Genomic DNA, 52,206 nt, shown 5'->3' on the forward strand with positions numbered 1-52,206 from the left:
ATCAATCTGGGAGCTGGCAGCAGCACTCCTCAGCCAGGCAAGGCAAACATTGCTGATTCCTGCAGTGCCAACAGAGGTTGAAACATGGGTAATGTGCACTGATTGCATCTCTTGTGAACACAACAGGAGCAATCACACAGGTAATTCAGCTGATTTGTGTCTCTGCTTGACACTTACTCTGCACAGGGAGTTCCAGTGGGTTTTGGGCTGCACCCTCAAGCAGAAATGGAATGAAGTAGTGGCAGGAACAGGGACATAACAATGGGGCTGGGGTTTATTTGAATTAATTACCAATTCTTAAATGCAAAGTTCTGTCCAGAGCACCCCACCACCTGGAGGTTCCTGCCCCAGCCCAGCCAGATGGTGACACTTCAGCACGATGCTGTGGTCCTGGGTGTTGAGTGAGAGCTCTTTGCCCCTCAGTCAACAGCCTGGAGCTCCTCAGCTCTGTGCCCACATCCCTGCAGCAGGGCTGGGCACTCAGGCCAATGCTGAACTGCCAGGTACTGCAATGGGGGCTTCAGGGCATGGGGGGACAAATGGCCCAAGCTCTGTGGAGATTTGGAACAGAAGGGGCTCCACCTCCTCAGTTTGTTCTTTTCAAAAAAATCCAAAATTCCACTGATGACCAGGTGTTTGAAGGATCTGTGGCATTGCAGAGTTTTTATCTGCTGCCCTCCTACCCCCATGCTGATCAAGGACACTTACAGTGCTGCTGCTGGGTGTTTATTGGAATCACTGATCAGGTTGGAAATGGAGTGAAGCTGCAAACCTACGCTGTCTGAGTTTTTAAGGTGTTGCTTCTTCCTTTAGTTTACAGTTTTATCCCATAATCACTGATTGTTCACACTTCCCACTGCCCTCCCCAGTCAGACTGATCCATAGTGTGGAACCAGCACTCTCAGTCCCATGGACATCACAGGGATGGAGCCCTGATAAAAGCTCCAGTAGGACACCTCTGCCTCAGGTCATGCCCAAAACCAAATTGTCTTCCTCAATCCTCTGGTCTGTGGGCAGGTGGACTCCTGACATTCATTCACCTGGCCAGGGAGGCCAGCTGAGATTGCAGATGCTGTCTGAATGAGAAAAAAAGTAGACAGAGTCTTGTCTGGCAGTCAAAAATTGGCATTTGTGTCTAGCCTTTAGTGTCACCTCCTCTTAAAACAGATCAGCTAATAAATATGCTCATAATAAATTCTTTTTTCCCCCAAACCAGGCTCTGATGTGTTTTAGCTGCCCTGGGCTATGCATGTTAATCTGGAACTGATTCTGGCTGTTCTTTGGTGAGTAGTTTTTCCACAAGGTGAGAAGGGGCAGAACTGTCTGGTGTCACTCCACAGACTACCCCATCAGGCATGTGGCTACTCCATCACCTTTTTCCTGACCTCAAGGCTCCCCCTCCATCCTCTTAGGGCTTTCCCCACCCAGAATTTACACAGCAGCTGCAAATGACCTTTGACTAATTTTAAACTTCTACAAATGAAAGAGGATCATGGCCTCGTGCATGTGGCAATCTGCAAAAGGGAAAGGAGAGATGAGGCTACAATGCACTTGTGTGGCACACACTTGTCTTCATGGCTATCAGCAATAAAGAGTCAGGAAGAGGCAAAAACATCCTGCCAAGCTGTTCTTGAAAAAGGTTTTTCCTCCTGGGGTTCTGGGTTTGCAGGGAGGAAGGAGCCATCCCCTGGACAGAGGCTGCTGGAATAACTGTGCTGGGTTGGGGTCATTGAGCAAATGCCTGCACGGCTTTCCTGCAGCTCCTGAGGGAGCAGGGGCTGGTCCCAGAGTCTTCTGTTCCCCCCTGCAGTCTCAGAAGAGTCCAACTTGCTTCTTCTCGTTCTGCTGCTTCCATTTGGGCATCTGGTAGAACTCATCCTTGGACTTCCCAAAGATGTCGTGGAAATCAGCATCGGAGAGATAGCACTGCAGTGAAGAGACAAAGCACAGGCCAGCTGTGGCTTCTGCAGAGCCTGGACACCCCAGAGCTTCCTCCCCTCCCCACCATGCCAGTGCTGACCTCTGACTCCAGACCAACAGCTCCTGTTCAGCTCCCTGTCCTCGTGGTGGGAAATGGAACATCCCAGTTCCTCATCCCCTCCCCAAAGCACCAGGGCAATAAAAGCCTGTGGGGCTCTTGACCTCTGAAGCTTTTAGGCACCAACTCAGTCAGGTTATCTTAAATAAGCAAAGCAGCTAATAGTTGCTAAAGAGGTTATTTATTACAAAGCACATCAGTCTCAAAAGGCAATGGCAAAAGCAATAGCAAGAAACAAGTGGAAAGAAGCAGATAGCTAAAAGCCAAATGGCTAAAAGCACCAACTCTCCCCAACACCAACTCTTATATAGGATTTTTCCAACAAGCTAAGACACAAACTCAGACCACTCCTTAACCTATTACAATTCTAGTTTCTTAACACTCCAGGTTACGTATAGACTACATATAAAACCTATCTTGTTCTAGCTGAAAAATGTAAGCAATATTCTTACTACAGCTCTATTATGTCTAAGTCCTGTCTACAACTGTGGGCCTGGAGCCTCTACTGAAAAATATCAGTGTGTTTATTAACCTTCACTAAAACTCACTCTGCTACTCTGGCATTTGAACCTTTTACTTACTAAAAGCATCAGAGCTCACCCTAAAATTTACTGACTTATTTCTACTTAAATGTCTACTTTATGTGTGAGTAGCTTAATATACTTCAGTGCATCCACAGGCTTTAATTCAATCCCTGCACTCTGATTTCTCTCTGAAGAATTCAAAGAGAACCCTGACTCCCTGACTCCAACATCAGCCTACCACCCCAAAGAGATGCTCCAGTTCTGAGGAGTTAGCATGTTCTGGCTGGAATTTAACCCCTGCTGATCATACTGGGGCCAGGACAATTTATGGCCCACCAGGGAAGCTCTGCTGGCCAGAGTTTTGGGTGGTTCCTTAGGCAGTGATTCACAGTGAAAGCATCTCCTCCTCGCTCAGTCCCCTCCCCTAAAATATTCACTGGAAATGTTCACCCCAATTGCTGGAAAGGCAAGGTTAGCAGAAAGCAAGCTCATCATACTGACAAAGGCCCTGTGGGAATGGGAGGTTGAGCTTTTCCTGGTATTTTGGGTAGAAGAACCCATGTAGAGCCCAGCTGTGGATCGTGACTCTGGCTGTGGGTGTTGGCCTTTGTTGGGCAAGCCATTGGTCAAACAAGGATTACAGTGAGTAGAGGGAATCAATCCTCTGCCCCCTCCCCATCAGCGTGCTTGGATTCAGCTGCAGACACTGCCAAAATCCTTGAGCTGATAGGAAATCTGGGATATGTAATTTCTTCAGAAATTGAAAACTGCTGAAATGCAAGCTGTCAATTAACAAAAAACACCAAACCATCCCCTCTGAGAGGAGTCTCAAATGAAAACATTCACCTACAGATAAGTAAAATGCAAATTCTGGCTTTGTTCTCAGCTGTGTTATCTTGTCCCTCTGTCCCTCTGAGGACAGAAGTTGCGTGGCAGAGCAAAACAATTTTACCAGAAGAAAACATTTTTTAAAAATTGCTACTTAATTTTTTTTTTTTTTTCCCATGGAAACCCTGTAATTATTTCAGCTGGGCTAAAACCACCACAAGGTGTCCCTGTCCACAGCAGGGGTTGGAACTAGATGATCTTTAAGGTCCCTTCCAACCCAGCCCATTCTATGTTTCTATGAACTTCCTCACACAAAGCTCCTGCTTTTGGTGACACCTGTGTCCCCCTGAGTCTGAGCAGGACTTGGGAGTTTGGAGTACACTTAACCAGTTGCAGGTTCAGTTAGAAAGGCATCAAACCAGCAATGCTGTCACCTCTTTTTTGGTGGGATCCACGCCCTCAGGGAGCTCATCCACTGTCCTGTGCATCAGCACCTCCCGGGAGTAAATCCCGTCCCCGTTGGGCACCATGGCAGGGCTGCTGTGGCTGTTGCTGCTGTGGCTGTTGCTGTAGCTGTTGCTGTTGCTGTGGCTGTTGCTGTCACTGTGGCTGAAGTGGGATTTGTAGTCTGAGGAGGAATTAGCTGTACCTGAACCAGCCAGGTTGGTCGTGCTGAGGGTTCTCTTGTTCAGGCTGAGGTTGTTCAGGTCCTGCCAGGCAGAGGAAAACACGTCATGATGAGATGCTCTGGCAGAGCAAGCTGGGGATGGTGCCAGGATCTTTCTGCTGGGGTTGTGGGGGATTGTTTCTGGCACAGACCATCTGTAGCTCCAAAGCAGCAAGGGGAAAACCCCAACTAAAGCGTTAGTGCAGTGCTTCCCTAAGTGCCACACCTTGATGTTAGGACTGCTAAAAGCACACACTAGTGAGAGCTCTTACAAAGAACTGAGGATACTTACAGCAGTCTCATTCTTCTCAAGATAACACCAGGGGAAGGCACATGTGGGATGACAGAAGGTGAGGTTAGATGTCTACCAAGTCTAAAACACCTAAACTACCTGCACACCCCTCCCTGGTGAGCCATCTCTCCTCATCCAAACCTGCCACTTCCTTCCAGTGTGGCAATGGCACTCAGCACTGTTTGGGATCTCATTTACTTTGGAGGATGCCCCACTGGGCCATGCCCTTCTTGACCAGGGGACCCTTGTCTGGGATCTCAGGGGCTCCACCACTGTGAACTATCCACAAAACACTTGACTGCACCCTCTTAGAGCTGCTCACACCTCAATTTATTCTGCATTAGAGCAGCTGGACAATGTCCTGCTCACTGCAAAAGGCCCAGGAGCTCTGGGTGCATTTCTGGGTGATTTATCACATCTCCCTCTGCACAGCCCTGATGCTGGCAGCCTGAGGTCCCCATCCCTGCCCTGATCCTGGTGTCCCCTCCTTGGTGCAAACAGGCTGGGGGATGTGGTGCTGTGTGAACCCAGGTGTTTCCTACTTGTATGGCCAAGACACAACTCACCACTTTGATCTCAGATATGGCCAACACATCTGCCAAGCTGTTCTTCATTTCCTCGTAGGACTTGCCATCCTAAAGGGAAAGAGAGGGTTGTGAGAGCCATGGGCTGCCTTTAGCCCACTCTCCTGGGTCTAACCCACACTCCTGGGCCAGGAGATCTGGATTTAAAAACCCACTGATGTGGCAGCTGCTGCAAACCTCAGCCCCTGCAATCAGAAGACTGCCAGAATCTGAGCTTTCACTTGAAAACAGCAAAAAAAAAGGGCTTCAGCCTTTGTAATTGTATAATAACAGGCAAAACTGGGAAATTTAAAGACTTTAGAGCAGAGGGCAAATGAAGAGAAATAATATTTACTGCTGGATTTAAATCTTTCGCATTTTTGATTAATCTTGCAATGCCTGAAATAGTATTTCTTTTACCAGCTTTCCTGGTTCATTTACCTAAAACAACAGACTTTTTCAAAGCCTCAAGTCCTGACTCCTTGCAATTAGGTGCCATGTATTACGAGATACCTCTTATTTTCTATTAAATAAATGGAATATGCTAGATAAATTGGCAAAGCTCATGAGTGTGTTTTCCTAAGCAGCCAGGAGATGTCAGTTCTTAACAGAATCATCCAACAAAGTTTCCCAACAAGAACAAGCAACATAAACACATGGACTGCAGAGAAAACAGATTTAGACCCAAAACTGAGCAAAGAACACACACCAGATGTTTCTGGGATGTCAACAGTTTGGATGGCTTGTCTGTAGTTGCTGAAGCTGCCTACAGGGGATATTTTTAGAGGCACATATTTTATGAGCTGTATCCTTGTTTTCCAGCAGTTCCTCAGGAAAAAAAAAACAAAACAAACCCACAAGTTTTGACCTTTGTTCTAAGCATCAACATATTTTTAAGGGTCATTTTGAGTTGCTGTCTTATCTCTCCAGATCCAGCTGTCAAGACTGGATCCACCACCACACGGTTTGGAAGGAAAGACAATGCAAATTCAGATACAGGAAATAAAATATCTCTGTAAGAGTCTTCCTGCAGTGTGAAGTCCTGGGGAAAGAGGGTAGAACAGAATTTTTCTTTCCCAGTCACCTCCTGGTGAGGTTTCCATTTCTATATGGGAGGAGCTGGTGTTTGTAACTCTGCTTTTGAAGGCTGGTGTGCAGGGACCAAGGGTGACCTTGCTCAGGAGCTCCTGGGCTCTGATGGGCTTTGCACAAACCTGAACATGAGACCTGTCTGCTCACATCTTTCATTTCACCACAGTTTGCCCTTAAAGCTGGATCATAAATTTATAAATTTGCCTCTGTGGCTGCCTTTTCAACAATGAACTTGTGTTGGTTTGGTTTGGTTTTTTTTTTTTGGTTTTTTAATATTTATTATGTGTGTGGGTCTGTTTTCTCTCTGAACTTGATTTTACTTCTCATAGTCCCAACCTCTTTTTGGCTGAAATCAAAAACTTGATCCGGAACCTTATATTTATGAAAGTATGAATATTGTGAATTCAAGCACATTTGTAAAAGCCTCTGTTTCACCACACAGGTTGTTTTTGTTGGTGAAGGAGCAGAAGCTGCTCAGACAGCACCAGGAACTCACTGCACATGGCAGGGGGGTGGAACTGGGGTGATCTTTAAGGTCCTTCCAACCCAAGCCATTCCATGACTTTGTGAAGCTCAGGACCTGTCCTAGTGAGGTTTCACTCCATGCATCCTATATTCCCTGACAACACCACAGGGCTTTTCCAGCAACTTACACTCCACTTGTAGGGGTCCCAAGCGTTGAACCAGCCTGTGAAGTTGAGGGGCTCATAGCCCTGCTTCACCAGGATGATGGGAGTTGCCAGGTCTCTCCCAGCTGGATGGGTCTTGAGATACTCCTTAGCTGAGGCAATTGCCTCATTCCTCTCCTGTGCATTGGAGGCTTTGCCAACCCAAAGGAAAATCTGCAAGGGAGAAGGCTGGAGGTCAGAGAGGCATCAGAACCTGTGCAGACATAGCTCTCTGCTCTCCCCTGCCAGTGGCAGCAGAGGTAAGACTGGAAATGTGTTTTTCCAATAGTCCCCTGTGACTCTGAGGCCTCAATTTACCCCCAGCTAAAGAAGATTTTGCTTTTGAAACAAGCATGGAGAATAAATATTTCAGATAACAGCTGGTGCATTTTTCAAGGTAACTGAACCTAGTCACGGGCCAAAATCCAACTCAAGTAACACCAACTAAAACCAAAACTGCTTGAAAATATATCTGAGGAGAGGGGGAGGAGGCTTTTCCTGACCTCTTCCCAAGTGTCCAGCAGCATGACATCATCTTCATCCAGGTCCTCCTGGCAGAACCCGACCACCTCGGTCATGATGAAGCGACCTGTCTGGTTGGAGCACTCGAAGAGGCGAGGCTGGTAGTGTGTGATCTGCTCCTGGAACCTGCCTCAGCCATGGCAGGGGGGGAAAAAACAACAAAGGTGGCAATCTTTCCCTCCTGGCTTACTGAACCCACTTGTTGTGGCCTTGAAGGAAGGGGTGGGACATTCATCTAAAGGCCTGCAAGTCAGCAATGATATCAGGGGATTCTCAGATTGTTTTAATGATTTTCAAAGGTAATTTTTTTTTTTCCACCCAAAGAGGAAAGGCAGAAGCTTTCCCTCACTGTGGCAATGAGCCTGATGTCAGGTGAAAGCCACACCAGATCATTTTTCTGCAAAGGAAACCATCACCAGCCCAGAGGGCTGGAGAATTCCATGTTGTCCAAAAGCAGATCTAGTCTCATGATTCCTGTGGGGCTGCTGCTGATAATGGCTGGAAATGGAGCGTGGGGCTCCTGCAGCCCTCAGGATGAGACATGGGACAGGTTTACTGGGAAGAAAGGAGGATGTACACACCCTTGTCTGCAAGCTTTGGACCTGTAGCTCCCACTTCAGGAGAACTCCTGACCCAAAATGCAGGAAAAGAACACCTTGGTGTGGTTTCTAACCAAGGTCTTGATGATATTCTGGCCTGGTGCTCCCTTTATTGAGGACACAGTATCAAAGTATTCACTTTCCTGAAGAGCTTTGATCCCTTGCTTAATGTCCCCAGAGGAACAAGCAGGTCACTATTACCTCTTTTCACTGGCATAAGGGGCTCTGCCTCCCAGAGCTTCCCAGAACTCTGCTGGCTCCTGTCCTTCCAGAATGGTGTGCTTGTCCCGTCTGGAAACGATGTCAGCCACCATCTTCGCCATCTCCCGCTCGTCTCCGCTGCATCCCTGTGCTCAGGGTGAAAGATTGAGGTGTGGTTAGGGGCACACTGGCAAAACTTATCCATGGGGAAAAGCTGGCTTGGCCCTCTGGAGAGCTGCTTGAATGCTCCTGAGCTGATCACTCAGAATCCATTTCTAGCCCTTGAAGGGACTTTTAGTGCAGCCAACGGTACCTATTCAAAAATTCACAAAACTCACAGAATGATTTGGGTTAGGAGGGACTTTAGAGATCATCAGGAACACCTTCCACTCCAACAGGATGCTCCAAGCCATATACAGCCTGGCTTTGAACACTTCCAGGGATGGGGATCCACAAGTTCTCTGCTTTGGTTTTATCTACATCTCTTTCTGACACATGACTGAAACAAGATAAATGAATTTGCTCTCATCCTGGCTGATTTCTTACAGGTGGAAAATCTGGGATGATTTATTCATCTGACAGCTGTATGAACATATAGAATGAGGTGAGGTGAACCCTGACATGGGTTACTTTTGTAGAGAGGGCTGTTACTGCTGACCCTTCACAGACAGAGCCCTTTCCTGGGTGCACTTTCCTCACAGAATCATTGAATCATTCAGCTTGAAAAAGACCTTTAAGATGATGAAGTCCAACCACCAGCCCAGCACCACTAAATCATGTCATCAAGTGCCACATCCATATATTTTTTGAGCACTTTTGACACCACCATTTCCCTGGGCAGCCTGTTTCAGTGCTTGACATCCCTTTCTGTGAAAGGATTTTTCCTAATTTACAGTATTAAGATACTGTGCTCCCCTGGCACAACTTAAGAGTGCTTCTGCACTGAATTAATGTGCCACCTACCCAAGGATTCATCTCCATGACCCAGCAGGGGCAAGAGGCTCAAGCCCCAGCTCAGCAATTTCAGACCCCTTTGGCTGCAGACTCACCTTCCCACACCACAGGTAGCAGACTTGGCTGGTGGTGAGCAGGAAGACATCGTTGGAGTTGAGGGAGGAGGCTCTGGCTGGCACCTCTGTGGCCTTGGTGTTCACCTCATCCGTGCCCCTGACCTGGAAGAGGCGGATTGCTGGCTCGGGGCTGCTCTCCTGAGCCCGGCTCGTGCCGCCCTGCAACGACAGAGAGGGGAGGGTGCCACTGGCAGTGAGCAGGACACACAGACCCATGGTTTGAAAAAGGCTTTGGGCTCACAGCCCTGCCCACTGTTGCAGTGATGGACCACGGTTCTGCACTGAGCAGGCAGAGAAATCCAAATATCTTCTGATTCCAGGGCAGAATGGAACCTACACAACACAACTCCTCTTGCATTTTAAGGCTGTAGGAGCAGCAAAAAGCATAATGCAACATAGTTCCTTGTGTGATGGAGAAGCAAAAGAGAAAGAGCTTCATTTAAAGAAACACTACACATATATATAGGGTAGATTGTGGAAAACAAAATAGAAAACACTCATTGGTCAAAGAAGACAACACCTCTCTCAGAAATATACTTTTACAAACATCACGTCTCTCACACAGCCTCTAATAATCATTATTATTTGTTGACCTTGTAAAGGCCTGAGAAAGGCAAGGCCTCAAGGCTGCTTTTTTCCTGGTTCCCAGCAGTACCTAACGACAAACTCCCACACTTCTCCCTGATTAATGAGTCTTGGCCAGCTCCCATCAAGATCCTCAAGATCCACATGAACAGATCTTGGTGTCTGTAGAGGATCTGCCATGAAAACTGGGCAAGGCATCTGTACCCTGACTTCCAGCTGTGCTCTCCTTAACTGCACATCTGCCACAGAAACCAGACAGTGGGACCAGCACTGAGAGCTCAGGGCAATCCTGCTCTCCCACAGCCATTTGGAATTTCTCCACCAGAAACATCAGCAGCCAAGGCAGCAAGTGAAGTGGGTTGGTAGCTATGTGATGTAACTCAGGCAAGGACAATTCAAATCGTGTTTGGAAGATATTTTGAAGGACCCTCTCTGGATAGCAGCACTGGTAATTCACAGGATGCCTGCCTTATTCTAACTCTGCAAAATACTTTGGGACAGAGTTGGAATGAACCTCACACATCACTGCTGCAGCTCAGGGGTGCACAGTTGAGCTGGGTCAGTCTAGGACTGTGCTTACTCCGTGTCCAGACTGCCTGAGGAGTACTAGAAATGTCCCCTCTGCCATCTGGGGCAGAGCTGGCAGGCTCCTTTCCTGACTATCAGCCCATTTTTATTGGACTCTTTCCACTGCAGCTGCCAAGTGGAGATTGTTGGTGCTCCCACCTCCCAGAGTTACCTCGTAGATGACCAGCCTGCCCTTGAAGATGGCCAGGAAGTGCCTGGGCTCCTTGCCCATTGTCACTCGCACCTGCACGGCCTCGTCCCCGTGTTTCTTGTCCAGCTCGATGGCATTGAGGGCACAGGCAGTGATCTCATCCACGGAGGCGTGGCGGCCCTGGGGGACAGAGAGGTGACACACACAGTGAGATGAGAGCAAATCTCTTCACAATTCAACACTTGCCAATCATGAGATCGGAGTTAAAACTTCCAGATATTTAAATTTCACTGGCACTCTGGTTTTGTAGACTTTGGAGACCCATTTTTGAAGCTCCCCTCTGCATGAAAATGTACTTTAAAAAGGAAAGCAGAGATGTCCACATACCCACACAACTCTAAGAACTGAGGCTTTAAGGGACAATCTGACCCCAAAGTTTGACCTCAGCACTGTAAGCCCCATCACCCTTCCGTCTTCCTGTCTGATTTTGCTGGTGCTTAGACTGATGCCAGTTTGGGATCAGTGTCCATGCTGCCTACAAAGGACAGCTTGGGATATTTGAAACTGATGAGCAAAGGGTATGTGAATTCTTCTGGGTGCTTGGGTTGGAATTTTTGTGTGCAATTGCTTCCTTCAGCTTTGGGCTTGCACAGCAGGTACAGCACAGTGCCCTCTGCTGTGCTTTGACCTACCTGCCACATGTAGAGGACGTAGTGGGGTCTGCCTGACCTCAGGTAGGTGTACAGGACCAGGTAGCAATCCCCCCCGTAGAACTGCCCGTAAGTCTTGGGGTTCACCGGCTGCATTTGCAAATCCTCAATCCTCCACACCTAGGGAACAAATCTTGGTGAGCAGCAGTGGAGACAAGGTGAGGACAGAGCACAACCCTTTGGCTACCTCAGCACTGAAGCTTCAGGTGGTCCCTGAGGTCACCAGAGGGAAGAGATCAGTCTGTCCCTTGTGAGGAAGCTGTAAACTGCCATGAGGTCCATCCTCTGCCTCCCCCAAGCTGAACAAACCAAGCAATGCTGGAAACAGGCTGATTATTGCACCCTCTGCCAGCCAAAGGAGCTGTCTCACCTCGATGTCCCCTGAGGCATCGTCGACCATCCTCTGCTCAGCTGCGAGCTCAGGTCTGGCGTGGAGCTGGGTGGTGTCAAACTTCACCTGCTCCACCTTGGCTGAGAGCACCAGCAGAACAAAAACAAGAACCCAGTGAATGCACCACAACACTCAAACCCTTCCCCTCATCCTCACACACCATCGCTGCACAGCAAGGAAAACCTGGTCCAGGTTTGCAAGAACCTGCCCCAGTAAACCGGCACTGATTTTGGAATATGCAAGAGCTCAACACTTCAGTGTTGACCTGTTACTGGAATTGGCTGGCTGGTAAAAATATTAGCAGTCTCCTGATGGAAAATTCTTAATTTTTCTCCAAATCTATAAATATTTATTTCCTTTTAAAATGCTGATTTCAAAAATAAAATGCCTACATTTTTCCAGCTCATGACAAAAGAGAGTATTTATGGACAGCACAGAGAGAAACAGAGATGGAGAGAAAAGACAAAACTTGCAAGGGAAAGAGATTTGTGGCACTCAAGCTGTTATTGATGGTCTCCTTCAGCATCTCTGTCACCTCCCCATCATTCATCAACAAGTTCTCTCTCTTTGAAATTGTTCAGTCTTTGGGGTTAATGCATTGTAATATTCCCTTCAGCTGTATGATAAATACACCATTTACACCCAGTGTAAATACAGCATCATTCCATTGACCTCAGGAGGGGACTGGATGGATGCCAGTGTAAATGAAAGCAGAACTCCTTATCAGGCTCAGCATTAGCCCTTTATAAAAGAAATTCAAAAGTTCTGCAAGTGGGAAATTTCACATACAATTGTTCAGAGGGGAGTGACTCTCTGCCAACATTTACATTTAGAGTAAGTGGCAATTTGGTTCATACAGGAAAATTCAGCAGAGCTGAATGTCATTGGTTCATGAATCCTTTCCATCTACTGAAGAAGATGGAAAGCAGAAGGCACTAGGAGAGGGTACAATAGATTTTCCAGATCCTGAAGGCAGGAGACATTAGATGTGAATGATGTTCCCTCAGCTATTGCTTAGCACAGGCAGGAAAGCCAAACCCAGCCCAATGTGCTCACCAATTTTGCCTGTGGTGTAGACCTTGCCCAGCCCTTGTGTTTCGTTCTTCTCTGTCCACCTCTGGAAGAGCTGTTTGAACATGGCAGACTCTGCCCCATCATTGATCACCTCCACGTTGGTGGATGAAGGATAGCCTTTGGCTTGGATAAAACCCTGGGAGGGGGGTTCAGAAAGGTTATTGGTGAGCTTTTTACAGACATGAGGAGAGAGGTGTGGACCTGAACCTGCTTGAAGAGTGAGTGCCCCTCACTGAACACAGGGTGGGATTCAGTCCAAGATTTGCATTCAGACTAATCAGAACTAATTGAAGATTCCTGCTTAGTATCCATGTTTATTTCTGTCTTTAGGGAACTACTCCTACCCCTTTTTCCCAAACTTTTTGTCCCTCTCTAAGCCAGGAAGATTGTCCTGCCTGTAGCCTGGTAGAGAGCATGGGAGTAAAAGGGTGGAAGCAGCTCAGCACCCCAAGAACATGAAGTCTGTTCTGAAGGGACTAAACTCTCACCAATCTTTCTTCTTATTTTTTTTCCCTAAACCCATATTATTTCTTTGCAATAGTGCTGCCATTGAGTTAAAAGACTACTCCAACAGAGGTTCTTGATACAATATGAGTGGGAAAAAAATATTCTGTGTTCTGCCACCATGCCAAAATCCTTGCTCAGTTTTGGGAACCACTCTGTGTTTATCTCACAAGGCTCCGGGATGACCTGAGGTGCAGTGCTGGCCCCCTGGTTCAGGGAAGGAGCCTGATTGTGGCTTTCTGAGCATCCAACTTCTGCTGTAAAAACTGCAGCCACACACTGCCCCCAGGGAAAAGCAGAGCAGATGGTCCTCCCGTCCCTCCCACCTGCCACACCGAGACAGACCTATCTTTTGTTCTGCATGTGTAGCTCAGGGCCAGAATTTGCAGAGATGATTGCCTACTAAAGTGAGCCTGAATCAAGCTCTTGAAAGGAGCACAGAGGACAATGAGGTAAGTTTCAAGGCAAAGTGTTTGAAGCTTTTCTTCTGAGACAATAGGTGCAATCCTATTGAAGCTGGGTGTCTCCCTTACTGAAGGTGGTACCACTGAAGGTCTCCTAGTTAAATCTCATGGAAGATGAAGCCATTTATGGTCTTCCCTTAAGAAAATGTCTAAAAGCCATGCTCCCTCATAGCCTTCACTTCAACATGCCAGCTTGTGAAAAAATACCAAATACTTGCTCATGCTCCCTTGAGGCTAATTTCTTCTGAGAGGAAGAGCTGAGGAATGCTCTGGCAGAAAATAACACATGCATGTCAGAGCCTCTTTATTATCTGTTTATGTATCTTTTGACCATGAATTTGTCTAATCCTATCTTGACCCTGCTGATCCTCTCTGACTCCACCATCCCTTGAACCAACAGTTTCCAGAAGTTCACTATTTACCATCTATTTATGGTAATAATAATGTATATTATTTTCTTTAACCACTTTTTTTCTTAGTTTTAGTGGCAGGTCTTAGTCCTAGCACAATTTGATGACTAACAATTCTTTGTTTATGCCTCCCCTAGACGTTTAACTTCTCTCTCTGTTATTACACAGGCCAGCTCCCCAAGACCTACACTTAATGGTAATTAGTGGTCAGATCTAGATCAGCACATATCAACCGCCCACGACATTGTTTGCACTCTATTACAACTCACCACAGCTCGAGTGAATGCTGCTTTTTTCTCTTCTGGGCTGGAGGCTTTTCCTCTCCAGACATAAATTTTGAAGCCACCTTGGTCTAAAATGTAGCAGTCCTGAGGTTAAACCGAAAAACAGGAAACAGAAAAAAAACAGATGTGAAAAGCTCTGTGCAGGAAAAACTCATCATTTGTAGCCTAATCAGGCTGGATCCTTCCTGAAGATTTAAGTTTGATGTGTATCTAGCTCATTCCTCTGCCTTGCAGGGCTCTAACCCTGGTGCAGCCATTATCAGAGGTGACAGAGAATGAATTTCTTATGGTTTATAAATGGAGTACAACTACACCAACCCACAGGGCAGGGGTTCACAGGTGTGGGCATACCTGGCCCAGGCTGCTGATTTATAACTGTAACTATTTAAAGTATGTTTTCTTCTTGGGCATTGCTCAAAACTGGCTATTACCAGCTCACAGGAGGTATCCCCAAACCAAAACCACCACCAGCTCTAAAAGGAGCCAGGAGAAGTGTATGCTGACTTATTAACCCCAGCCTGCTGCTGCCTGCATTTATGCCCAAATCTGCTACTAAAGGAGCGGGAAAGGTCCAAGTTAGACATCTTCTGCATGAATATTTTGTCCTCATTGAGATTCCTGATCTGGAGCTCAAAGTGTTGCATTGCTGTGAGCACAGCAGGACCCCAGACCCAAAGGGGTTGAGGTGTGTGCTGAGCCCATTGCCACTGCTCTAAACACACTGTGAGACCAAAGGCTGCTCCTTTTTCAAAATGAACTTTGAAAGAAGAAAAAAGGCTTCATATATCTGCAAAGGGAGGCTGAGATTTTAATAGGGCTGACATGAGATGAAAAGGGGAGTGGGAGCCTTGCAGCACAGTGCTGCGTTGGAATAGGCTGGTCTGCACTGCAGAGAATTAAGGATGAGCAATTTTCTGCCAAATTTCAGTCAGAGGAAAAGCCTCTGTTTTCTGAAAAACTCTGCACAGAGGGTCTGTCAGGAAATCTCTTTCCAGGGTGGGTCACTGAGACCAGCCACTTGCTATGGCAGGAAAACAAATCTCCATGGTTTCGTGAGCAGAGTATTTATTTGCTCTGGAGTCAGCAGAGGGAAGGCTATCCCTGAACATCAGGTATTAAGAAGCCTTCGTTCCATCTGGAATTTATTCCTGGTATGCAGCCCTCCCTCACTGTGATTTGCCAAGCTAATATAATCCTTGGCTGAGAGCATCAATTTGCCATCTCTTCTTGGAACAGCTTCAACACACCACCTACCTCCGGCTGCTGAGACTGTAGCAGGGCTAAGCTGTCCTAACCTAACAGCAGGACTAAGTTCTCCTAGTGATGGAAAGCCGATAATTTCCAGGAAACAGGTGCTGAGCTGAAAACAAAGTGAGCCACAGCCTCCTTTTCTCGCTCTGGCTTCGTCTCACCTCGTGCTGGAGCAGATCCTGCGTCAGGGGCCGGGTGGCGATCTCCTGCACCACCAGGTCATTGTCCTTCTCATAGACACTGCAAGACAGAGGAAGCTGAGTGAGAGCCTGCAGAGCCCCCAGGGAGCAGGGGAGGGTGGGGAGCACAGCCCAGCACTCACTGGTACAGCCGCACGTTCGCCTTCTGCAGCTCGTCCGCCTTGGTGTCGGGGACGGCGTCGCGCAGCTCCCCGCGCCGCTCGCCCAGCACCATCCTCATGATCTGCATCAGGTCTGCTGAGTCCCTCTCGTTGTCAATGATGCCAATCTGGGCACGGCCGCCCCTCTCGCTGTCCCTGATGCTCCGAGCCAGAGCCAGGCCCTGCACAAGGACCCGCAGGGGTTAAGTCCTGACACACACCACAATCCCAGACTCCAAGCAATGGCTGAGAACCAACAGCAAAAGCCAGATTAACACAGCTCTCCTAGTGTCCTCCAAATTTACATGTTAAAGAAGCAGATATGTCTGTAATGCCTGATTATTAACTAACTCATGGGTAAACTCAAGGACCCGCAGGGGTTAAGTCCTGACACACACCACAATCCCAGACTCCAAGCAATGACTGAGAACCAACAGCAAAAGCCAGATTAACACAGCTCTCCTAGTGTCCTCCAAATTTAGCTGTTAAAGAAGAAGATATGTCTGTAATGCCTGATTATTAAATAACTCATGGGTATACTCAAGGACCTGCAGGTCCTGCAAGTCCTGACACACACCACAAATCCAGACCCCAAGTAATAACCGAGAACCAACAGCACAAGCCAGATTACCACAGCTCTCTGAAGCTCCTAGTGCTCTCCAAATTTAGCTGTTAAAGAAGCAGATATGTCTGTAATGCCTGATTATTAACTAACTCATGGGTAAATATTGCTAATGGTAGTTGCTGCTGATGCTGTTCCCACAGGGCAGGGGCGTGTGGGAGCCACAATGGGCACTGCCCATGTGTGATGTGCACCAGCAGGTCCAGTGCTCTGGTGGGATGGTCTGGGGGAGAGATGAACACAGGCTGAGGCCAGCGAGCAGGATGCTGCAGAGCTGCAGGACCCCGGCCGCCCCGCGGTGACGTTTTACATTCAAATGTTTTTCAAGTGTTAAAAAACCGTGGATGTCTTCTGTGAAAAAAGCAGCGTGAAATGTCAAGCAGCTAATTAGGCTGAAATCTCCATCTTCAGTTGAATTTTTTTTCTGTTGTTCCCATGACTCTTGCTGCAATAGCTTTGAAAGACTCCTCTCTTTAGATACAAGAAATGATCTGCTTGAGGTCTGAGATGAACCCAGCAGATGTGAACATGCTTCCCCTCCTGTGTTGAGGATTCTTTTGTACCTTCTTCAGTATCCACAGGATTTCCACTGTGCCCCAAAAATGGCATTCCCTGTGGAGATTCCCCTTCTCCCAGTGGAGATCCCCTCTCTCCCAGTGGAGATCCCCCCTCTCCCAGTTCATCAGGGGACACCATGCACAGAGCAGACCCATCTGCCTTTTAATATTATAATGACCACAAACTTGGCCACCAGCTTTGCTGATGAGCCACTGCTGTATCTTGCTTTATTATATCTCTCTATCCTGGTTCCTGTATCAGTAAAATAAGGATAATGATTCCCTTGCAAAGTGCCTTAAGAGCTTTAGATCTGACCTATCAACACCTGGGTTATTTATTCCTGCTTGTCTCATGCTGACCAAGCCAGAATTCCCTGTTGATGCTGTAAACAAAAATTAAAATTAATCTACCCTGAGGTGGTTACTGCAGCTAAACCTACTGGAGCTGTTCATCTTCTAATCCTATGCAAACAACTGGGCACAGAGGGATGGAGATGAGCTCCAGAGGGAGCGGGCTGACTTTCTGGGGCTGGAACTAGTGATGAGCCCTTGGGTGCCTATGAAACACAACCTGAGGCCAGGTCTGAACTGAAGCAAAGCAATTTCATGGGCATCTAAAACCAGCAGATGGGGAAGTAGAAAATTTGTCACTATTTACATCATCTCTGTGTTGCTGCCCTTAAGATTTGTGAACACTGTGAGGTTTGTTGGGGTTTTTTGGTTATTTTTTCCCTAGGCATCAAAAAATGTCACCTGAAACTAAGTGGCTTTTGCTTGTACTCACTCTGGATTTCTCAGCAATGCTGCAGCTGGGTCCATTCCACTGGATCAGCACCTTACCAAGGTCCAGCAAGAAAACATCTCCCTTATTGAAACTGTCCCAGGAGAGCGCTACCTGTCACAGGGAAATGAGAGAGTTTGGCAAGGTGGGGAGGATGAGGAGAGCTGCAGGTGACAAGTCACAGCCATGGCAAACCCACCCCTGGGGATGTAAGAATGGGTTTGCTGTGACTGCTCATTCTGAGCTGGCACTCAGCTCCTCACTGAGCAGTGACTTCTCTCATGGTTAACACCAAACCCTCAAGTGAGGACTTGAAAACTGTCCTGAAATAGAAGTTCTTGAGCAGAAATGAGATAGCCACCAGGCAAATCTGCTCAAAAACGAGTGTAGGAGGAGAGGGAAGGAGAAATGATCCACAAGAAGAGCAGGGTCTTCTTCTTACCTCTGTGGCTGACACGTGCTTCTTGCCCTTGACGTGAAGCAGACGTTTGATGTTGTACATGTTGGTCTCCACATGCTTAAATCCTGAGGCCACTCCTCCCTTCTTGTAGCTGTTGTGTAAAAACATAAAGAGTTAGAGCTGGTTAGGAAATACCTTTCTCTCTGTCCTCTGAGAACATCCCAATCTTTTGGTAGCAACTAAAAAATCTAGAGGCAAAATAACCTCCAAGTCCTAAAACTGCAGTGACAAATGCTGTTCTGCCTCACTGCTGCTCATGGTCCTTATCATGGTGTTTCCCTCTTAAGGGTGTTTTGTTGCTGCTGTGCACACAATTATAGAATCAAAAAATCATTTAGGTTGGACAAGACTTCCAAGAGCATCGATTTCAAGCATTAAACATCCTGGGAGAAGATGAACAGGCAGGTCAGGGATGGCAATGGAATTGTAACACAACCAAACTGAAAATCCCATTGATCCTGGCAGTGGCATCCCAAAATTGAAATATTCCATAAGCATTCAATTAAAATATGAAACAGACTGTGCAGAAAACAAACTTTTTGCTAAAATTTTGTTTTCTTCAAAATCGTTATTCTATGAAAAGCAGCTTAGACAGGGAACTGTCACCAAAAGCAGAACAAAACTATAAACAGGTACAGGACACTGTCTTTCTCTCAGATTTTACCTCCCAATCTTTTTCTTCTATCCTTGAACACACAATTTGCAGCAGCCACTCTCAGCAGTGTTATCACCTCATGCCACAATGCCATCCCCTCTCCTGTGGCAACTTTGCACAATCATGAGAGGGAAGTCCCATACAACTTTCAATTATTTTTTGGGTAAGTTTAATCCACTCTTGCATATCCTAGACCATTTTAGAAAACAGACCCATTGTTCACACTACAGCAATAATTGCACACAATGCAATTGTCATTTAGGGGAAAAAGGAGACAATTGTTGACTGTGGCTTTTGCCATGTGGGTAATAGATGAATTTTGCTGTATCTGGAAAAGTACTGGCTAATGTGGTCAGAAATGTGACTCATGGCATTTCAGACTTGTTTGACCCAGAAGGATGCTCTGGAGGTTTGTCTACCTGCCAAGATGTGGAAAGAGCTTGCTTTAATTCCTCATTCTGCCCTGGACTTGCTCACTGACCATGGGGATGGGGTTCAGACCCAGATTAATTCTAATTCATGCTCATTTCAGAGGCATATGGGTTTCCAAACAGACTGGGTTTGAGGGTCTGATTTTCAGTCCTCCATTGCCACTCACTCATCTTTAGGATGAGGCTAAAAGTACTTTTCTGTCTCAGAAAAGTTCTGAGAAGATTAATGAGAGGTTGTTGAAATACACAAGACAGAGATACCCAGCCAGACTGGGATAGAGGATGTTGACCCAGCATGGGTTTTGATCTGAGTTTCCTTCAGCTGTTTGAAACCAAAGCACTCAGGCTGTTCCTTGCCAGTAAAGATCTTCCTTGGAGGACAGTGACTGGAGTCCTTCCAAAAACCCCAGAGTGAGCAAAGACCCTGGGATTGAATTCAACATAACAACATATCATATATTCAACAGTATCTTTTAGATGACAGAAGTTCAGTCACTTTTTCCTTGCACTACAGGAACATTACACCCAGTATGAGCCAAATCAGCACTCCACTTTAAGGTGGATATTAGTCTGAAGTGCTCTGAATGGGCACTTGAATGTCTGTGGAGGAGAGGAACGAAGACCCTGAGGTGAACAAAAAGGAGGTTAAGACACAATTACTGTAAATATCTGGGCAAATAATCAGTGGAACAGAATGACACAGCTCCAGACTGAATGTTATAAATAATTCCTTCAAAATGGGTGTCTTGGGTTCCAATGCAGGATGTGACCAGAAATGTGAATTCTGTCCCCATCTGTTGCAGGCGGGTGGGGCAGTGACCCTGATCTCCTGGCACATATTATCTGCTAATGGGCCATCTTTAAACCAGCTGGGCAATCATCTTTATCTTTTCCACAGCCCATCCTCCCTCCAGGAAGATATCATCTGCTGTTAATGGCCATTGAGTCCCAGGGCATGACTGATAAAATTACATCATCCCACTGGGAGATGCTCCAGCCAGGGGAGGAGCCAAGCCTTTCCCACCTAGATAAAAACTGAGATTTTGGACACCAAAGTACCTTCTTTCCACTGGATTCCAGAGGAAAGCCAGACCTTTCCACATCATCCCTGGAGCTTCAGAGGAAACTGCACCTTCTTCAGGAGCACTGCTGCAGCTGAACCACATCTGCCCCTGCAGGAGGATGCAGCCACCATTGAATGGGACTGTGCCAACACCCTGACTGACTGACGGGTGTCAGCTTGGATTCTGACTCTGGCAGTGTTTTGGGATTGTTCTTTGTAATACTGCATTTCTATTTTAATTTTCCTAGTAAAGAACTGTTATTCCTAATTCCCATATCTTTGCCTGAGAGCCCCTTAATTTCAAAATTATAATGGTGATTTGGAGGGAGGGGGTTTGCATTCTCCATTTCAAAGAGAAGCTTCTGCCTTTATTGGCAGACACCTGTCCTTCAAACCAGGACAATGGGAATCCTCTGCTCTGAATTTTAACCAGCATCAATGCCAACCCATATTTTTCCCATTTTTGAGACACAGGGATCTCTGAGAAATCTGCAGAGAAGCAGAGGGAAGCCCAGGGTTGGGAGCGAGCTGGGTGCAGGAGATTTGGAGGCACTCACATGATGCCGTGGCGGAAATAGCTCTGGAAGGTCTCGGACTCGTGTCCCTGCACCTCGCGGTGCTGCACGGGGCTGCCCCCCAGCGCGGCGTCCAGCTGCGTCACGTACACGGCCGCGGCGCCCTGCTCGTCCTGCGAGGAATCCCTGCCCAGCCAGTAGTGCAGATCCACAGCGGAGCCACGGGACGTCCTCTTGGTCTGCAAGAGGTGGCAAGGACAAGTCAAGGTGAAGGCACAGCCCGTTTTTGTGTTGGAGAACCCAGTGACCACAGAGCCCTTCCCCACTGCTGCTTTTCTCCTGAGCCTCAGGTACGCCCTGGGAGCTCAGCCTGGAGCTCTCCTGTCTTGGGTTGCACTGCAGGATGTGACCAGAAATGTGGATCCTGTCCCTATCTCTTGCAGCCGGGTGGGGCAGTGACCCTGATCTCCTGGCACATATTATCTGCTAATGGGCCATCTTTAAACCAGCTGGGCAATCATCTTTATCTTTCCCACAGCCCATCCTCCCTCCAGGAGATATCTCCTGTTAATGGCCATTGAGTCCCAGGGCATGACTGATAAAATTACATCATCCCACTGGGAGATGCTCCAGCCAGGGGAGGAGCCAAGCCTTTCCTACCCAGATAAAAACTGACATTTTGGACACCAAGGAACCTTCTTTCCACTGGATTCCAGAGGAAAGCCAGACCTTTCCACATCATCCCTGGAGCTTCAGAGGAAACTGCACCTTCTCCAGGAGCACTGCTCCAGCTGAACCACATCTGCCCCTGCAGGAGGATGCAGCCACCATTGAATGGGACTGTGCCAACACCCTGACTGACTGACGGGTGTCAGCTTGGATTCTGACTCTGGCAGTGTTTATGGGATTGTTCTTTGTAATACTGTATTTCTATTTTAATTTTCCTAGTAAAGAACTGTTATTGCTAATTCCCATATCTGTGCCTGAGAGCCCCTTAATTTCAAAATTATAATAATAATTTGGAAGGAGGGAGTTTACATTCTCCATTTCAAAGAGAAGCTTCTGCCTTTATTGGCAGACACCTGTCCTTCAAACCAGGACATCTCCTTATTCAGCAGAGCAATTTATAGATTTTATTGTATTTATTTCAGTAATACTGAACAATTTTGGGCCACAGCAACATGTCTAAGCAAGTCCAGGCCGTGGTCTGTATCGTATGCACCAGCCAAACTATATTTAGCTATATTTTTTCTAAAACTATATTTTTTCTCCATATTTTACTGTCTAGTTTTTCTACATATTTTGCTGTTTCTTCACACACTTAATTTTTTTTCTCTATATTTCTTAGTTTAGACCAATGTTTATAACATGTGCATAAAATAAGCCATTTTTAGGTGTTTTTCTGCAACTTTTTGAGACCCTTCAAGGCCACTAAAACATAAATTGTGCTAAATTAAAAGGAAAAAAGCTGAAAACCAGAATACCAAGATTAAAAGAACCAAAATAAAAGTAGGCAGTAAAGTTCAAGACAGCTACCAATCATTGTACCTGAAAGGCTCGTACAAAGAGCATGAACAGCATAAAAACAACAATCAAGAAATGTGTAATCACGTAGACATTAGTCTTAGAATGTATAATTAGGACTAAAAAGTAAACAATAAATCGGCTTCTGCATAATCATATTAATTTACTGTCCAGAAGTCCTGTTTCTCCCACATTTTATGAACTGAACTGATATTTCTGTCTGATATTCTTATGTAACCCCTATTATCAAGGAAAACTGAGCTCCTGTTTAATTAACATGTTCAGCTTGTCCTACTATTGTATATTTTGATATTAAGACTTAAAGCAGATTCTTCCCATAGATCACCTTTTGAAATGCAATGCACACTGCTATTTATTTGCCTGGAGATGCTACCCTTTCTTTCCTGTTGTCATTCTCATAGCACATGACAGAGCAGCACAAACTGCCTTGGAATTCCTGCTGACTTGCAAAACAGACATAACTCCAAATGAAGCTGAGCCAGTGTGTGCATGCTGGGATTCATCTTATTACAGAAAACCCCAGCAGCTGAGAAGAAGGTGTGCTCATTGTTGTTTGAGTTCTGCCAAGTTATTTTTCAGCACCCACTGTGTTAAATCCCATTGTGGAGACCTGGGAAAGGTAATAAAAGCTCATTTTATAAGCTGGATTTGACACTAAGTTTTGTTTATTTGCTTTGTGCAGTGATACCACAGTGAAACACAGCAGAAGAAGTTGAAAAAAATACAGCTCTGTTTCTCAGGCACAGATAATTAATTTGTGGAAAAATCACTCAATTTAATACATTGCTATTGAAGATGATCAAAGCCCCATTGTCCCACAGACAATCTTTATTTGGAGAGGCTCCAGTAAAGAAGCAGAATGCAAAGATGAGTTTTTTTACCCTCCTGTCTTCCAGGGAAAAGGAGAATAGTGGGCTGATGAAGGGCTTTTCTGCCTGGGGAAGTTGTTACAACAGAGCCTGTGAGAATCAAAATTAATATTTACACTGCCAGCTCCCTGCAAGGACTCCAGTATTCTGCTCTAAGCTTGTGGGGCTGTACCTCAGGCTTTCAGCACTCAGAAGGTGCCTTAAGACATGTGTGGGGGGCATTTGAGCAGGAGACACATCCTGTGCTGCTACCCCAACCTGCTTTCCCATGCTGGCATATGGGGGATGTGCAGCTGGTTACTGCAGGGCACTGGAGGCTTTGCTGCCTCTCCATCCACAGAGATGTTTGCAGGAGGCACACTCAGACCCAGGAAATGGGAAATGCTTCTGCTTTCCACCATCTGCATGGGTTTGGGTATGGTGGGACCTGGGCTGCTCTGTGCAGATGAAGAGATTTGGAAGGGATTTTAGGAGGTGAGTGTAACACATTATCCTGCTGCCAAAATCTGAGATCACAAGGCAGTCTGCACAGAGCAGAGCTGGCTCTCAGCAGCCCTTCACAGCCAGGTTCAGCTGGCTGCAGGTAGGTCTGGACCAAATTTGGGTGGGGCTGAAGTGTCCTCTGCTGCTTACGTGACACACACCACAGAACTCTTCATGTCCCACATCACCTGCTGGAAATGAGACCCTCCAGCTGGTCACATCCCACAACCCCCACAGATCATTTAAATGTGGGCCTTGATTGAGTTTTCCAGGAATGTACTGGTCATTTTGCCATGCCTGGGCATGACTCACTTGATTGAAGATAAACACTTTTAATGAATTACTAAGTTAATGGCTCCTCTGAAGTTCTGATTTACTAAACAGACAATGTTGTCACAACAGCCATGTGAAATTCAGATCCATGATTAGATGGTGAGCACATATGCACAATCACTTCAGTGCTTTTTCTACAGGACAGGGTACCCAGGAACCAAGGCAGATCTAAATAAAAAGGGTTGAACCAGTTGCCCAACAGAGACCAGTGTTTGCTGTCTTACTTACATGCAAAATGATGTAACAGTCTCCTTCAAAAAAAGTGCCATAAGCTTTTTCAGGTACAGGAACCATCTTCATGTTCTGTAAGGAAAGTAGAGTTGAGGTCATTGCTAAAAGTGAAGAGGCAGAAGTTGGTGTGTATGAAACAGGACAGGCTGGGGTGCAAAAAACACAATCAGGGTTTGGAGGAGGAAGAATCAGGGCTGAGTTGGTGAGCTGGGAAAAGCCAGTTGTGGAGGAAATCTCCAAAGTACTAAGGAGTAAGAAGGGAAAATGATGATTTTGCTTGGACAGACTGACAAGTCTGTTTTAGTCTCCCTGCCCTTGTGCAATCCTGTAGATTCAGACCTGGGGCTCAGGCTGAAGTGCTCCAGAGCTTGCATTTGTAGGGAATTTCCCAGGAGAGTGAGCACATCTCATCCTAGGTTCAGTTTTGGGCACAGTTTTTACTCAGTGCCCATGAGTTCAAGGATAACTTTCAGCACTTTGTTAGGATGACCACTCTGCTAGGGGTTCAGGGCAACCAGCAGTGCTGAGAAAAGACAAGAGTTGAGGCCACTGATGGTCCCTCACCCCTCCAGACCCTAATTGCAGACTTCCTCTGGCACAAGTGCACAATTATCCAGCCATGCCTGCCCAGCACAGCTGCCTGGCTGTGCCACCCACCAGTCCACACACAGCTCTGGGCTGGAGCTGCCTCTGAGCTTCCCTGAAATTAGAGACACACATTCTTCTGCTGGCCTGACTTGTCTCCCAGCATTCCAGCTTGACCCTTGTGAGCCCTCACAGCTCTAATTACAGATCCTCTGGAAAGCAGCTCAGCACAGTGCTTTGGAGAGGAATGGAAAGGTGAAGACCCTGTGGAATTTGGAACATGGCTGTGATCTGCTGAATATCACTTGGAGACTTGGAGCCTCTTCCCACTGCTGCCCTGAGTGGGATCTGCACCTCAGTCTAAACCCACTCTCATTGCAGAGGAATATTCTTGGTGAATTGGGCCAGAAAGAGGCAGAATTGAGCAAAGGTTGGTTCCAATTCAAAATCAGATACCACCAGCAGCAAAGAGACAACCTCACAGGCTGCAGGACCTCTCATTGCAGTGACACAGAGTAGGAAAGGCAAGGAAGAAATACAAATAGACTCCATGGCCTTTGCTGCAAAAATAGGTGTCTGCCCCATGGCAGTGCTGGTGTGGACTAAGGCTACCCCTGGATAACCCATCTTGGTGAACCAGGGCATTTCTGGTGTGTTAAAGCAGCCTTGCATTGATTCCAAGAAGGAGTGAGAAAAGCCTGCAGTGCTGGAGGAATGATTGCAGTCCCACCACATTCCTGTTTCCTTAGTAAATATTATCATCTTTGTTTGACAGAGCAGGAAACCAAAACAATAACATGTTGAACATTTCATAGGGAAATACTGAGTCTGTTTCCCACTGTATCTTATCTGTAGGACCCTCTTTTCCCACACAGATTACTGCAAGAATTCATTTTCCTTGAAACATAAACACAGATGTGCACAGGACATGTGCCATGGTTGTGACAGAGGACGTGTGCCATCACTCTTGTCCTACCTCTATGCCCCATATCTGCAGTCCCAGCTTTCTCTCGATGGTTGGGAGATTTGTGTCACCTTCTGTCATCCTGCAGTCTGAGCTAGAAGGCAAAGGAGGAAGAAAACATAAAATAATTATATAATTAGATGCAACAGTGAGTGTGCAGGTCAGCTGGGTTCCTCTTACCATCAGAGCAGGTTTAGTACAGAAAATCCACACTTTGAGGTGTCTGTCTCTCCCTGGAGGTCAGGTCAGGCCAGGCCTTGGGGCACTGGGAGCCCAAGGAATGAAGCCAGGTCAATATTTAGGTCTAAACTGGGACAGGTATCTCAGTTTAGGGCACCAGGCTCCCAGCACACACAGAGTGATCCAACCAATAACCAGTATTGATATTACACAAATCCCAGCATCTTCCTAAGCTCTGCTGCCTGCTTGGGGATGAAGCAGGTTTTAGGTTGCCCACACAAAGGTGTAAGAATATTTGAGATGGTTTTTGTGGCTCCAGCTGCCTCTCTGATATGTGGAGGTCTCCCATCCATTCTCTATCCTATCTACTAGTTGTGGGGGGAAAAAAGAGGAGTATCCTTTGCTATGCTTCCTGTTCCTGCTGCTGAGGGTTTTGCTCAGGAAGTAACTTCTGAACCCAGCCTGTTTACAGGGCAACTTCCTGAAGCAATCCCAAAGCAATGTACATAAAAATGGGGAGTTACAGCCTATCAGAGCTGGCTCCACTGCAGCAGCCACAGGATACAGCCCACACCAGCCTCTTCCCCATGAGCCAGTCCTGCTCTCAAATCACAGAGAAACACACTCAGTGTTCTGCTGAAGCAGGGGAAGAGCAGAGGTGTGATCCTGCCAGGTGTTTATTGCTCCTGTTGCCAGTGCTGCATGTGACACCATGAAGCCCTAACGAGTGTCAGAGTTTGCACACCAATTAAAAGCACAAAAAATGCTGCCACAGGCAGGAACCCTGGTCCAGCCAGACCTCCCACAGCCCAGAGCTGCCAGCCCCTGGCTCCTTGCTCAGCAGAAGGGAGATGCAGGTGTTTGCTGGCTGTGGAGGGCAGCCCCAGCACCTCTGTGCTACCTGCAGTGCTCATCCCTCCCTGAACACACAAGGACTGCTGCAGACTGTCCCTGTGGCATCAGGAACACGTTCAGTGACCTTCAGCTCCCTCTCAGGCCCTCCAGAGAGCTTCCAGGCAGGAAGGACAAACAGCAAGGACAAAAAACCCACATTTTTCACTTCAATTCCCAGGAAGGTGATTGACACCCACACAGATTAAAAGCTAGACCCAGGAAGATATTTCAGTGTTCAAGAGGAGACAGACACTGCTCTAAATGGTGTCCTGACTCACCTACAGCCCTGCAGTACAGGGCTATCAGGCACTAAATACAAAAACATGGCCTAAGTTCAGATCTTTAGCCAAAAGACCTCTTCTTTCTTTCAACATTACAACCAAAAAGTCCCTAAGAAAAACCCAAGTGAAGCCTCCTTCCCTCAGCTATATTTTTAATTTATTTAGGTTTTTTTTCTTCCCTTCCAGCATGTAAACAGGAAGAACCAAAAAACAAAGCCAGTAAAGCCATTTGTTTTTGAGGGCAGTGAAGTGTTTAGCACCACTGACACTTCTCCCTGTGGAAGGCAGCAGGCATCTTGCTCTCCTGCTAACAGCTCAGGGAACCAGCAGCTGGCCAGCTGTGAGACACAGCTGGATCCCTGCTTCTCCCAGCATCCCAACCTCTCCTGGAAAAATTAACCCAAAGGATGCTGAGATTCCTCTGACCACAGGCAGAACCCTCTGAGAGCCAGCACTGCTCCACAGATTCCCAGTCAAACCTATCTGAGTAAAAACGAGGATTTTGGATCTCCTTCACTCCTGGGGATGATTTCTCCATCTGAATCCTCACAATTAGTGCTGACCTCCCACTTTTCTGAGAAATGGTGTCCCTGCCTTCCTCCTAAGTGCTTTAGCTGGAGGAGTGTGAATTACAGACAAGGTTGTCTGTTTCTTTGGACTTTCCAGCTTCTTCTGGCCAGTGGCCAAGCTAGAAATAATAGGAATATGACTTATATAATCAGACAGCTCATTTCATTAATGATTTAATGTGGGGTTTTAATCAGATGATCCCATCATTCAACTCCTGTCCAGACATGAAATCTGGTATTTATGAAGTAAAATCTTCCTGTCTGTGCTGAAATCATGAAGGGCAGAAACCTTTTGAATTTACAAAGAAGAAGAAGGAAAAAAGGGATGTTAAGAGTCTTGGGGCATTCACTGTGGGGTTTGAGCAGCAGTGTCTGGGCAGCCCTTACCTCAGTCAAACCGGTTTTGCTCAGCATTAGGTGAAATGCAAATTGGCAAGAAGTGAGTCAACCAGCTCTGGGGCAGGAATTCCCCAGGGAAAATCACTGGTTTTGGGGATGGATTTGCTCCCTTGGGCAGACACAGCTTTGCCTGTGAAGGCAGAGAAGCAGCTGTAGCTCATCTCTCTGCCCCCACGTTAATAACATTAACAACATTAATAACATTAATAACATTAATAACATTAATAAAACACTCAGCTCCCACCTCCAGGGCCAGCCTATCCTATTGCCACCATTTCCAGGGAAATCTTCCTCTCTCCATGGCAAGAGGAGAAAAGTTCACCCCCTGAATGTGGGCTGAGAGGTGGCCACTGCATAGCAAAGGCAACCTCTGGCTGGAGCTGCTCTGCTGGCTCATCACCACTTGCTTAAAGTGCTATAAATTAAACTGCAAAGATCAAATGCTGCTCCTGACTGAGGGCAGAGAACCTGGAATCCAAACATGTGTGGCTGGCCCTTGCCTGGATGTTACAGCCAGGGGCACCTGGAGCCTCCAGAGCTAAAACTGGAGTTTTTCATGTCACAATCCATGGAACAGAGCTGGTGGGTGAAGGCAGATGGGTCTGCCCACAGTGCAGTGCCAAAATCACAGCAACACTCCTGCCTGCTACATCCAACCCTCATCCCTCTCCTACAGCACAGTGTGGGGAAAAGCTTTGCCTCCAGGAAGGACTACATGACTAATTAAGTGTCAAGGTCACTCCCAAGGCTGGTGAATGATTAATAGCTGGGGTGGAAGTGCCAGCAATCACTGCTTCATTTGGGTCAGCTCAGGCTGTGCTGGGAGCCCAGACATTTCTCTAGCAGGACATTTCTCCAGGCAATCTTGGGATGTTTGGGTGGGGAGCAAAACCCAGGACTCAGAGAGGGGACAGGGGAACATTTCAGACTCCTGAAGCACACTCTGAATTCAGCCTGGCTTGGCTTGCCTGGGTTTTGGCACGTGCTTTACTTTTGGGCTGTACTCACGGCCATATAAAAACCCCAGTGCAATGACTAATGCTCTGTACAGCTTTGGGAAAATAGGAAGCAGCTGTGGCTCCAGCCTTTCCAGGCTGAAAGGCCTAATTATTGGGAATATTTGGACTGGCATTAGATGAGGTAAACCAGGGGCTCTTGAATTGCTTTCATTGTCTCCTCTATAGTTGGGTATCAAGTAGGTGCCATTTTCTGTTTGCAGAGGACAGTGGTTAACTCTTGTTTTGCCCAGAGGAGTGAAATTCAACACTGGAGTTCCCTTGTGTGGCTCACCAGCTCCAGCTCAGGAACAGTGACTGTCTCTAGTGAGTGACTGCTCAGAAGTTCAGCACTCAGCCTGGCTAAGCTGTGTTTCATTTCTCTGCTGTAAGAGGAGAAAAAGCAGCTTTTATGCCACAGGAAAATCATGGGTAGGGAGGCCCAGCTATGGGGTTTGAGTTCTCTCTCGTGTTGTCACACACTCAGAGCTGTAAGAATTTCCTCCAAGCCATGCTGGATGTGCTGAACACGGTGATGAGGGCAGGGATCAGGATATGCATTGTGGGGATGGGAAAAGAGGGAAAAGCACAGCTCAGCTCATCCTGTGCTCCAAGTGCTGTGAGGTCCAGGCTCAGGAGCTCAGTGTGGCCCTCAAGGCAAGGACAGGGCTGTGCCCAGACACGCCTGGGTGACCACAGAGAGCACTTCAGCCTTCTTGGAAAGAGCTGTTGCTTGGCAGCTAAAATTACGTAAAGCAGGCCTTGAAATAAGATGCTATTTCTGATCACGGTGGGCAATTAAACATTGGAACAGCTTCTTGGGGAAGCTGGCAGGCTTGGCTTTGGTTAATATCTTTGAAATGAGGTGGCTGAATGGCTGGGCTGTGCAGGCTGGGCTCAGCTCCTCGGGCTCTGTGTCCATGGGCTGCTGCTCAGGTGCTGCACTTCCAGCCCTGCTCCATCCCAAGGCTTTGGCAATAACTCCTGGACTGGCCCTCCTGCTTCAGCCACCTCCACTGGTCAGAAAAGATCCCTTGCCCATGCTACAAAATCATCAGGATGGGTCTTGAGATGGTTTGAAGGTCATTTTTAGGCTAAGAATTGCTGGATAAGCCTGAGATGAGGCATTGGGCTGGATGGCTGAGACTGTGCTCCTCTCCTCAGGGTCAGTGGCTCTGGAGATAAGAGGGGACTTCACTGGTTTAAGCAGGGCAGGTTTTTCCCTGTTTTTTCCATGGATGGCTGCCAGGGATCACCACACCACGAGCTACCTGACACCAAGGTGACTGGGGTTCTGTTCTTTGCCCTGGGCTGGATGCTGAGGATGCTGAGCCTGCTCAGGGTTCAAGTGAGTGAGGATGAAGAGATGGTTTAATCTTAATGCTGACCTCTCAAACTGTAAGTGCTCTACAGCCCAGGAGAGGTTTGAATTCCCTATTCAGGAAATTCAAAGGATGCAGAAACCTGAATTCCCTAGCCAGGGAATTTCTCAGGCTCTGAAAGAGCAATAAGCATTTTGCCCTGCCTGAGAAAAAGCTGACCAGTGTTTCCTGGAACAGTTGCTCTGTCTCTTGAAGCCTTGAAATTTACCCCATCTCCAGCCACCACCCCAGGCCTTACAGGAGACAGACCTCTGGCTTAGTGTGACTTCTTACAACCTGTGCCTTCACCTCCTGGCTGTTTCTGGCATCTTGAATTTAGCAGCTGATACTTGGTCATTCCCAGAAAACCACTGAGGCTGTGAGCTTTAACTTTCAGCCCCTTGTGAGGATGGACTTTGCACTAATCCTCCAGTCCTCCCATTGTTCCTAACATAAAAGCAAAGAACACAAGGAAATATCAGGTTGCTGGGAAATAACCACCTTCCCAGTTGCACTAGCCCTCAATCTGTATCTCATCCCCCTCTTTGAATTCCTCAGAGGACATTTGATTTAGAAGGTAATCTCATGGTTTATCTCCTCTGACTTTGAGCAGTCCCTGCAGCTGCATTTCCACCTGCCACAAATTCCAGCTCAACACATCTCTTCATCCAGGAAATATTGCTCATCTCTCCACATGTTCTTCATGATCCCCCCTGTCCCCCTCTGCTTATCTCATTGCTGGTGGTGCTCCAGCAGCCTGATCTTTAACCAGATGGTCTTGGGAGACTGATTTGTAAGAGCAGATTGGTTTTTTCCCCCAAACTGCTGCTATTTGTGAGCCCTCCCTCTAAAACTTTACCAGCTGACTGCTTGTCCTGGGAACGATGGAGCTGCATTGTCCCAGCAAACTCCTCACAATGCAGAAACAACAATTAAATCAGAACTTTGACTGCAGCCACAGCTCCCAAGTCATGAGGTCTGAGTTTCCACATTAATCAGCTGGATGTGGAGCCCAGAGCTCAGCAGGGGCTGGCTCTGGAGAAGGCAGACTTGGCCACTGGGCTGAAGGTGGGGCTGGCCTTGGTGCCCTACAGAGAAGGTCAGAGCACCCACGCAGCTCCTGGCTCAGTTCTCTCCCAGCAAATCCTCCTTCCCCAGGATCTCTGCAGGCTGAGGGCAGCCCTAAATGACTCAAAGCTTTCCTGAGCAGCAGCAGAGGCTGAGCTGCAGGAACTCTCCTTGAGATCAACCCCTGTGACCCATAACAAACCCCACCTTTCTGAAGATCCATGAGAAAACAAAAAAAAACAAAAACAAAAACAAAACCAAAACCAGGCACAAGAAGCTGTTAAAAACCTTCTGCACACAGGCCCCCTGCATCAGCATTGTGCAGGTGCATTTTTGTCACATAATAAATTTCATCTTGGTGCTACTTCAGAGGTGTCCATTGCACCTCCAGCCCCTCTCCATGGGGTTTGTGAGTCAGCAACAGCACAGAGCCATCCCAAGGGAAAGGTGAGCAGTCCTGCCAATTCACAGGAACAAATCCCTCCTTTCTTTTAGTTCTTTCTCCTCTGGTGAAAGGGAGAGATTCCTGGCTCAGGACCAGCATCCAAAGGAAGGGCTTCATGCAGGAGATGCACACAGAAGGAAAGAAAAGCCATTTAAATTCCTCTTCCCAGTTTCCAGGGAAGTGGTTCAGGTTCTAACTGACTTCTAATTACTCACCATGAAAAAAGTTCCCATCCTCTCCCACATCAGCATTTTAACAGAGCATTATTTAACCCCATGGCTGCAGGTTAAAGAAAGCCAGAGCTGAGACATTAGGGAGGAGAGAAAGTGTGTTTGTTCTCCTGGGGAGCACCTGCTCTTCAAAAGCTTACAGGAAAAAAAAAAAAAAAGCATTTTCCCAGCTGAAAAACCTCCTGTCAACCCAAGTGCCACTGCCCACCTGGCCCATCCTTCTCAACAAACAAGTGTTAAGATTTTTGCTGCTGCATGTAACAGTTTTATATTTATTGTAAGAATTCACACAGGTGTATGTGTGCAAGAAAAAGAGCAGCTTTGCCCTGGTGCACAGTTTAATGAGGGTAGTTGGATAAGCATTTGCCCTCAGGGCCTTTTTTTGGTGGTGATGGAGCAAGGGAGATGCTCTGCCACCACTCAGACCAGATGGAGAACTGGTTCCAGAGCATTGGCTTCTCAGTGGAAAGGGCAAGATTAATATTAACCATCAAAAGGAAGGGACTGTTTCAGTTTTGTCCCAGTTCAGACCTGCAAGCGTGACACCAAGCTTGGGAAGAGAAACCTAGGACTTCCATTTAGAAAAAAAAAGAAAACAACAAAAAACCAACCAACCAAACCCCAAAAAACCAACATTCCTCCCCCCCCAAAACAAACAAACAAACAAAAACAACCCAAACAACCAAACAAAGAAAACCCCCAAACTCCAAACAGGTTTCCATTTTGGATTGCAAATGAAAAGCCCTGGACCTTTGTGGGTGACTCTGCACTTCCAGCTCTGGCCCAGAGAGATGTAAAAGGTTTATTCAGGGGGAAGTTTTGTTTCTCAGGCAGCCAAGGGAAGCTCATCCCTTGTGAGTTTTGGCTGACACAGCTCTAATGAAAGACCTGTGTCAAAACAAAAGGGGGCAAATTAACCCAGCCCAAGCTTCCCCTGGGATGGGTGCTGAGCCAGGCTGTGAGTTGTCTTTTCTGAGCTTTAAAGTCTTGGAAACAGAGCCAGCCCTCCCCAGCACCTCCTGGCAGAGCAGCAGCAGCACCACACACCTTTCTGGCAGCATCACCCAGAGCAGTGCCACCCTCCAGGCTCGTGCTCACACCACACCCCAGGAGTTTCTGTCACTGTGTCACCCAGCCCTTCCAGCCCCTGGGGGCTCTGAGGCTGCTCTGGCTCTCCTGGGACTCTGGAGGGGCCACTCAGCTTCTCTAGGCAGAAATTAAAGTACAGAGAGCAGCAGGTCACCTGCACAAAGCCAGGTGGGTAAAACATCCCTGAAAACACTGCTAAAACAGCTTTGGACAGAATCACTCATCCTGGACGAGCTTTTTCACCTGCAGCTGCCAATGGGAGTTTTGTCTGAGCACCAGGAAGGCATCTGAAAGACTGGGATGGGTGGGATGGCAACAAAGGACAGTAATTCAGGCTCTAGCACACTCCCAAAGGAAAGATGGGTACCCAGATAGTCTCTCTAGCCCAAAAAAAGAACATGATTTCCAGCACTGCCCGTTTCCTACCCTGTGCAGCTGTTTTTGTAAGAGCAGTTTTAAATGAAGGGCCAGGCACAAACCTCTCCTTTCATCCTAGGGCATGGCAACAGGACATTTTTAGGGAGAAGAGGTCGACTGCTCTGAATAGCTCCTTCCACAGGAACTGCCCAGGATGGAGCCCAACCATGCAATTTAACATCCCCCACGTGTCACATCCTTGACGTGGATATAAGGTAATAACAAGTTCCACTGTTACTGTACCCAGCAGTGCCTCGATAAGCCTGGAGAGGCTCAGATAAAGAGAGATAACAAATGAGAGGGTTTCTGTTACAAGCAGAGATCCTTGGAAATCAAGGCAACTGTATTGGATGCACATCACCTGATGCCTGGACTTTTCAGAGTGAAAGATGCCAAAGACTGTAAGTGACAATATTCACCCCTTTCTGCATCCCTTTCAATCCAGGATGGGTGGAAATACAGTAGAAATGTATAATCATCCAGGATCAACCATAATTAGACCCACTTCCAGAGTTGCATTATATATAGAGAGAACTCATGAGAGGAGAGGTTTTAAGTTAGTTGTGGGAGAGTGTTTCCCCTTGTGACTGAAGGATCTGTTCCTCTGAGGGGACAACAGAAGCTGAAGAATATATGTTAATAAATATATGTGAATAAATATATGTGAAATAATATATGTGAAATAATATATGTGAAATAATATATGTGAATAAACAAAGAGCTGGAGCAGAGATATTTTGGGTGTGGTGTGGCCACACTGGAATCCTTCCTCAGGTGGACATTTCACACATGGAAAGCCCAACCTGTGGCTTGTGTCATCCAGTGAGAATCTCAGAAGGCTGACACAAAAATGTGATGAAGGAGGGACCTTGAGGAGGTTCAGGGGGGCTCAAGAGTTCCCTAGGGGTGACAAAAAGGCAGCTGGGGCAGGTAGCACCAAGGTAGAACTGAGGTTTTGGCTGTGCACTGAGCTCCCTTCATTGCACAGAGCATTTCAGGGCTCTGCTTCCAACTGGGTCACCACATATTTGACTGTGGAAACTGAGGGAAGGCTTTTGGTCCAGCAGGATGTGCCCTGCACAGAGCAGAGCCCTTGCACATTTCCAGGCATAGGGCAGGTGATAAAAGCCAGCCTCCCTCTCAGCTGGGGATGGATCACCACAGGAGGGGTGGTCCATTACCCAAAAGATAACAACTTCCATGCTCAAAGCCCAGGAAAACTTGCACAGCTCCATGGAAAAGAGCAGGAGACACTGTGAACATCTTCAGCACCCCTGGCCATGCAAGAGCAGGGATTTATTGACTCAGTCTAAGCAGAAGCCCCAAGGTAGGAGAAGGCAGATCAGGGTGACACTGCTGGCAGCCATGGCACAAAACCTTTGCTCCCAGCTGGGGGACCTTGGCAAGTGCTGCCTCAAAGTCCTGCCTGGGAAAAAACATCATGAGACCTGTGTGTCTGGCAGAGAAGGGAGCTGGAGGAGGATAAAGGCGTCCTGTTTGTGCAGGCAGGAGGAGGAGGGGAGGCTCACCTGGCCCTGCCAGGAGGAAGGTGAGGGAACACTGTTATAGGGTTTTTTTTTCTGATCTGCCCTTGCATTGCCTTCCACCTGGCATCCCTCGGGAGCGGTAAAACCCCGGTTAGAGCAGAGCCAGTGCCCTGTGACTGTGTAATCTCTACTCTGCAGGCTCTAATCAGCCCATTTAGCTGCGCTGTGTAAAAAGCACCTGGATGATTCACCAGCTAAGTGCTGCTCTGGCGGGGCCAGTTTGCTTCAGCTGCTCCAACACTTGTTTACATCTGCGCTAGGGCAGCCTTGAATAAGCGTGAACCTCCTACAGATGCTAATTCATATCAGCTCTCCTTTGTGTTAAATATTTATGTTCCTAATAGGCACGCCTAAGAAAAATACTGGCAAGTGAGCCTGCAGCTCAACTCCATTACAACTCAATTTCACCTCAGTGCAATCGCATCTCAGAGGAGCAGGATGAGAAAACATTCTATTTACAGAGCACAGCAGCTCGGCCATTAGCAATCTGTCGATGGGGTGACAATAAAACCCATCGATGAGAACTTCCAAAGATTTTCTGCGGCCGCCCGGACCCATAACTGCGCCCCAAAGGCAGGCGAGCTTTTTGCAAATCCCCGCGGCAGAAAAAACACCTAAAACAATTCAGGCCCGAGTAAAACGCTGTGAATTGGTGGCTGCAGGAAATCAAAGCCAGTCTGTGCAGAGAGTTAAAGGAAAAGATGTGTCCTCGGAGCTGATACGGAGCCCGGGCGGGTTCTTGGCAAGCTCAGCCCCAAACCATGTAAATCAGGGTGGGCTCCTTTCAGCAGACACATCTTGGCTTGTAACAGAGGAGGATTTTTTTTTTTTTTTTTTTAAGTATGAAGCATATTAATTTTTTGTTTCTTACTGTCCCCCATAACAGAAGTCATGGAGCAGTTATTAAAGCTGGCAGGGATGCGGGGATCGCTTACCTCGCTGTGCTCGCAGGTGCCCCTTCTCCACCAAGCCTTCCCCTCCTCTCCGCCGAGTTCCAAAGCACTTTTGTTCGCTGTTCTGCTACCTTGTCAGCCCGGGAACAGCTCAGTTGGGTAATTCAATCCTCTGCTTAACCGCAGAGACACTCCTACCCGGAGATCACACCCATTCCCGGGCGCACGGAGGGACAAAGAGGGAGCCGGGACGGGAGAGTTCCAACCAACTCGGTGTTTGCATCAAATATCCGCCACTCTGAACTCACTGAATAATGATTAAGTGCTGCTTTCATTAAAAACCTGTTTTGTCCGGGTTTAGGAGGCACCGGAGGGATTTTTGGTTTTTTTTTAATACAAAGCAAGGTGCGGCGCTGCTCAGTGCGCGTTAACTCTTGGGGTCACAGAGTTCCAGCTCCAGTCCCTGCCTCTGACTGTCCCGAATTTTGGCAAAGCTGTTCCAAGGGGAAAAGTGCTCGGGGAAGATTTCTGCTGGCTGCAAGGCCGAGCTGGGTGTCCCTGTGCCCAGGGGTGAGGATTGCCGTGGATTAGTGACTGGAATGGGGATGTCACAGAGCACTGGAGTGTTTAACTGGGCTGTAATGATAAACCAGACTGCCCCAGCTGTGTTTGCCCAGCCACCTTCAGCAGCAGAAAGCTGAGTGAGGGCACACTTGTAGCTTATTGCTGAGAAAAAAATTACCTGTGAAGGATGGCTGGTGTCACTGGCTGGGGATGAGCTGAGAAAAAACCATCTGAGGAAAGGAACATCAGCTGTTCGTGCCTGCCATGAGCATGGTGCTGCTGGTGGAGGGAACATCCCTGTGAGAGGAATATCGGATTTGTCTTTACAAACGAGCTGTGGGTCTGCTGGTAGATAAGGCTAGCACTGAGAGATAAAAGAAACAATGGGGTGGATTCCACTGATTGAATGGGAAAAGGATATTTGCCTTTACAAACAAACTCTAGGTTTGGTGGTAAATGAAACTGGATATTGGAAGATGAAAGGTGCAATGGGGAAAAACCATGAATTCTGTAATAATTAAAAATTAAAAGAGAGGGTTATACATTAGAGGGGAATTTCAGGTATCAGGTGTTCTGGGAAATCTCTCAAGTACCTCAGCCCATGGGGAAAGAGAGAGGGAAAAGCAGCCAGGAAATTGGGATAAAAGGAGGCTGCTTCCTCCAAAAATTGGAGAGATCCCAGGGGAATGCCCCATGGCCTCTCCCTCTATTCGAATAAAGCAAAAAGGACTCCTCTGTCTCCTTTTTGGACATAAACCTCTGGTGTTTGTGGATTAATTTTCCTGACAACTGTCTGGAGAAGGCACCACATGGTACCTTGTCATCCGCCACCAGCTCTGCTTTTTTTTTTTTTGGACCCAGGGCAGTGTCCAGCTGAGTTCTGCACATCTCTGAGGATGGAGATTTTTGGGGATCCAGGGCTGTGTCCAGCTGAGTTCTGCACATCTCTAAGGATGGAGATTTTTGGGGATCCAGGGCTGTGTCCAGCTGAGTTCTGCACATCTCTAAGGATGAAGACTTTTGGGGGACCCAGGGCTGTGTCCAGCTGAGTTCTGCACATCTCTGAGGATGGAGATTTTTGGAGGATTCAGGGCTGTGTCCAGCTGTGTTCTGCACATCTCTAAGAATGGAGACTGCACACAACCTCTCAGGACTGGAACCTATCCAAGGTCTTCCCTTCGGATACATTTTTCTCTTGTCACTTCCTTAATTTTCTAGATTAGCCCCCACAATCTGAAAATAAATATGAATCAGCTCACCAGCTAAACCAGGTGGCTGAATAGGTTTAAACCACAGTTCCCACAGGTCTCATCCACTGACCACTCTTAGACCTCAGGGACCTGTAATGGGAGGAGTGCCCAAAATACCAGTGACACAGCCTGCAGACCTGTGTGCCACTAACCACAGAGAGCTGCAATCCAGGGCGTGGGCTGGGCCTGCTCATTCAGCCTGGGTGTGCCCATTTCTGAGAGGATCACTGCACGGTTTAAGATGCAAAACCAACTCCTAGCAAGTGATTTCTCCCTTATTGTCTGCAGGCTACAGCTCATAAACCCGTAACAGCCTTCACCTTTCATTTTTCATTATCTTCATTTCATTCTTTCATTTCACCCTGGTGAGAGTGTTTGTCTGCTGCAGGGGACAGAGGAACAATGTTTTGTGTTTCCTCCAGTCCACAGAGGATGGGGACCTGCCACAGGATCTGCTTTTACCTTTGGAGTCCCCCCAAGCCCACTGCTGGCCCAGCAGTGAGGGTCACACACCAGCAGATCTGGTGGGAGGTGTTGGAAGATGGGCTGAAAACACCTGGAATTTTGGAGGATCAGCACCAAGTCATGTTGTTTTCCCATTCCCCTTTTGCCACATGGACTCATTATCCCCAGAACCAAGGATTTAATTAACAGTTGTGTATCTGGATGCTTTTTGGTGCTGATGTAAATCAAGCCACTTCCACAGCTGTGGCTACACAAATTTGAGCTCTGGGATGGAGCCTGTCATTCCTATAGCCACAGCTTTGCTAATGCACCTCAGACTCACACACAGGTGATGCCTGAGCTGCCTGCCCTCTCCTCCTCTCCATTAGTGCCACGGTGAAAAAGCAGCAAATTACCCTGTTGAGCTTTGAAGGAGCCCAGCTCTGCAGAAATATGCATAAAGCAGTTTAGAACAGTCAATGCCAGGGGAAAGGAAGATCTTCATCATAAAGCATGGGCTCATTTAGTGCTGAGCTGTAGGCATTTTTGCTTCCTGCTAATTCTGGTCATGCCATGGGGTTATAGAGCAGAAAACATTATTTCCAAGCAGTTTAACTCAGCAGTGGTGGAAAACAGCATAGCCTGACTTTCAGAACTGAAGCAGGATCTGAGATGTCCCTGTCCAGCTGTGCTTCCCATGTGCACAACCTGCTGCCCTCATGTCCTGGTCCTAAGCCTGGCCCTGGTATTCCCAGAGCTCAGAGACCATGTGGTTTGATATCCTTTTGTGCAGGCAGGTGGCAGATGAGGCTGTTTTCAGTGTCCCAGTGCAAGCCCAAGACACTGAGAGCATTGTCACAGTCCATGCTGGGGTAAATCAGAAGCTGCTGGGAGGAAGAGTGCAGAGCTGCAAACTCAGGGTTTGGCAGCAGAATGGCCCAACATCTGCCTCAGCCTGGAGGATCCCACGTGCCTGTGGACAAGGTTGACATTGTGCATGGGGGAACAGGCTCTGCCAAGGATGTGTTTGCAAAGTGACACGTTCCAAAGGTATTTCCAGCCCTCTTTTGAGTATGGAGCTCTGGGAGGAAGAGGGAAGGGCCAAGCCCTGCAGATGAGATAACACAGCAGTGGCCTCATGCCTTGGAAAAGCAAGAGAAGGAGTTAAAAAAAAAAAACCCCAAGCTTCTCAAAACCCATCAGTCTGAGGTTAAAGATTCTGACCTGTAACAGGGAAAGGGAAATAGGGAAAAATGAATTTCTGAGAAGCTTTCAGGAGAACTTTCCTTGACCCACAGCCCAAGCAAATGACATTTCACTGCACATCCCTCATGCAGCCTGGCTCAGGCACTTGTCTGCCCTACAGAATTGGGATGTCCAAATGAAAATCTGCCTCTTAGAGCCTCTTAGAGGAGGATTGGGCTATAACCCACTGCTCCCTCCCCTCCTGTGCTCCTGGCTGTGGGGGAAATGTTGGGAAGGCAATACAAATGCTTGTGTGCTGACTGCAAGATCATCTCTCAGATGAGACCTTATCACTCTCTGCAACTCCCTGACAGAAGATGGGTGTTGGTTTTTTCTGCCAGGTAACAAAAGGAAAAAGGAAATGGTTCCAGGTTGTGCCAAAGGAGGATTAGCTTGGATATTAGGAAAAAAAAATTTCTTCACCACAAGGGTTATCAGGCATTGGAACAGGCTGACCAGGGAAGTGGTGGAGTCACTACCCCCAAAGGGATTTAAAAGATAGAGATGTGGCACTTGGGGACAGGGTTTAGTGTGGCCTTGGCAGTGCTGGCTTTACAGCTGGACTTGATCTTATGGCTCTTTTCCAACCCAGATGATTCTGTGACCCTGTTCTAGAGCTCTGTGGGCAGCAGCTGACAGGGCAGCACAGAGCAGCCCATGACAGGCACCAGGGTGCTGGTTTAATGGTTAACAGCAGCAGAGGGGAGTGTGGGGACAGGAGAAGGTGCCTGGGCATTCAGGTGAGGAGAATGGCTGTGCTGCAGTGCAGGGCTGTCTGTCACACTCCTCTCCAGCCCCAGGGAGTGGCTGTACCCTGCTCTGGTTCCCTCCTGTCAGTCAGTGGCTCCCTGCACACAGAGAACCCTCAATTCTCATGGGAGCCCTCCCAGTGCAGCTCTGGTACATCACTGTGCACAGAGCCCTGGGGAGGACAGGGAACAGGATGGGAATGTTCTGAAGAAAGGGCAAGGGCACGAGGCTAAATGCTGATTTAGGGCAGGAGTAGCTTTGGCAAGAGCTCTGAAGATGCAGTTCAGCCTTCCAGAGCCAGCAGCTCACAGCAGGTTAAGACAGGAGCAGCCTCTGACACAGGGCAATCCTGTAGCTGTTGCTCCAATTTATTACTTGGCCATGTTGGTGCAAAATCCATTTTAAACCATCTGTGTTGGGCTGTGGACTGGAGAGATGGGGCTTGTGTGTCCTCAGGCTTATGGGCAAAAGTTCCCCCTGAGAGAGAGACAGAGGTGGTGACTTCTTACAGAAAGGTCTTACAGGCCAGGCTTGGGCTCTCTTCTACATCCTAAAATGTCTATAACCCATCCTTGAAGGTGGGATGCACAACTCCAAGTCTCTGCTTGCCAGGAGAAATGCCTCAGTGAGTATAAATACAACAACCCTGATGGAATGGCTGCATCATGTCCCTTGGTCTGTCTGTGTGAGCTCTGGCTGGAGGTTTTGCAGAGGGCTGTGTTCTCCAAAATTACATTTGGAGATGACAATGGAATTACAATATTTGTGGAGGAGCTTTATTCCAGAGTTCTGCTGGTGAACAACTCCTGTCCTGGAGCAGAAGAGCTGCCCTCCCCTTGCAGGAGGTAAATCTGCAGCAGGCTGGGTGCAGAGGGGGCAGAGGAGGGGCAGCCCTGCTGTGTGCACTCTGGGCTGGGCTCTCTGTGCCTCTCCCTTTAATCTCACCCGCTAACAGCAACCACAGGTGCACTGAGAAAACAGGATGGCCCAGGTGGGACTGGCAGCCCTGGCTGCCCTCCAGCCAGAGGAGGAGTGCAGCACAGGGGCCCCAGGCCAGATCTGGATGTGTTCAGACTGTTGTTTTATCTGGGGAAGCTTCCAGAGCACCCAAGTCCCCCAGACCCATCACCTTGCTCCTGTTAAACCCTGCTCCCAGTGCTGATGGGCACAAGGTGTTCCTTGGGTTATCTCATTGTCTGCAAAGATGGATGAGGTTTGTGCTAGGAAAAACTTAGTTTTGCTGCTGCAGAAAATGAGCCTGCTTTTCCAGAATGCCAAGAAGCTTTAGGGAAGTGCTTGGTGGCAGTGAGGACTGAGCAGGAGCTGACCCTTCAGGGAAAGAGATGGAGTCTGACAGGGTGAGTTTCATGGCAGCTTCACAGTAACCATGGGGGAACAAAGTGCAGGAAAACAAAGCTGTGCTGTTCCTGTTCTGTCCCTGTTCCTGAGTGTTTTTCTCAGTTGCACACAAGCCACAACTGGCTGAGCCATTTGGACTATGCTGAATCTTGATATTAAATTACAGTCTTCTAGACATATTCAAGTCCTGGTTCAGGGATTAATCCCAGGTAAGGCATTGTGTGAGCCTTGCACTGAGGTGTTTTCCAGCCTCCTGTCTGTTTTAGCAGGGATCACTGCTTGCCCTGATAGGGGTGATAGCAGGGAGGAAGCACAGGATGCACACAGAGGTTTTCCAACCAGGACCACAGGCTGGGTAATAAAGGCAAAACCAAACCAGATCACCCAAACACAAGCCTTGGTAATGGTACCCAACCTCCTGCTGATCATCCTGTCACCACCTTGTCCCTCAGCCACAGAATCATTAAGGTTGGAAAAGACCTCTCAAATCATTGAGTCCATCCATCTATCCATCATCCATCCATCCATCCATCCATCATCCATCCATCCATCCATCCATCCATCCATCCATCCACCCAGCACTGCCAGATCCTCCACTAAACCCTGTCCTTGGGTTTAGTCCTGTCCTTGCCACATCTACCTGATTTTGAACATTTCCAGGGATGGTGATCCCACCACTTCCCTGGGCAGCCTGTGCCAATGCCTGACTGCCCTTTCAGCCATAGATATTTCCCTTAGAACAATGTGCACACCTTGAGGAGAGAGACAGTGAGAGAGGGAGGAAAAAAGCAGAGTGGATCAGTAAAAAACTGCAAAGAGAGGAGTTTTTCAAATTGCTGTACGGATAGTTTGGGAGTTTCACAAAACCTCAAGGGCTCTCTCACAACCCTAATGAAAACCTTATGAAACCCAGCAAATTCCAGCACACTTTGGTCAGGGTTCATCATGCAGAGGCTCTGCCATTTCCAGTGTCAGCTGAATCCAGCAGAAAAGAGACATTTCACAGGCAGGGGAGGCTCTGCCCCAGGGCTGGTTAATTGGTGTGTGACCTGACAAAGGTCATCCCATGGCATCCCATGGAGGAGGAAGCCACTTGTGCTGTGGCAGTGACAGCCCTGGAGGTTCAGGTTCCTTGGGCCTGTCCTTTCATGGGAATCACACCACAAGCAAGCAAGATGAGGATTAATGCCTTGTTCTAACATGGGAGCTGGGGCAAACAGAGGTTTATTTTTGCCTTTTGGACAAGATTACATGGGATGTCCATGCAGAACCCTGGCTCAGTTTCCCCACAGCTCACCCCACCCTGCAGGAGAGCTAGCCTGGGTTCTGCCCTGCAGGATACAAGGCTGCTCCTTTAGCACTCAGTAATCCAGCTGGGTTTTCATCCCAGTGGTTTCACTGTGGCTCAGGATCACTGGGTGCTGAGGTAGCTGTGGAACATATTGGCTTTACTGGTGAAGGCAGCTGGGGCTCTCACCCTCACTGCTTATTTCCTTTTTTACTCATTTCCTTTTTTCCTCAAGCAGACCAGAGGTTTTCACAACTGTGGGAAACCTGCTTGCTCCTGTTGGTGACCATACCCGAGTGCCCACAAAACAACTCCACCCTCCCTTGCAAACTTAATTTTTAACCCGTCTCATTTCAGTGCCCAGGCTGCACATGTGAGCACAGAAAGTCAGTGTGGGCTCAGGTGTGGGATGGGGGATGAAATCCTGAATCTCTGCCTTTGCCAGGGCTCTCCAGCCTCTCCCATGAAATTTTTTGGGTCACAGGTGCTGCCAGGCTGTGGTGCCAGTCTGGACAGCATAGAGGATGTCCTTTTCCTGTGTCAGGGAATTGTGCCTTGGGAGAGAATCTGGATTTTCCTTTTGTTCCTCAAAACAGAGCAAAGATTTCTCCAGGACAGGTAGTCTGACAGCTGAGTTGAGTTCATCCCTCCTCTTGTTCACATCTGGTAAACAGAGCTCATGAATCCAGCTCTGAGGAGAGGGAGGACAAGCCCTGCAAGCCCCTGAGCTGGGGAGCTGCAGGCAGAGCTGAGGCTGTCCCTGCATGGCCAGGGGACAGGGGGTGGCCAGGGCTGGGGCTGCCCAGGCAGAGCCATTGTCTGCAGGAATGCAGCCCTGCCTGTGCCAACCAGGAAGGAGCAGCAAAAATCCACCTCCCCCAGGGCTGGGAAGCTGCCACCCTGCTGCAGTGACCCCTCCCTGCTTTGTGCAGTCACTGCCTGTGCCTGATGTCCTTCCTTGGCACGTTACCCCATGTCAGCTGTTGGTCACTCAGGAGCTCTGCACCAGAGGGTGATGATCCCATCACAGCCTGGGTGAGCAGCAGGCATCCACTGGTGCTGTACACACCCCCCTGTGCAGCCTGTGCACCTCTGCCCATCATCTCCTTCTTGCACATCAGCTCAGGGATCACAAACTAGGTGGGATGGAGCAAGTTGGGACCCACAGAACTTCTCAAAAATGGGAGATAGAATAGTTAAGGCTGGAAAAGACTTGTAAGATCATTAAGTCCAACCATAAACCCAACACTGCCATGTTTACCACCAAAGCATGCCCTCAAGATAAAGTGCAAGTCTGATTTGTATTATTACAGCTTTCCAGTGAGTGAAGAATTCAAATAGCCATTTTAGGGAACATCACAGTCTATAGACTTCAGCTGCCTTATCAGAAATGATCTCCATAGAGTCCAAGGCAGAGCTGGACCCCAGCTCCTGTATCCCCTGTCCCCTCTGGGCATGTGGAAGTAAAAAACCTTCCACAGCCTTGGGTGCCAGCAAGGAATGGTGTCCCCCAGCCACCCCTAACCTGTCCATGACAGGCTGGTGAGGAGCAGAAGCCTGAGACCATCTAATTTTCACTGCCAGAAGGCTGATACACCCAGAGCTCCCAGGAACCTTTTGGGGTTATTCCATGAGAACAACTGGAATATTCACACTGACACAGCCCAGCACTGGCTCAGAGCTCAGCTGAGCCAAGAGCCTTTTCCCAGGAACACCAAACAAGAAGCTCACATTACTTCCCTGTGGGAACTGGGATTCCTAATAAAAGTGAGAGGTTGTTCTTGGGGCACCCCTGTGCCATGCCCCAACACCAACTGGCTGGATTCTTGTGTCTCCTTCCTGCTTTTCCAGGCTCTTCTGAACAGCAGCACTCACTCAAAGAGCTTGTCCTGCAAAGGGTTATCTCACCTATTTTGGGCACGAGGGGAAAGTTGCAGAACTTGCCTCCCTTTACAATCAGGGCTTGGCTGGTTTGGATGGAGCCCAGCACCACCAACACAACACAAGACAAGACTGCAGGCAGTGTCCCTGCCCACCAGAACGCCCTGGGGACAGGCAGGGATGGCAGCAGTGACAGCACCGGGCACTCCCGTGTGTCCGCTCGGGTTTGCCTCGCCTGCAGACAGAGGCATCACTCCCTCGGCAAACAGGGAGGAGGAGGAGCAGGGAAGGGCAGGGCACTCCCACCTGAGCCGGAATCCTGGCCCTTGAGGCAGATCTGCTGCACCCACCCTTGGCTTTAGGATGTTTTCTGTCCCCAGCAAGGATCTGGATGAGGCTGAGGATCAGAATGAGGGTGGGACTCGACTCCTCTTTGCTCAGAGGTTTACTGAAGAGGACTTTTCCACATTGAAATCCAGCTCCAGAGAGGATTTTGGGAGAGACCCCAGATGATGCCTCCAGGATTGCATTCCTGTGCTGGTGGATGAATCATTTTCCAGTCCCACAAGGAAAGAGCCCATCTCTGATGCACTGAAGGCCAGGAACCAGTCGAGGGAGGGGGTTGGAACAGGCTGGACTGGTTTCCAAGCTTCAGGCAGCTGAGTGAAGGGAAGGAGAACTGTTAGCACTGAGCTCTGTGTGTTTGCACATCTCTGCTGGCAGCTGCAGCCTTTGCTCCTTCTCAGGAACTGCAGGAACAGGGATTGGAAAACTACAGGGAACAGGGATTGGGGAACTGAAGGGGACAGGGATTAGGGAACCCAGGGGACACAGGGACTGGGGAGCTGCAGGGATTGGGGAACTCAGGGGGCACAGGGATTGGGGAACTGCAGGAAACAGGGATTGGGGCACTCAGGGATTGGGGAACTAAAGGGAGCAGGGATTGCTGCTCAGATAACCTGCCCAGGGTGTAAAGGACCTGACATTTCTAAAGGACCACACTTTACATGCAGGAACTGTGTGCTCTGAACAACTGAAAAATCAGAGGAACATTTCTCAGGAATATTTTTGCACTTTGCACAGAAAATGGCGATTATTCAATAAAAGCCCACGCCCCAGCTCTCAGCCATTGCAGCCAAAATCCAAACCACTTCAAATCTCCAGTGATGCAGACTTGAAGTTATTTCCTTATATCCCCTTTCCTCTCTCCTAAATCAGCCTTTCCAGCTGGATTATACTTCCCAAAGTCTCTAACCCTCTTCACTGGGGTGCTCTGCACCTCACACTCCCTGAAAGCAGAGCAGCAGCAGGTAAATCCTTCCTGGCTGCTGGAAGCTTCCACAACATTTGCTTTCCAAGACAAGTCCAGCTGCATTTGTGCCAGAAAATTCCAGCTGCAGATGTTCTTGTGGTGCCAGGGATGCAGGGGTGGCCAGAAGCCCCACCTGCAGCACAGTGACAGTGACAGTGACAGTGACAGGGTGTGTGCCTGTCCAGATCAGGGGTGTCCCCACTTAGAAAAGGGAAATGGGAAGTGTGGAGGATCCTGAAGAGGACACAGAGCTCCTGCCCAGCCATGTTTGGGGGCTGCAGAGGTGTGTGCTGCTGGAGCCCAGTGGATGGGTTTATTTTTTTAGTATCTTCACTAAAGGGAGCTCACAGATGCTACAGCTGTCCTGCTTTGGTATGTTGGAGAGAGGAGAGGTGAGAAGAGGTGGGGAAGAGGTGGGAACAAAGTGAAATAAGAGAGGAGAGGAGAGGAGAGGAGAGGAGAGGAGAGGAGAAGAGAAGAGAAGAGAAGAGAAGAGAAGAGAAGAGAAGAGAAGAGAAGAGAAGAGAAGAGAAGAGAAGAGAAGAGAAGAGAAGAGAAGAGAAGAGAAGAGAAGAGAAGAGAAGAGAAGAGAAGAGAAGAGAAGAGAAGAAGAGAAGAGATTTCAGGAAAGGGAAGGATCTATATGTGCCCTTGCAGCCAGGATGTAGCTGTATGGTTGTCCTTACACATTGCTGAAATCTCGTTTTTGTGTTGGGAATTAATCCTTCTTTTTGATGTGACACAAATCAGACATCCTGCTGAAAGCCAGGCATTTATCCTGGTAACAACCTTCTCCCTCCTCTAGAATCCTAGGGTGGTTTGGGTTTGGACCTTAAAGCATGTCCAGTTGCAACCCCTTTTATATAACTCCCCTTTTAAAAATCTCCACTCCTCGAATGAGATGGGGATTTTTTTTGGCAATGGTTTGTTGTTTTAAGCTTTGGTTGTTTTTCCTCCTGAAGCACAGCAAAGGTGATCCAGCCTGACCTTGTCATTCATTGCACAGGATCATTCAATCTTTAAATTTGGAAAAGACCTCTGTGATCCATGAGTCCAATCTTTAACCCAGCACTGCCAAGCCCACCACTAAACCCTGTCCCCAAGTGCCACATCTACAGTGTTTTGAACACCTCCAGGGATGGTGGCTCCACCACTGCCCTGGGCAGCCTGTTCCAATGCCTGACCATCCTTGTGGTGAAGAAATTTTCCTTAATATCCAAACTAAACCTGGCACAACTTGGGGACATTTCCTCTTGTCCTAAGGCTTCTTACACAGGAGAAAATACCGACTCCAACTTCATTACCACCTCCTTTTATCTCCCTGCTCTCTGTTAATGTGTTGGATCTGCAGGGATTTGTCACTCAAGGAGATCTCCCTGCTCACATGTCTGATTTCAATCACTCCCAGGGAAAACTCTCTTCTGCTCCTCATGGAGTTTCAGCTGCAGATTGTTCCTCCATGGCTTCAGAGCCCCATCCCTGACACCCTTCCCTGGTTTGGCTGGGGAGCATCAGTCAGGTGTGGCTGTATCCACAGACCCACTGACAAACAATGTGATTTTTGCACAGAGCTTCCCTACACCAGCAGCAGTGTTTAACACAGTGCCTTGCTTTCATCTCCCTGCAGCTCCACAGCTCAGTTCACACAAGGCAGTAACCAAATCCTGCCAGGAAAGGGCTCTCCTGGGGAATCTGTTCAATCAATGATGCTTGGAAAGCCCCCCCAAGCCCCTGAGCTTGAGACAGGAGGGTTTATTCTTTCCAGGGGGCTTTGGGCATGACTAAAGCATTTTTTCCCCAGATTTTCTGTAAGCAGCACTTCTGGTCAGGCTGAGGGAGCTGAAGGATGAACAAAGCTGCATTCCAGATCTCTGGTGGGGACAGACATCAGGAGCAGGTGACAGAAGGGAAACTCTGACCTCAACCTGCCTGTTGGAGTCAGGGAGTCAAGGGTCTCTGAATTCTTCAGAGAGAAATCAGAGTGCAGGGACTGAATAAGTCTTAGAGGGAGTTCTGATGTTTTAAGTAAGTAAAAGGCCTCAGATACCACAGTAGCAGTGAGTGCTCTAGTGAAGGTTGCAAACATACTGATATCTTCAGTAGAGGCTCCAAGTCCACAATTATAGACAGTGCTTAGACATAATAGTTATAGTAAGAATATTGCTGACATTTCTTAGACAGAACACGACAGAGTGTATGTGTAGTGTTATACATAACCTTGTGTGCTAAGAAACCAGAATTCTAATAGGTTAAGGAGTGGTGGTCTGAGTTTGCATCTTAGCTTGTTGGAAAAATCCTATATAACAGTATGGATTGGGAGAGTTGGTGCTTTTAGCCATTGGCTTTTGCCAGGGCTTCTAGCCATTCACTTATTGCTTATTGCTGCTGCTTTGCCATTGCTTGTCTGTGTACTGTTGAGACTGATGTGCTTTGTAATAAGATGTGCTTTGTAATAAATAACCTTTTTAACTATTAACTGCTTTTGTTTATTTAAGATAACCCGACAAGCAGAGCCTATAGAGCTCTGGAGTTAGGTGCTGTAGAGCACCTGGGGGTCAGAAAGAGCCCCCACAGGGAGATGTTTTGGAGCTGGATGAGCTTTCAGGTGCCTTCCAGCCCAAACCATTCCATGATTCTATGAATGACCCTTTGGCCATTCCCACCTCGGGCTGACCTGAGATGAGAGAGGCTTCTCCCACCCTGTTTTCCCCCAGCAAACAGGCACCTGGTGTTATTTCCCCCACTCCTGAGTGATTTCCAGCTCAGACAGGCAAGGTTTGGTGCAGAGCTTTGAAGCTGCTGCAGATCTGAGGGCAGCTCCAGCACCTGACAGCTTGTGCTCCCCATCCTCCCTCCTACCTCAGCCTGACACACTCATTCTCCCCTCCCACCTTGCACTGTGCAATTTTAAATAGAGCATCAGGATAAGCTCTGAACATTCAGGAGAACAGGGCTGTGCTTTCACACAATTTACAGACCTGGACTGGGACCATTTAGAATTCAGCCTCTCTCTGCCCTTTCCTTCTCTGAATAGGGGTTTAGGCTACCTGCAAGCTAAAATTGAATGTTCAGAGGCCACACAGAGCTCACTGGTACAGTAGCAGCCTTGGTTTTCCCATCTCTGTGTTTCTTTCATTACAGCAGTGCAGCTTTTTTATAACAGCCTCAAGGCTGTTGGTTGATAAAAGCAGTGAAACTGCAGTTGCTGCTCATTTAAAGAAAAAAAAGGAAATAAAATAATAATCACAGAATTGTTATGAATTTTGAAAATGCTGTTGAAAAAAAAGACTTTTTTTTTTTTTGCATTGCTCCAGAGCTGCCATAGAGTAGGAGAGGGGAGCAGAAAGTTTGTAGGAATCCACAATGTTGAGGTTTGTTTTGATAAAATATTGGCATTCAAAAAGGCAATTCAGCATTTTGATCCATCTCTAATTGCTGTCATTCTCAGCAGGGCCATGGCAGATGGGACCTCTTAGAATCCCAGAATGGCTTGGGATAGAAGGGATCTTAAAACCCATCCAGTTCCACCCCTGCCATGGGCAGGGACACCTTCCACTGTCCCAGATTGTTCCAAACCCCATCCAGCCTGGCCTTGGACATTTCCAGGGATCCAGGGGCAGCCACAGCATCTCTGGGCACCCTGTGCCAGGGCCTCACGTCCCTCACAGGGAAAAATTTATTCTTAATGTCTAATCCAAATCTTCTTTCTTTCAGTTTTAATCCATTCCCTGTGTCCTGTCCCTCCATCCCTTGTCCCCAGTCCCTCTCCAGCTCTCCTGGAGCCCCTACAGGCTCTGCAAGGGGCTCTGAGCTCTCCCTGGAGCCTTCTCCTCTCCAGGTGAGCACCCCCAGCTCTCCCAGCCTGGCTCCAGCCCTTGGAACATCTCCATGGTCTCCTCTGGAGCTGCTCCAGCACGTTTTTGTTGTGTTGGGAGCCCCAGATGGTCCCAGCACTGCAGGAATCTCAAAGGGCAGAGCAGAGGGGGAATCACCTCCTCCACCTGCTGGTGCCAGTTGTTGTGATGCAGCCCAGGATGTGCTCATCTTGCTGGAGGATTTGCTGCTCTCTTTATTCACAGAGGTTCTAATGATCCAATTTCTGCTTCACTGGTAATCACCCATCAGTTCTCAGGAGGTGCCTGCTCTAAAGCTCAAAATGATATTAGGGAAAAGAACCCACCATTATGACTAATTAGTGGCTCTGCTTCAACGTTTGTGACTGTCTCCAGGATGGAGCTGGAGCCTATTTTGGTGGTGAGATCCCTAAAAATGGGTGACAGCATACAAACCCAGTGCCTGTGTGATCCAGCCTGTCAGCAAGCACATCAAATTCATTATTTTAAAAAACATCACAACAAAGTGTCACAGCTGACAACCTGGTTATGAAAAAGTTAAAAGAAGAACTTGATTTTTCTGTAAAGTTGAAATTTAGAAAATCTAAATCAGCCAGAAAATCTGGCTCCCTTTGCTGCCTGTAGCTGACTCATCCCAGGCAGATAAAAAACATTTATCCCCCAGCACCCAAAGACTTTCAGGAGAACAAGAGTGATGTGGAATCAAATGAGATGAGGCCACAACCTTTACAGAATATGAAAGAAAATACATTGTTTGTGGAATGGTTTTATCCCTTGGACAATGAGGTTTAGATAATTTCCTTCCCTTTCAACATCCAACAACCAAGGAACTGAAAGAATTCGAGGAGAAACTGGATCTTGGAGAGACTCAGATTTAACATCAAATCATTAACTGGAACCTGACCTTTTCCCTGTCCCACTGTAAAGGTTAAGAGATGCCTATCAAGGGATTTTTCTCCTTTTAATTTATATTTTCCATATTGCCTGGGTTACATCCATCAAGTTACACCTTCATCCTGCATCCCACGGGGAGCCTGGGTTTGCAGATAATCTGATTTTTGCAGACAAGAATGTCTTTGCTAACAGAGATGCAGGAGTTACTTGCAGCAGCTTCCCCTCAGCTCCAGCACCCCCAGGTCCCCCTGTGGCTGGAGCTGCCTGGGATGGGCAAAGCTGTCTCCCAGGAGCCAGGACCTGGGATTCAGCTCTGAAGACAGTCTTAACCTCAGGAATTAATAGAGAGGCAAAAGAGGAGGGCCCAACCAAGCCAGAAGGAAATAGCCAAGGCTGGATGGCTCCTCCTCAGCTGCTGGAGCTGCAGAGCACTCCTGCTTCACCATGGCCACTCCATTCCTGGGGACAGCCAGCCAGGAGGGGAGAATGACAAATGGGAATCACAGAGCCAAAGAACAGCCCAGGCTGGAAGAGATCTTGATCATCTGCTCCAGCCTCTCATGGAAAGGGAGCCTAGGTGAGCTTTTCCAGCATTGTCCAGTCACACCTTGAAATCCTCCAGCCATGGGGACTCCACCACATCCTGGGGAAGCTGTTTCCATGATTCTCACTGTAAAGATTTCTTGTGTCAAGGTAAAACCTTTTTCTGGGGCAGCTTGTAGCCATTCCTGGTTGTGTTCTCCACAGCCCTGTGTGAAGAGAGATCCTCCATCCTCCTTGCAGTGCTTTCAGCACTGGGGTGCTGTGATGGGGGGTCCCCTGAGCCTTCTCATCTCCAGGCAGCAGGGACCAAACTCCTCCAGTCCTTCCTCACAGGGCAGGCGCTTCCAGGTGGGAAAAGCCAAGGAGATGGGCTGAAAGGGGTGGATCATGGCTTGGAAACCCCTCCTTCCTCCCAAAAAACCCAAGAGTCTGTTGGGAATGACAAGGAGAGGCAGCCCTGCAGGTGTGGGGTTGTCTTGGGCTGCAATAAAGGATGTGGCCAGAAATGTGAATTCTGTTACCATCTATTGAAGTCGGGTGGGGCAGTGACCCTGATCTCCTGGCA

General features: G+C 47.9%; 1 protein-coding gene across 1 annotated transcript; it reads right to left on the bottom strand.

Annotated features, from left to right (window-relative positions):
- Positions 1-710: 710 nt before the first annotated feature.
- On the bottom strand, positions 711-36,822 carry VILL (villin like). Its single transcript, XM_056484612.1, has 20 exons — positions 36,300-36,822; positions 25,902-25,983; positions 24,338-24,412; positions 20,922-21,118; positions 18,198-18,306; positions 17,759-17,869; positions 15,778-15,977; positions 15,617-15,695; positions 14,190-14,288; positions 12,525-12,678; positions 11,448-11,548; positions 11,060-11,197; positions 10,389-10,547; positions 9,044-9,223; positions 7,995-8,140; positions 7,176-7,320; positions 6,658-6,846; positions 4,916-4,984; positions 3,825-4,100; positions 711-1,926 (listed from the first exon to the last, which is right to left on the bottom strand). Exons 2-20 carry the CDS (start codon positions 25,968-25,970, stop codon positions 1,813-1,815), a joined length of 2,610 nt encoding a protein of 869 aa, XP_056340587.1. The 5' UTR covers positions 25,971-25,983; positions 36,300-36,822; the 3' UTR covers positions 711-1,812.
- Between the last annotated feature and the right edge of the window lie 15,384 nt (positions 36,823-52,206).

The sequence above is a fragment of the Oenanthe melanoleuca genome, chromosome 2, assembly GCF_029582105.1.
Source record: "Oenanthe melanoleuca isolate GR-GAL-2019-014 chromosome 2, OMel1.0, whole genome shotgun sequence".
NCBI lineage: Eukaryota > Metazoa > Chordata > Aves > Passeriformes > Muscicapidae > Oenanthe > Oenanthe melanoleuca.

What these genes read in the sequence shown, in the direction of transcription:
- VILL (XM_056484612.1), bottom strand. Translation starts at nt 25,970, where the DNA reads ATGACAGAAGGTGACACAAATCTCCCAACCATCGAGAGAAAGCTGGGA. An exon ending in AGCACGTGTCAGCCACAGAG is followed by an intron (nt 17,870 to 18,197) that starts GTAAGAAGAAGA and finishes TCCCTGTGACAG; the next exon opens with GTAGCGCTCTCCTGGGACAG. An exon ending in GCTACCTGTGGTGTGGGAAG is followed by an intron (nt 8,141 to 9,043) that starts GTGAGTCTGCAG and finishes CCCTGAGCACAG; the next exon opens with GGATGCAGCGGAGACGAGCG.